Source organism: Cryptomeria japonica, unplaced genomic scaffold, assembly GCF_030272615.1.
Source record: "Cryptomeria japonica unplaced genomic scaffold, Sugi_1.0 HiC_scaffold_48, whole genome shotgun sequence".
In the NCBI taxonomy this organism is placed as follows: Eukaryota; Viridiplantae; Streptophyta; class Pinopsida; order Cupressales; family Cupressaceae; genus Cryptomeria; species Cryptomeria japonica.
In genome coordinates this window covers 167,821-239,909 of record NW_026728870.1, presented here as the reverse complement: position 1 = coordinate 239,909, position 72,089 = coordinate 167,821, and the positions used below count along the sequence as shown (strand labels likewise).

At 32.9% G+C, this 72,089-nt stretch overlaps 3 protein-coding genes across 3 annotated transcripts; all 3 read right to left on the bottom strand.

Moving 5' to 3' along the window:
- Positions 1-9,696: 9,696 nt before the first annotated feature.
- On the bottom strand, positions 9,697-11,649 carry LOC131862571 (nuclear transport factor 2-like). Its single transcript, XM_059215050.1, has 9 exons — positions 11,608-11,649; positions 11,367-11,504; positions 10,873-11,161; positions 10,631-10,791; positions 10,383-10,524; positions 10,172-10,227; positions 10,033-10,098; positions 9,877-9,943; positions 9,697-9,767 (listed from the first exon to the last, which is right to left on the bottom strand). The coding sequence occupies exons 1-9, from the start codon at positions 11,647-11,649 to the stop codon at positions 9,697-9,699; spliced, it is 1,032 nt and encodes a 343-aa protein (XP_059071033.1).
- Positions 11,650-21,950: 10,301 nt separating this feature from the next.
- Positions 21,951-23,904, bottom strand: LOC131862570 (nuclear transport factor 2-like). Its single transcript, XM_059215049.1, has 9 exons — positions 23,863-23,904; positions 23,622-23,759; positions 23,127-23,415; positions 22,885-23,045; positions 22,637-22,778; positions 22,426-22,547; positions 22,287-22,352; positions 22,131-22,197; positions 21,951-22,021 (listed from the first exon to the last, which is right to left on the bottom strand). The coding sequence occupies exons 1-9, from the start codon at positions 23,902-23,904 to the stop codon at positions 21,951-21,953; spliced, it is 1,098 nt and encodes a 365-aa protein (XP_059071032.1).
- A 15,018-nt stretch (positions 23,905-38,922) lies between these two features.
- Positions 38,923-40,808, bottom strand: LOC131031327 (nuclear transport factor 2-like). The gene is made up of 8 exons (XM_059215048.1): positions 40,767-40,808; positions 40,526-40,663; positions 40,099-40,387; positions 39,857-40,017; positions 39,658-39,750; positions 39,259-39,324; positions 39,103-39,169; positions 38,923-38,993 (listed from the first exon to the last, which is right to left on the bottom strand). The coding sequence occupies exons 1-8, from the start codon at positions 40,806-40,808 to the stop codon at positions 38,923-38,925; spliced, it is 927 nt and encodes a 308-aa protein (XP_059071031.1).
- Between the last annotated feature and the right edge of the window lie 31,281 nt (positions 40,809-72,089).

Sequence of the window (72,089 nt, the reverse complement as noted above, 5' to 3'; positions counted from 1 at the left end):
GGTCCTTTTGTTTGGATGAACTCTTTTGTTATTAACCATTCCATATCATTACTATTGATATTGGGTCATCTATAGATGAAATAGTGGGAGAGGAAAAAAGGAAATTGCAATGCATGATATGTTGACCACAAACCTATATATTCTTCTACTACTTTGGATAGATAAATTGCCTCCTTATGAACTAAAAATGTGGTTGACGTTAGAGAGTAGAAACTCTTATCTTTCTTCTACATGGGTGTTCCTCACAACTTTGATGAACTTGGTATGACGGGTAGGAGTAATTTTGAAAACAACTATAGTTCGTGTTATTTTAGCATCTTCAAATGAAAAAAACTCTTCAAATGAATATACAAGGCATTAGAAAGTCATACTTAATTCTTATTTACTTCTCAATCACCACCGTTACTGTTTCTTTCTCAAATTGGTGTTGCATTGCTTGTTCTAATTTGAGTTACAATAGTGAACATTAAAGAACCCATAACCCGTACAACCTGAGTTGGCCTATTGGTGGAGAATTTGTGCTTTTTAAAGAGAGGTCACAAGTTCAAATCTCACAAGGGGGTAGGGTATGTACACCTTATCGGCTTCAGCCCATTACCTATCAAAAAAAAAAAAAACCCACAATCCATGCTACCTTTTACATTTCATTAAAATAAAAATTATTTTGAGTTTGGTCATTGTGGATAATATTTAAAGAGAGCATGTTATTTTGTTGAATACATTATAATTTCCAACATGTATTTGGTTAAATTTAAGCTGTTAACTCAAATTGGAAAGTCTTTGTATTCTTTGCATAAACACACTCCTTAATTGACATATTAAGCACAAAAAATGTCAGTCAACTCTGAATGTTTAACATTTTTAAGACTAAAACCGTAAGCTTAGTGTGTGTGATTTAAGCCATTCCACCCTATAGTAGATTTCCATACAGCATTCCATAGCTCCCATTTTGTTATACGCAAGAAAAATGCAGGCAAATATTTTAAAGTCTGGCTTTAAGGTTTAATGTTTGCTTAGCATATTTACTTTATTGATATTGATATAGTAGTTTATCGGTGTCGATAACATATTTAATAATAATTATAAGAATAACCAATTTATTTCAATTTAGGCATAAAAAATAAGACATAATTATAAACTCTTTATTTTATTATGGAAATCGATGCTTTTCTTTTCTACTCTACTTTTGTGTTTAGCTGGTATTGGTAACACTAAATTTTAGATATACCCTTATAAGAAAAATGAAAATTAATTAGTACGTGGAATTCAACTTTTAAATTGAGTACATTTGTATAGATACTGCAAATTATCAACCTTAAAAGTCTCTGTCTTAGTACTTTGCCTTGTATGAGCAACTTCATTTTTCTACAGCCCTGTACTCAATCTTCAAGACAACCTAACTATCTAACTTCTTGATAGGAAGCACAAAAAGATTTCTCAAATAGGTTTGTTTGGAAAAAAATGTGATTTTCTTATTCATTACAAAGATCATTGACAACATTCTTGAGCTTTTTCTTCTTTTTAATCACATTAGTACATCAATATCTCTCTTTATAGGAAAAAGGTACCCATCTTCAACCCTGATCACTTACCCCAATGCGTAAATTTTGTCAGTCTTAAATCTTTATGAATTTCTATTTAAATCATAGGTCGAAGAAGGCACAATGACTCCCTGAATCGATTTATTACAACCAATCCATAAACCTTAAATATAATTATAATAACTTTAGTGTCATAAAATTGTGACCCTTGCAATTTTCGACCATAATAAGGTCCCCACACATGAAAAATTGAATCCCTTAGCCTGATTGGAGACTAGAGACTTGCTGAGCCCTTGAAAAACTGCATATTTCTTGCTCCCCACTCTGCCTAAACAAGCATCCCGTCATAGAAAAAAAGGCAGGTTAGGGGCATGGTGCCCCTGTCCCTACTCTATTTTGGGGTATTAATCCTCAAATTATGCTTTGGTGGTTGTGCATTGAGCAGGTAAACTCCCCTAGTGTCCGCCTATCATGGAAAATTAGTTCAATAACAGTATTTGATGAGTATATAAGTTGCAGTCATTTTGGGGAAGGATGTTTCATAAGCGAGAAGTTCAAAAGATCACGCATTCAAGCATTCAAGAATCACTTTCAAGTATTGAGCACCTCAAGTCTTCTTTCAAGGATAGGTGTTGCATTCAAGTCAAAGATTCAACCATTGAAGAGGAGATTCATTCCAACATTCAACTTCATACGAAAAATTCTATCAACATATCTATAACAACCTCCCTTGAGGTGATTTACTTTTCAATCTTTCATTTACGTTTACTTGCAAGTACTTTCTTTCATCATTTGGTTAATTCCAAAACTGGTGTTTGGAATGAAGGCAAACCCCCAATCCCAACCCCTTTTCCTCTCTTTTCTATGTGTAGGTTGTAGGTGTGCAACTGTACTTTCATATTTGGAATCCATTTGCAGAGGCGAAAGAATCATTTTCCTTTCACGGATTTTTTTGGAGGACCATGTACACATTTCACCACGGTCTGGACAATCTTTTGGTCAAATTCCAAGGCGACTTCGTCTCGACATATTATTGCCAGATCCTGGTGCACAACTTCATCCTACACTTCTATCTCGACTTACAACAAGATCTTTGTCACTTTATTCACTTAGTCATTAGTACACAATTCAATAAATTCAATCTCATTCAAGAAGAGAGGAGTAACCTACCATTCCCACATCAATCAGAATATTACCTCCTTCTCTGGAGGTTGAATCTAGTGCATTTTCCCGCATCTTCTAATGCAATGAGTGAAAAGTATTTGAAGGGAAATCCGAAGTGAAACTTCCATCTCTCTCCGGAGGGAAGAAAGGCTTTCCTCTAGATCTCTCATTCGCTCATTTTTCCCAACATTACATTTTGGTGAACGCGACGTCTTGCATTCTTTCCTTGGAACAAACTTGGAAGTTTAATTTTTATGCACACTTAGTGGTTAATTCATTCAAAACACTTGTTTTAAAATTGACATTGAACATGTGTTTATCTTGCTATTGTCTTACATCTAAAAATTGTTTTGTTTGACAAATTCAATTTCCTCCTTGTCTTGTTTAATTTACAAAATCAACTTTACAAAATTAAGTGGTTAATTGTTCAAACCCTAATTTTCAAACATTATCATGAACTTGTGCAAAAGTTAAACTTCCATTCAATTTTCTGATTTGTGACTATATTTAGATTTGTCTTCATTCCTACAATTCAAATTTTTTATTTCCCTCTTCTTTTCCAAATTCAAATTTCAAAAATTAAGTGGTTAGGTCATAAAACCCTAATTTTAAAAATTAATTGGATTTTGTATAAATTTCAAACAATTTCATTCAAATTCAGATTTATAAACATTTTCCAAGGTTTCCCTATGCTTTAGGTTTTACCCTTTTCAAATTTGCAGTCCAATTCCCTTATCTCTTCAAAACCCTAATAGAGTCCTATTTTCACATTTGAACCTTAATTTTGCCTATCTAGAAATCGTAAAATCTGCCAATTTTATGGGGTTAGCTTTAAAATCATCGTAATATTCATCCCTGAAGATTTTGAAAAAAGTTGGTCGGCCTGTGTGCATTTTCTACACAACTTGCTGTATAGAAGTCCTATCTCTATAAAATTTCATCCCCTCAATCGATAGGCTGGTGACTTGGGGAATGAGGCTCCGATCAACCAATACCTTCCACCCATGGAGGATAATAGTCCCATCTTTCTAGTGCTTGCCAAAATAGTTGGTAACATCCCTCTTAGGACCCTTCAACCTTTCAATTTAAGGGGTAAAACCCCCTTTCTTCAGAAGCCCCAAGAGCTTTTCGTTTTTGTTCAGCTGCACACAATTTCGTGGTTCGGTTCTCTTCCTAGTGCCCCCCTTCTCAGCTTCTCTTTGTGAATAGAAGCACACAACAAATGGTTAAGAGTTTATCTCACTTGAGTTTTCTCCTTTCCTCTTTGTAATCAGGGTCCTGATCAGGCTTTGTTGCTAGGACCCATAGCTCTCGTTAATTAGACTTAATGGGAGGTGTCAATACAACAAGTTAACTTTCTGTTCCGCTGCATAATGTTCTATTCGATTTGTGAAATAAGGAGAATTGTGCAGGGAAAAGGTGTTGCATGCTTGTTTGCATGTAAGCTAACGAAAATAAGTGCACTTTAAACCCTACCTCTTCCACCATAATTTCTACTCCCATGTGTTATTTATTCATTTCAAATCATACTTTCTTAATAATATAAATAGAAAAATTTAATTATTGTTTGTAGCTGTATTCTTTGTTTTTGCAAATTTTTCTTCTTTTTCTACCTAGAATTATATTTTGTTTTGCAGGATTAGCCATAAGGATCATGAACACAAAGGTCTAAATCTAGCTCTTGTTTATCATTAGTCACTTACTTTCCATTTCAAACTTGTTTTGATATCATAGTCTCCATTTGCATTATCACATTTAAGTATCCAAAGTCTTCAACAATGTGCAAGCACTCCAAATTGCAACCTGCACCTTTACAAGTAACACACCTTTTAAACAAAAAAGTTCAGGTGTGAGGATTCTTAAATTTGGTGGGCAAATCTCACCATAAAATCCTATCGACTAATAACATATTCATTTTCAAATAACATATTCTTATAGAGAAGAAAGATTCTAAGAGGTTATAAGAGAATTATAGTATATAATTTAGTTTTTGATTATTTGTTCCTCCAAGGAAGGATACCATTCCATCCATTTAATTCAATATTTTAATTAATTTATCCAATTAATGCATACAATTAAATATTTTTAAACTACTAAGTTTTTAGATTTTGTATTTAGATTCTAAACATGTATAGTTTTCAAAAATTTTAAAAATGATTTATTAGAAAATTAATTCAACATGTCATCCTCTCTCTTCCTTTCACTTGGTTCTCATTTTCATTGGAAAACTTTGGGGTTTCTTTTGTCTATGATTTGATCATGGATTTGACATCTATGTACAAGAAATTAACCTTTGGCTCCATGATGGGTGAATGCAGATGGAGTTTCTTCAACACTATCTAGTTGGTATTTTCATGTTGGTTCCACCTTTTGATTTCAATTGCTACTGAAGGGGTCAAGGGAAGTACTCTAGGTAATGGTTTCTCACCTAAAAAGTATTTACATGTTTGGAATAAATAAAAGATAATAATTTGTTATTCAAGAATTGCTCCAATGGAGGTGAAGGGGTAGGAGATGATTGATAGTGATAATATCTTTATGAGAAATATTTTGATTTGTATATTTTTCCTATTATACTCTCTTTCTAATCTACATAAATTGATTTTTTAGCATTCAAATCCTCTATTTTGGGGGAAGGATGATGCTTTATCATTCTTCTAGAAATTTTTGGTGGTATTTTTTGATTCTTGTAAACATCAACAAATTGTGTGTGATCCATTAGCTTGATTAGATTTCCAATCCTTGCTCTCCCTCTTTCAACCCTAAAAAATTATACTTATAATTTACTTATTATTCTTGATATAAAAATTTGATTTCAAAGGGTTATTTTATGTTTCAATTTTTTTTTTTGTTATTTAAGAATTGATTTGAAATGATACGTTGGTATATTACAGAATCATGTTCATGTAGAATAAAGATTTATCCAATCATTTATCTTCCTATTTAAAATAATTCTGTGAAAATATGCAACCAACTTTTTGCAAGATAAATAAGATTGTTTTTAAAACTATTAGTAATAAAAAAATTATTTAAAAAAAATAATAATCAAATTTACACAATTTTCACCTATTAGAATATTGTATAAAACGATGGAGGACAACATGGGCCTCCATCACCATAGTGGCGTGTTTTATTTATTTTTTACTTCTACAAAATAAATTATTTAACAGAGATCTTAGTAGTGAGCATGTATCTTTTAGTGAGGAATCGACTAGGATAAAGATAACATGAATATTGTTTAAAAAAAATGTCAAATTATAAATGTGGTAGATTTTTTAAATTATTGACCATGTAGATTTTTGACATCTACATGGTCATAGTCAGATATGAAAGTGATTAACTAACCAGAGAATGTTAAGTTTCTCATATATTTTCTACTCAATATATCTATAGTTTTGAGATAGTAGTCTTATATAAAGATACATTACTCACTAAAAGTCAACAAATTAAATTTATTGTGGTTGATATTTTTTAAAGTTATTTTGAAAATATTGTAAACTAGTGTTGATATTGATACCCTACGACATTTGAAAAATATTCTTTTTAATAATTAATTTAAAAAATTAAACATTTTTAATCCGTGAAATTGTTATTAATTAGTAAAGACAATTACTCATGTTAATAAATGGTTGATAACTTGATAATCATGTAGATAATATTATCCACCAAACACAAAATAAAATAATTTTGATTTAAAAAGCATTTTTGAGATTGCAACTGCTCATATCCAGGGTCTCAAGAAAGAGACTAACCTCTACTGGTCTATTTGTTCTGTTGAATTACTTTGGCTTATTTGGAAATAGAGGAATGATGATATGATTAATGACAGTGACAAGAATATGACTGAGTGTCCCAGGAGACTCATCCTTCATGATCTAAATGTGCAGGTAACAAGGGTGATCAGAATCAAGAAGAATTTTGAAGGATGGCTTCGAGATGGAGCAGCTATGATGTTCACATCGAAAATATCACATGGATTCACTTGGTCCAGGTTCTCACCAAAGAATACTCTCTTTGAGATCGTCTTGGAGGAATTAATGAGAGAGATAAATATGAACAAAGCTCAGGCAATGCAAAGCCAAGGTAAGGTTATATTTGATCAGATAGACATTTTGGAGTGTTTTGCTAGATTTTATGAAAAACTATCCACTAGTGGACGCTGTAAAGTGCAGAAAGACAATGCTAGGAGACAACTTAAATCCATTATCCCAAGGAAGATATTTGAAGAAGATGCTACCATGTTAAATCAGAGAATCACTTTAGATGAGATCAAAGAGGCTCTCATCTCTTAATAATGGAAAGGCCCCAAGAATTGATGGTCTTTCAATTGAATTTTACAAAAGTCGTCAGCATTGGATTGCGGAGGACTTGATGCAAGTCTATAAAGAAGCTAAAATTAATGGCTCATTGAGGGAGGATGTAAATACAGGGGTCATAAAACTTATTCCTAAATAAGGTGACATGACATTGATAAAAAATTGGAGGCCTATCACCTTGTTAACTGTCTGTTATAAAATTCTTGCCAAGGTTGTTGCACAAAGGATAGAGAGAATTATGCCTAAGATTATATATCCTACTCAGACAGGATATGTAAAGGGAAGATACAGTCTAGAGAATCTCCTCACATGTTGGGAGGCTATGATATGGGTTAAAGAGTCTAGACAATATGCAATCATTCTACTATTGGACTTTGAAAAAGCATATGATAGAATAGATTGGGGTTTTTATCAATATGGTGATGGAATGCCTTGGGTTTCTAGAAGACTACTGTAGGCAGGTCAACATACTAATAACAAATGCTAAGGCCTATCTAGAAATCAATGGTGTGAAATATGATAGGTTTTTCCTTTCTAGATCAATAAGGAAGGGATGCTCCCTTGCCCTTGCACTTTATATCATTGTTGCTGATGCTCTCTATTATATCCTAAGAGATTACTCAACCTCCTCGGGTGTGGATGAAATTAAGTTACCCAATGGAAGAAATCTCTCTAACATCCAGTTTGCAGATGATACCACAATTTTAACTAAATTGAAAGAAGAAAATCTAAATGCACTTTTGTACAAACGAGAGCTATTCTGTGAAGCCTTTGGTGGAAATATCTCAATGGCTAAATCTACTCTCCTAGGATGGGACGAGCAACCCCCAATTTGGTTAGATAAATACTCCTTTAGGTAGGAAGGACCTAATCAATTGATTAGATACCTTGGTATACCTTTTGCAGTAGAGCCCAAGCTGAAAGCTATGTGAGAGTGGGTTAGAAGTTAAATTGATAAAATTTAAGGAAATAGAATATATAAGCACCACCTTACCATTGGAGGGAGAGTTACCTCAACATTGGAGGGAGGGTTCAAGTTTGTCAAAAGATACTATCTTCCTACAACATTTATTATACATCTTTAGAAAATTCAAGCAATTATAAGTTTAATTATATCCAAAAGATCATTTGGTCTAATGGAAAATGAGGGAGAAAGAACCGTGCTATTAAATGGAGTTGGTGCACTATGAGCAAGAACATGAGAGGAATCGGCTTAAAGGATTTAAGATGGAAAGGCAATGCATTAGCTTCTCAATGGATAGTCAAAGCTCTTAGCAGAGAAGAACAATGGAAGGTTTTGAATAGACATACCATTAGTAGGGCCATGTCTATAAATAATCTAAATAACGAACCCTTATTGTAGTGTACTATTTCAGTTGCTCATATGTGGTGTTGCAAGCCTTTATTGTAGTGTACTATTTCAAATGATATTCTACTAAATGATTCACTCCCTTGTGTAATTTAGCACATAAAAATTTATGATGTAAGATAATCATAACATTTCTTAACATTAAATATTATTTAAAAAAATCATAACATGGTAGGTAAGTATTTCATCAATAAAATGGTATATAATCATTTCAACATATTAAATCATTTCTTTTAAAAAAAAAAATTGTGCGAAACAAAGTTTAAATAAAAACAATTTAAAAAAAATATAAATTTATATAATTAAAAAAATTAATTTATTTTGTGTTATAATTTATATAAAACAAATTTATACATATATTATCTAACTACAATTTTCTAATAATTATACATTTGACATATTTCTAACATTCACTGTATACAGATACTTCTTCTATACATTTTACAAAAACACCTAATCTAGAATCTATAATACAACATAATTCACATAATTCCCTTCCTTATGATTATAATCCTATTATTCAACTTAGCAAACATGATCTTGCGTGTTTAGTGTTTTTTTTTCTAATCCTAGGAATCTATCATTTCTTTTGTATGCAAAGGTCTATTTCCATTCTTATAGTATCATACCAAGTTTCAATTTTTCGTTATTTACATACACCACAATAAACTTCCTTTTGGATCCTTTTCTAATTTTTAATCTCAACAAATGACCAATTTTATTCCTTGTATTATAAGAAACTCTTAAAGTTTTATTTATTCAAGTAAACATTCATTAACAGATTTTAGTATATGATTCGAATATCCAATGATGTAGATTATAGCTTTTATAATATTCATGACATATGATGTAGATTATACATTTGACATATTTCAAACATTCATTGTATAAGATATAACAAAATTTTATATATAGATACCAAAAATAGAACTCTTTAACAAACCATACAGAGTTCTAATTACATTTACATTGATGATTCTTCCAAATTTCAAATCACCATCAGAAGCGATTGGCTTTCGAGACCCAGTAAAACCAGCTTCGGAGCCAGCACCTTGCTCAGGATCCCTTCCAGTTGCAGCGTGGTTCCAAATTCATGACCAGCTGCAGAGTTTCCATCCGCCCTTGCTGGGTCTCTATCTCAATCTGGGCAAGGTGACTCTATTATTGTCTATGCTCTCCCATGCCTATGCCTTTGCCTTTGTTCATACTGGTTATGCCTCTACGGGGTAAACTGCTTTAGATTAGACCAAGTATGAATAAAAAACATGTACTTCTTCTGTACATTTGAAGCTCTCGGAAATACAAGTTAGAAATTTCTTGCATAGCCATTGCGTCCTTGACGATCGCCTCCTCTCTTTACGCCATTTGGAATATTGTCTTTCCATGGTAGAAATCAATCAGTAGGAGCAGAGAAAAACAATTATATTTGAAGACTATATTACATTATATGAATAGATAATAACTTAATTAAGGCTTTGCGAAATACCTCTGAAACCAGCCAACCTTTTCTTTTCAACATATACGCGACGCCCAGAGATGACAATAGGAGATGCCTGCTTACAAAATATAAATACAAGTTTTATGAAAATAAAGATAAATACAATATCTAATAACACTAAATAATTCGATACAAATTAAGTACCTTTACAGCACTCTCCACAGAAGTTGATGATTGGAACTCAATGAAACCATAGCAAAAGTTTTTTTCCTGCATTACAGTATTTAAACATTACAGAAGGAAAAGAGCAGAAAACAAGCGAGATTTGTTTTCAAAAACATACCTTGTTGGCTCTGATTTGAATTCCACCAGGCTTTATAGAACCATATTTTTTAAACTCTTCTTAAAGCAAAGTAATTGTAGAATTCCATGGCAAATTTCTTAAATGGATTGAGTTCTCATTGACTGTAAGTTATATGGGATTTCAAGGTTAGTGAGAAATTAAGAACCTGAAAGATACAATTAAAAAATGGTGAAGGGAAGATTATGGTAACCTGGGGCTTTTCCAGAATTAGAGTTCAAGGATTGTGATGTTGTATGTACTTGTGATGGTACATTTGCTTTCAGTCCGGTATTTATTGGAAATTTCACCACAACGGTTGGCCTTTGAATAGGATGTGGGTTCTCTTTCAAAAGCTGAACATTCAAAGAAAAAAATATCAGTAACATCATATTCTACAAACGCTCAATGTATGAAAGGGCTTTGAAGTGCTCGACGTGCATTCAAAATGTTTATACTTACAACTGCTAGAAAACTCATTTTTGTTGTTTCTTCTGGTGGTGAAATAGTTTTCTCAATATCGTTAAGCTGTTGTTCATTCTCAACAGTTTCAGTAGCATGTTTATTTTCCAATTTCGAAGGTTGTGATTCAAATCTTTGAATTTCTTTTGCAGGAACTATCTCTGCTAAGACACAGAAAGGCTGCGATTAAAGAAGATTCTACATCGAAAAATACTGAAAGATAGAAGAAGAGACCATTTTACCTTCCTGCAAAGGCTCATCACAAACAGCATTAGCCGACATATAAGTTTTGTCTTCTGAATACTGGGATTCTTCCAAATACCGAAATGCATCGTTTAGAACAAAATAGCCTCTCTCCTGTGGTGCTAAAAAGAAAGACTGGGCAAATTTTCTTTCGACATTCTCGTGCCCTAATATGATCCCAGTTACCAATATGATATAAGATTCATTATCAGCTTCTTGTGAATCCACAGTTCCTATTTTAACCGCATTTCCCTCATTGAGCGAAGACACTATATTGTTTTTAATAGCCTGTTGGTAACAACCATTCAAAACAAGAACAACATTATGTCTGCAAATTTGATTGAATAAAGAAATGTAAACTTAAACCATGGATAAAAATTAAACTTCGAAGGTATCTTGTAGTTGCATGCCATATGGTTATATTGTATTTCAAAAATGAATTTGTATGATTTGAAACTGTTATACACTGAATCTACTGCAATATTTGACTTACTTCTAGGGTTGTTACATGCAACAATTGACCTTTGGGTTCAGGGCGGGTGATAGTGCTGCAATCTTTGTAGAACTCGTATAGCTTATCTGGACAGTTGTTTAGAACACAGTAATACTGGTTCACAAATTCGTTTGCAACCTACCAAACCAAAAGTGTTAATGAAATAAACTCCAAGCCCAACGCAAATGATCCAAACCCAGAACCACTTTATAAGAATAACAAGATGGTATAGTATTCATACCTCAGAGGCAGGAAATTCTCTTTGTAACTGCTGGGATTCCATCCTTCTGCATTGGAAATGATAATCAGTTGCATGTTAAAGTGTGTTAAATCTGCTAACTATCCCAATCACAAGTCTAGGAAAAATTGCAAAAGAGAAAATAAAGAGAATATGTAGAACATAATTCCTGTTGCAGACCTTGTATGGATTTTAACTGTAAAGAGTTGCTTTTCAGTGAATGTGAATACTTTCCACACCTTTTAAAACCTCTCAACTGATTTAGTGGACTGAATTGAAATTTCGAAACAGCCTAAATATTTTTCTCACAAGCGCAGATACAAGGAGGCATAACAGCAGAGTACGAGTTAGTTCGCTTTTCTTTTCTTTTTCCAAATATATTTATAAGGCATAACAGGCGTGTCTTTTGACTAAGAGAATAGAAACTATTGAATTTTGGGATGATAACGTTTGTATGGCCATAATTACCTATTCCTATTCAAGTCTAGTCTAATACAACAAGACGCACACATAAGTAAAAATGACGTTAGATTAATTAATTTAGAGTGAGGATTGAAATATTAAATGTTAAGAGAGTAATTGCAAAGAAAAGTATATGTAGTTCTATGGAAGATGTGTGGAAATGTGTTTGATGTGACATTGATTCTAAAGATCTGATGAAGGAAAATATGTAACTTAAATTTGTTCATTATATCAGATTTGTTCTAGGGTATTTTCATAGGGAAGAGCACCAGTAGTCATTATAGCTAACTTCGCGCACCCATAGATCCTAAAGGGTATGTCGTATTTTTTTTTTTTTTAGTCATATTCGTATGCGATTTAACTGCTTATAGCTATTGATCTGGCTTCTGGGTAGTAACGATGCATGTTCTGGAATCAGTTATGCGCACAAAGGTAAAAAAGTACACATTTCAAAGTGTCGCCTGATACCTAACTAAAGATGTTCCAGTAACCGTCAACTCAAAATTGCTAGTACTTGTTGACAAATGTCCAAATAGCGATGCACAAATGTTCCAATAGTGGTGCACAAATGGGACAAATGTTCCAATAGTTGTTCACAAATGGGCCAATTAATTACAAAAAAAGATCGGCTATTGGTACAAAACAAATTTATTAATGGTGTTTTCACTATGAAGGCTATTGGGGGGTCAACATAACAATAAGGTGACGGTTCTTGGAACTATGTTATCTATTGGTGCTCTTCCCCTAGTATTACATATGTTCTCTAAGGCATAGATCTAATTTTGTTGGTTGTACTTTACTAATTTTTTTTTTTCGTTATGTGATTTTTTATGCTCAAAGGCTGGTGGTGTTTGTATATATTAAGGGGAGATCATCGATCCTAAATTGACAAACTTTACATTGAGCATCTTCATAGAACCAACTTTAGTTGGAAGCAAGCAAACAGTTTGATGTCAAATTAATTTTTGGTAAGTCCTCTATTCAAAATGTTCCTATATAAATGTTCCTTCTTGTTCTACAATAGTGATAAGATGTTCTAGTATGTCAATTATATACATAACAAATACTCACATAAATGTACACATAGTCCACTCACAACAACTAGTGGATTTTTTTTAATGCCAATAACTTATTTGAAAATCAAAATCTTTGTTCAAGTACTGTGTTGATGAAACATTTTAAGAAAATCAAGTTCAAATAACAGTCAAATCTTACCCTCGCCCAACTTATTACAACATTAAATTTGTCTCTAAGAATACGTAATCATTAAGCTTATTCCCAGGAGGTCTCCCTTCAGGTGATTTCCTGAGAAGGGCCAATGCTTCACCTCTATGAGCATCAACTAGATGCAATGAGTGCTAAGTAGACCATTCATTATCATGAGAGATGGGTTCTTGTGTACTACTACTCATGAAACATGGGTCAATGAGTTTGTCTCGAAAACTACATAATTGAATCTTGATAATAATATGATAATTTGGTTTGTTGTGGAAAATATATCCTACATATAAATTGATAAGCTTAAGGGGCTCTATTATAAGTGGGTTCAACCTTGGAGGAAACTCCATTGTTAAGAGTGTCCGAGTTGGAGTAATACTAGGATGGGTGACCTTCTGGGAAGGCCCAATGTTTCACCTCTGTGAGAATCACCTAGATATAATGAGGGATAAGTGGACCATTCATTCTCATGGGAGATGAGTTCATGTGAACCACTACTCATGAAACGTGGGTCAATGAGTTTGACTTGAAAACTATATAGTTGAATCTTGATAGCAATATCATAATTTGACTTGTTATAGAAAGTATCTCCTACTTATCAATTGATGAGCTTGAGGGGCAATATAATGAATGGTCTATAATCAAGGACAAAATGGGCCCAAAGGAATACAAAAGGGAGAGATGTTTAAAATTTGAATTACTTGAAATACTGGCAAGGGAAGAATGTTATTGGAGGCAAAAGTCAAGGGAAGTATGGCTTCAAGAGGGGGAAAGAAATACAATTTTTTTTCACAAGGCCTCAATAGAAAAAAAAGGGAGAAGTAAATTTATGGAAATCAACAAGATTGATGCAACAAGAACCCAAAATTTGGAAGAAGTTAACAAAGAGGCCACAAAATTATTTGAAACAATGTTAAAGGAAAAGTCACAAGGGAGTAAGGAAATGAGGGGAAAATTTATGGATACAATTCCCAAAGTAATATCAGAACAACAGAACCAGGAGTTTTTTAAGGCAGCAACAATGGAGGAAGTTAAAACAACAATATTTCAGATGAATCTCGACAAGGCTCCTGACCTAGATAGTTTCTCTGCTAGATTATTCCAATGTTTCTGGGAGATAGTGGGCCAAGATATACACACTTGACAGTGGAGGAAACAAGGAAAAAGAAGAGGGTATTAAAGGAAATGAACCACAAACCACACATTCTTTGCACTAGTTCGAAAGAAGAAGATGGTAAATTCTATGCAAGATTTTAGACCGATTTCCTTATGCAACACTACATAAAAAATAATATCCAAAATTATTGCCAACTGTTTTAAAAAAGTCTTAAATTTTTTTAATATTAGAAGAACAAAGTGCCTTTGCCCCTAGGAGTTCAATAGTGGAAAGAATAATAATAGCCCATAAAGGAATTCAATCATCTAGAAAATCAAAATAGGCAAGGATGATCATAAAATTGGATATTATGAAAGTGTATGGCTCGATGGATAGAGAATTCCTCAAGGAAATTCTAGACAAATTTGGGCTTATGAAGGATTGGATTTGATGGGTGGATGGATGCATATCAACTCTAACCTTTTCAGTGTGGATGAATAGTGGGGCTCATGGTTTCTTTAATTCAAGTAGAGGTATAAGACAAGGCGACCTGTTATCTCCCTTTCTATTCATAATTATGGGAGAGGCAATGGGTAGGGGGATAACTAAACTAAGGGAGGAATCAAATGGTATGGAATTAAGGTAGTTGTTGGTGAGGCCTCGGTGACACAGTAGCAATTTGCAGATGATACTATGTTGTTTGGACAATCAGACAACTAGGAAGCTAGGACTATTAAGTCACTACTCAATAAATATTTTTATGTCTTGGGACAAAAAATTAATTTTTGTAAATCGAAGGTCTTCTTCATCAATACTCAACCAAGTCTTGCAAGGGATTCGACCAACATCCTAGAGCTTAAAGTAGCTAATTTTCTATGCAAGTTCTTGGGCACACCACTCTTTCAAGGGATGAATAAAAAGGAATACTGGATGAACATAGTCTCAAGCTATGTAGACAAGAAGATTCTGTGGAAAGGTAAATGGATTTCATCAGTAGGAAGATTGCTTATGATAAAATCAGTGCTTTTGACACTCCCGGTATACTCCTTGTCCTCTCTAAAATCCCTGATGGAATAGATGCAGAAATGAAAAAAATCATGAAAAGATTCTTTTGGAATGGCATGAATGACCAAAACAGAATACCCCTATTAACATGGGACAATAAATGCAAGCCAAAAAAAGTAGGATGTGCAGGACTAAGAAACTTGTTGATAATGAATCTGGAAATGGGAGAAAAACTTGTATGGAGACTATATACAAATAGTAACGAGAAATGGATTAAAATCATAAGAAAGAAGTATGTAAATTCCAATTACCCGATTAGCATTCTCAAAGTAAGAGATTCTCCAAGAGGCTCGATAGTGTGGAATTACATTTTAGAAAGCTGGGATATAATAACAAGATATATCACGTGGGAAATAGTAAATGGAGAGCAAGGATTATTTTGTAAAGACTCATGAAATAATTATAAAAAATTTGGAGGAATATTTGAATTTGGAAGACATAAGAAAAGAGACCCTATTGAAATGGGGACAATAGGTGAGAGATTATGGGATAATTATAGTAGAAAATGGGACGATAAGTTGGTCAACAATGTTGAATGAAATACCGAGTCTTTCTTTATTTGCTCAACAATGTTGAATGAAATACCAAATTCTCTAAAGATACATAGTTTTATAAAAAAGTATTCTTGTTGGCATTTTACTACAAAACTCCTTAAGATTTAAATCTATGTCAAATTTACTCAATTCTTATAATTGGCGTGTAAACACATCCTTCCCTTGTGATGATAATTTAAACATCCACAACCCCACTAGAAGATTTATATGTAGCAATCCAATACTGGCTACTAGTTTATTCTCCCACCTTGTAGTCCTTAGCTACATTACAAAATATTTTACAAAATCTAGACATGAGCCAAAGATCTATTGGCATATCCTTAGTTTTATATTTGATTCTATTGACTTTTATAATCCTAGTAAAATTTAAATTTTCATGTTCAAGGTATAGAGTGTGCTTTATTCTAATATCTATGGCTAATTTTTTTTCCACCTATTGTTAAAACTCCTCCTTTTAGTGTGTGTAGTAGGTCCTTCATATATTTGAATGGGCCAAGAAATATTGTGTCATTTTATTGTGTATGATGCTCAATTTGCTGCAATTTTAGAATTTATTAATTCGTGTATGGATAGAACTTTCTCATTTGGTTTGTTGACACTAGTTATTTAGTTACAAAAAATTGAAGTTCGTAGCATCTTGCATAAATAATTAGTTAAGGAGGGGTGTATCCTTAGCAATTGTTTGTGTCAAAATTTGGTTCAGAAGAATTCATGATGAATAATTAGATATTTTTGGGTCCTTTTGTTTGGATGAACTCTTTTGTTATTAACCATTCCATATCATTACTATTGATATTGGGTCATCTATAGATGAAATAGTGGGAGAGGAAAAAAGGAAATTGCAATGCATGATATGTTGACCACAAACCTATAAATTCTTCTACTACTTTGGATAGATATAATGCCTCCTTATGAACTAAAAATGTGGTTGACGTTAGAGAGTAGAAACTCTTATCTTTCTTCTACATGGGTGTTCCTCACAACTTTGATGAACTTGGTATGATGGGTAGGAGTAATTTTGAAAACAACTATAGTTCGTGTTATTTTAGCATCTTATCTCCTTGTGGGTTTTAGTAGTTGATTTTATAGATAAAAATAATCGACATAAAAAATTTCATGTAACAAGGAAAATATGGTACTTGACTCAAGCAATTTATTAACTAGGTAGCATGTTGCGTTTGATACTATTCTATCCCACTTTATAAGGATGAAATAAAAAAACTCCTTCAAATGAATATAAAAGGCATTAGAAAGTCGTACTTAATTCTTATTTACTTCTCAATCACCACCGTTATTGTTTCTTTCTCAAATTGGTGTTGTATTGCTTGTTCTAATTTGAGTTACAATAGTGAACATTAAAGAACCCATAACCCGTACAACCTGAGTTGGCCTAATGGTGGAGAATTTGTGCTTTTTAAAGAGAGGTCACAAGTTCAAATCCCACAAGGGGGTAGGGTATGTACACCTTATCAGCTTCAGCCCATTACCTATCAAAAAAAAAAAAAAACCCACAATCCATGCTACCTTTTACATTTCATTAAAATAAAAATTATTTTGAGTTTGGCCATTGTGGATAATATTTAAAGAGAGCATGGTATTTTGTTGAATACATTATAATTTCCAACATGTATTTGGTTAAATTTAAGTTGTTAACTCAAATTGGAAAGTCTTTGTGTTCTTTGCATAAACACACTCCTTAATTGACATATTAAGCACAAAAAATGTCAGTCAACTCTGAATGTTTAACATTTTTAAGACTAAAACCGTAAGCTTAGTGTGTGTGATTTAAGCCATTCCACCCTATAGTAGATTTCCATACAGCATTCCATAGCTCCCATTTTAAAGTCTGGCTTTAAGGTTTAAAGTTTGCTTAGCATATTTACTTTATTGATATTGATATACTAGTTTATCGGTGTCGATAACATATTTAATAATAATTATAAGAATAACCAATTTATTTCAATTTAGGCATAAAAAATAAGACATAATTATAAACTCTTTATTTTATTATGGAAATCAATGCTTTTCTTTTCTACTCTACTTTTGTGTTTAGCTAGTATTGGTAACACTAAATTTTAGATATACCCTTATAAGCAAAATGAAAATTAATTAGTACGTGGAATTCAACTTTTAAATTGAGTACATTTGTATAGATACTGCAAATTATCAACCTTAAAAGTCTCTGTCTTAGTACTTTGCCTTGTATGAGCAACTTCATTTTTCTACAGCCCTGTACTCAATCTTCAAGACAACCTAATTATCTAACTTCTTGATAGGAAGCACAAAAAGATTTCTCAAATAGGTTTGTTTGGAAAAAAATGTGATTTTCCTATTCATTACAAAGATCATTGACAACATTCTTGAGCTTTTTCTTCTTTTTAATCACATTAGTACATCAATATCTCTCTTTATAGGAAAAGGTACCCATCTTCAACCCTGATCACTTACCCGAATGCATAAATTTTGTCAGTCTTAAATCTTTATGAATTTCTATTTAAATCATAGGTCGAAGAAGGCACAATGACTCCCTGAATCGATTTATTACAACCAATCCATAAACCTTAAATATAATTATAATAACTTTAGTGTCATAAAATTGTGACCCTTGCAATTTTCGACCATAATAAGGTCGCCACACATGAAAAATTGAATCCCTTAGCCTGATTGGAGACTAGAGACTTGCTGAGCCCTTGAAAAACTACATATTTCTTGCTCCCCACTCTGCCTAAACAAGCATCCCATCCTAGAAAAAAAGGCAGGACAGGGGCATGGTGCCCCTGTCCCTACTCTATTTTGGGGTATTAATCCTCAAATTATGCTTTGGTGGTTGTGCATTGAGCAGGTAAACTCCCCTAGTGTCCACCTATCATTGAAAATTAGTTCAATAACACTATTTGATGAGTATATAAGTTGCAGTCATTTTGGGGAAGGAAGCTTCATAAGCGAGAAGTTCACGAGATCATGCATTCAAGCATTCAAGAATCACTTTCAAGTATTGAGCATCTCAAGTCTTCTTTCAAGGATAGGTGTTGCATTCAAGTCAAAGATTCAACCATTGAAGAGGAGATTCATTCCAACATTCAACTTCATACGAAAAATTCTATCAACATATCTATAACAACCTCCCTTGAGGTGATTTACTTTTCAATCTTTCATTTACGTTTACTTGCAAGTACTTTCTTTCATCATTTGGTTAATTCCAAAACTGGTGTTTGAAATGAAGGCAAACCCCCAATCCCAACCCCTTTTCCTCTCTTTTCTATGTGTAGGTTGTAGGTGTGCAACTGTAATTTCGTATTTGGAATCCATTTGCAGAGGCGAAAGAATCATTTTCCTTTCATGGATTTTTTTGGAGGACCGTGTACACATTTCACCACGGTCCGGGCAATCTTTTGGTCAAATTCCAAGGCGACTTCGTCTCGACATATTATTGCCAGATCCTGGTGCACAACTTCATCCTACACTTCTATCTCGACTTACAACAAGATCTTTGTCACTTTATTCACTTAGTCATTAGTACACAATTCAATAAATTCAATCTCATTCAAGAAGAGAGGAGTAACCTACCATTCCCACATCAATCAGAATATTACCTCCTTCTCTGGAGGTTGAATCTAGTGCATTTTCCCCCATCTTCTAATGCAATGAGTGAAAAGTATTTGAAGGGAAATCCGAAGTGAAACTTCCATCTCTCTTCGGAGGGAAGAAAGGCTTTTCTCTAGATCTCTCATTTGCTCATTTTTCCCAACATTACATTTTGGTGAACGCGACGTCTTGCATTCTTTCCTTGGAACAAACTTGGAAGTTTAATTTTTATGCACACTTAGTGGTTAATTCATTCAAAACACTTGTTTTAAAATATTAATTGAACATGTGTTTATCTTGCTATTGTCTTACATCTAAAAATTGCTTTGTTTGACAAATTCAATTTCCTCCTTGTCTTGTTTAATTTACAAAATCAACTTTACAAAATTAAGTGGTTAATTGTTCAAACACTAATTTTCAAACATTATCATGAACTTGTGCAAAAGTTAAACTTCCATTCAATTTTCAGATTTGTGACTATATTTAGATTTTTCTTCATTCCTACAATTCAAATTTTTTATTTCCCTCTTCTTTTCCAAATTCAAATTTCAAAAATTAAGTGGTTAGGTCATAAAACCCTAATTTTAAAAATTAATTGGATTTTGTATAAATTTCAAACAATTTCATTCAAATTCAGATTTATAAACATTTTCCAAGGTTTCCCTATGCTTTAGGTTTTACCCTTTTCAAATTTGCAGTCCAATTCCCTTATCTCTTCAAAACCCTAATAGAGTCCTATTTTCACATTTGAACCTTAATTTTGCCTATCTAAAAATCGTAAAATCTGCCAATTTTATGGGGTTAGCTTTAAAATCATCGTAATATTCATCCCTGAAGATTTTGAAAAAAGTTGGTCGGCCTGTGTGCATTTTCTACACAACTTGCTGTATAGAAGTCCTATCTCTATAAAATTTCATCCCTCAGTCGATAGGCTGGTGACTTGGGGAATGAGGCTCCGATCAACCAATAGCTTCCACCCATGGAGGATAATAGTCCCATCTTTCTAGTGCTTGCCAAAATAGTTGGTAACATCCCTCTTAGGACCCTTCAACCTTTCAATTTAAGGGGTAAAACCACCTTTCTTCAGAAGCCCCAAGAGCTTTTCCTTTTTCTTCAGCTGCACACAATTTCGTGGTTCGGTTCTCTTCCTAGTGCCCCCCTTCTCAGCTTCTCTTTGTGAATAGAAGCACACAACAAATGGTTAAGAGTTTATCTCACTTGAGTTTTCTCCTTTCCTCTTTGTAATCAGGGTCCTGATCAGGCTTTGTTGCTAGGACCCATAGCTCTCGTTAATTAGACTTAATGGGGGGTGTCAATACAACAAGTTAACTTTCTGTTCCGCTGCATAATGTTCTATTCGATTTGTGAAATAAGGAGAATTGTGCAGGGAAAAGGTGTTGCATGCTTGTTTGCATGTAAGCTAACGAAAATAAGTGCACTTTAAACCATACCTCTTCCACCATAATTTCTACTCCCATGTGTTATTTATTCATTTCAAATCATACTTTTTTAATAATATAAATAGAAAAATTTAATTATTGTTTGTAGCTGTATTCTTTGTTTTTGCAAATTTTTCTTCTTTTTCTAGCTAGAATTATATTTTGTTTTGCAGGATTAGCCATAAGGATCAAGATCACAAAGGTCTAAATCTAGCTCTTGTTTATCATTAGTCACTTACTTTCCATTTCAAACTTGTTTTGATATCATAGTCTCCATTTGCAGCATCACATTTAAGTATCCAAAGTCTTCAACAATGTGCAAGCACTCCAAATTGCAACCTGCACCTTTACAAGTAACACACCTTTTAAACAAAAAAGTTCAGGTGTGAGGATTCTTAAATTTGGTGGGAAAATCTCACCATAAAATCCTATTGACTAATAACATTTAGATTATACATTTGACATATGATTTAGATTATACATTTGACATATTTCAAACATTCATTGTATAAGATATAACAAAATTTTATATATAGATAACAAAAATAGAACTCTTTAACAAACCATACAGAGTTCTAATTACATTTACATTGATGATTCTTCGAAATTTCAAATCACCATCAGAAGCGATTGGCTTTCGAGACCCAGTAAAACCAGCTTCGGAGCCAGCACCTTGCTCAGGATCCCTTCCAGTTGCAGCGTGGTTCCAAATTCATGACCAGCTGCAGAGTTTCCATCCGCCCTTGCTGGGTCTCTATCTCAATCTGGGCAAGGTGACTCTATTATTGTCTATGCTCTCCCATGCCTATGCCTTTGCCTTTGTTCATACTGGTTATGCCTCTACGGGGTAAACTGCTTTAGATTAGACCAAGTATGAATAAAAAACATGTACTTCTTCTGTACATTTGAAGCTCTCGGAAATACAAGTTAGAAATTTCTTGCATAGCCATTGCGTCCTTGACGATCGCCTCCTCTCTTTACGCCATTTGGAATATTGTCTTTCCATGGTAGAAATCAATCAGTAGGAGCAGAGAAAAACAATTATATTTGAAGACTATATTACATTATATGAATAGATAATAACTTAATTAAGGCTTTGCGAAATACCTCTGAAACCAGCCAACCTTTTCTTTTCAACATATACGCGACGCCCAGAGATGACAATAGGAGATGCCTGCTTACAAAATATAAATACAAGTTTTATGAAAATAAAGATAAATACAATATCTAATAACACTAAATAATTCGACACAAATTAAGTACCTTTACAGCACTCTCCACAGAAGTTGATGACTGGAACTCAATGAAACCATAGCAAAAGTTTTTTTCCTGCATTACAGTATTTAAACATTACAGAAGGAAAAAAGCAGAAAACAAGCGAGATTTGTTTTCAAAAACATACCTTGTTGGCTCTGATTTGAATTCCACCAGGCTTTATAGAACCATATTTTTTAAACTCTTCTTCAAGCAAGGTAATTGTAGAATTCCATGGCAAATTTCTTAAATGGATTGAGTTCTCATTGACTGTAAGTTATATGGAATTTCAAGGTTAGTGAGAAATTAAGAACCTGAAATATACAATTAAAAAATGGTGAAGGGAAGATTATGGTAACCTGGGGCTTTTCCAGAATTAGAGTTCAAGGATTGTGATGTTGTATGTACTTGTGATGGTACATTTGCTTTCAGTCCGGTATTTATTGGAAATTTCACCACAACAGTTGGCCTTTGAAGAGGATGTGGGTTCTCTTTCAAAAGCTGAACATTCAAAGAAAAAAATATCAGTAACATCATATTCTACAAACGCTCAATGTATGAAAGGGCTTTGAAGTGCTCGACGTGCATTCAAAATGTTTATACTTACAACTGCTAGAAAACTCATTTTTGTTGTTTCTTCTGGTGGTGAAATAGCTTTCTCAATATCGTTAAGCTGTTGTTCATTCTCAACAGTTTCAGTAGCATGTTTATTTTTAAGTTTCGAAGGTTGTGATTCAAATCTTTGAATTTCTTTTGCAGGAACTATCTCTGCTAAGACACAGAAAGGCTGCGATTAAAGAAGATTCTACATCGAAAAATACTGAAAGATAGAAGAAGAGACCATTTTACCTTCCTGCAAAGGCTCATCACAAACAGCATTAGCCGACATATAAATTTTGTCTTCTGAATACTGGGATTCTTCCAAATACCGAAATGCATCGTTTAGAACAAAATAGCCTCTCTCCTGTGGTGCTAAAAAGAAAGACTGGGCAAATTTTCTTTCGACATTCTCGTGCCCTAATATGATCCCAGTTACCAATATGATATAAGATTCATTATAAGCTTCTTGTGAATCCACAGTTCCTATTTTAACCTCATTTCCCTCATTGAGCGAAGACACTATATTGTTTTTAATAGCCTGTTGGTAACAACCATTCAAAACAAGAACAACATTATGTCTGCAAATTTGATTGAATAAAGAAATGTAAACTTAAACCATGGATAAAAATTAAACTTCGAAGGTATCTTGTAGTTGCATGCCATATGGTAATATTGTATTTCAAAAATGAATTTGTATGATTTGAAACTGTTATACACCTGAATCTACTGCAATATTTGACTTACTTCTAGGGTTGTTACATGCAACAATTGACCATTGGGTTCAGGGCGGGTGATAGTGCTGCAATCTTTGTAGAACTCGTATAGCTTATCTGGACAGTTGTTTAGAACACAGTAATACTGGTTCACAAATTCGTTTGCAACCTACCAAACCAAAAGTGTTAATGAAATAAACTCCAAGCCCAACGCAAATGATCCAAACCCAGAACCACTTTATAAGAATAACAAGATGGTATAGTATTCATACCTCAGAGGCAGGAAATTCTCTTTGTAACTGCTGGGATTCCATCCTTCTGCATTGGAAATGATAATCAGTTGCATGTTAAAGTGTGTTGAATCTGCTAACTATCCCAATCACAAGTCTAGGAAAAATTGCAAAAGAGAAAATAAAGAGAATATGTAGAACATAATTCCTGTTGCAGACCTTGTATGGATTTTAACTGTAAAGAGTTGCTTTTCAGTGAATGTGAATACTTTCCACACCTTTTAAAACCTCTCAACCGATTTAGTGGACTGAATTGAAATTTCGAAACAGCCTAAATATTTTTCTCACAAGCGCAGATACAAGGAGGCATAACAGCAGAGTACGAGTTAGTTCGCTTTTCTTTTCTTTTTCCAAATATATTTATAAGGCATAACAGGCGTGTCTTTTGACTAAGAGAATCGAAACTATTGAATTTTGGGATGATAACGTTTGTATTGCCATAATTACCTATTCCTATACAAGTCTAGTCTAATACAACAAGACGCACACATAAGTAAAAATGACGTTAGATTAATTAATTTTAGAGTGAGGATTGAAATATTAAATGTTAAGAGAGTAATTGCAAAGAAAAGTATATGTAGTTCTATGGAAGATGTGTGGAAATGTGTTTGATGTGACATTGACTCTAAAGATCTGATGAAGGAAAATATGTAACTTAAATTTGTTCATTATATCAGATTTGTTCTAGGGTATTTTCATAGGGGAAGAGCACCAGTAGTCGTCATAGCTAAATTCACGCACCCACAGATCCTAAAGGGTACGTCGTATTTTGGTTTTTTTTAGTCATCTTCGTATGTGACTTAACTGCTTATAGCTATTGATCTGGCTTGTGGGTAGTAACGATGCATGCTCTGGAATCAGTTATGCGCACAAAGGTAAAAAAGTACACATTTCAAAGTGTCGCCTGATACCTAACTAAAGATGTTCCAGTAACCGTCAACTCAAAATTGCTAGTACTTGTTGACAAATGTCCAAATAGCGATGCACAAATGTTCCAATAGTGGTGCACAAATGGGACAAATGTTCCAATAGTTGTTCACAAATGGGCCAATTAATTACAAAAAAAGATCGGCTATTGGTACAAAACAAATTTATTAATGGTGTTTTCACTATGAAGGCTATTGGGGGGTCAACATAACAATAAGGTGACGGTTCTTGGAACTATGTTATCTATTGGTGCTCTTCCCCTAGTATTACATATGTTCTCTAAGGCATAGATCTAATTTTGTTGGTTGTAGTTAACTACTTTCTTTTTTTTTTCTGTTATGTGATTTTTTATGCTCAAAGGCTGGTGGTGTTTGTATATATTAAGGGGAGATCATCGAGTCTAAAATGACAAACTTTACATTGAGCATCTTCATAGAACCAACTTTAGTTGGAAGCAAGCAAACATTTTGATGTCAAATTAATTTTTGGTAAGTCCTCTATTCAAAATGATCCTATATAAATGTTCCTTCTTGTTCTACAATAGTGATAAGATGTTCTAGTATGTCAATTATATACATAAAAAATACTCACATAAATGTACACATAATCCACTCACAACAACTAGTAGATTTTTTTTAATGCCAATAACTTATTTGAAAATCAAAATCATTGTTCAAGTACCCTGTTGATGAAACATTTTAAGAAAATCAAGTTCCAATAACAGTCAAATCTTACCCTCGCCCAACTTATTACAACATTAAATTTGTCTCTAAGAATACGTAATCATTAAGCTTATTCCCAGAAGGTCTCCCTTGAGGTGATTTCCTGAGAAGGCCCAATGCTTCACCTCTATGAGCATCAACCAGATGCAATGAGTGCTAAGTAGACCATTCATTATCATGAGAGATGGGTTCTTGTGAACTACTACTCATGAAACATGGGTCAATGAGTTTGTCTCGAAAACTACATAATTGAATCTTGATAATAATATGATAATTTGGTTTGTTGTGGAAAATATATCCTACTTATAAATTGATAAGCTTAAGGGGCTCTATTATAAGTGGGTTCAACCTTGGAGGAAACTCCATTGTTAAGAGTGTCCGAGCTAGAGTAATACTAGGATGGGTGACCTTCTGGGAAGGCCCAATGTTTCACCTCTGTGAGAATCACCTAGATATAATGAGGGATAAGTGGACCACTCATTCTCATGGGAGATGAGTTCATGTGAACCAGTACTCATGAAACGTGGGTCAATGAGTTTGACTTGAAAACTATATAGTTGAATCTTGATAGCAATATCATAATTTGACTTGTTATAGAAAGTATCTCCTACTTATAAATTGATGAGCTTAAGGGGCAATATAATGAATGGTCTATAATCAAGGACAAAATGGGCCCAAAGGAATATGAAAGGGAGAGATGTTTAAAATTTGAATTACTTGAAATACTGGCAAGGGAAGAATGTTATTGGAGGCAAAAATCAAGGGAAGTATGGCTTCAAGAGGGGGAAAGAAATACAATTTTTTTTCACAAGGCCTCAATAGAAAAAAAAGGGAGAAGTAAATTTATGGAAATCAACAAGATTGATGGAACAAGAACCCAAAATTTGGAAGAAGTTAACAAAGAGGCCACAAAATTATTTGAAACAATGTTAAAGGAAAAGTCACAAGTGAGTAAGGAAATGAGGAGAAAATTTATGGATACAATTCCCAAAGTAATATCAGAACAACAGAACCAGGAGTTTTTTAAGGCAGCAACAATGGAGGAAGTTAAAACAACAATATTTTAGATGAATCTCGACAAGGCTCCTGACCTAGAGAGTTTCTCTGCTAGATTATTCCAATGTTTCTGGCAGATAGTGGGCCAAGATATACACTTGACAGTGGAGGAAACAAGGAAAAAGAAGAGGGTATTAAAGGAAATGAACCACAAACCACACATTCATTGCACTAGTCTGAAAGAAGAAGATGGTAAATTCTATGCAAGATTTTAGACCGATTTCTTTACGCAACACTACATACAAAATAATATCCAAAATTATTGCCAACTGTTTTAAAAAAGTCTTAAATTTTGTAATATTAGAAGAACAAAGTGCCTTTGCCCCTAGGAGTTCAATAGTGGAAAGGATAATAATAGCCCATAAAGGAATTCAATCATCTAGAAAATCAAAATAGGCAGGGATGATCATAAAATTGGATATTATGAAAGTGTATGGCTCGATGGATAGAGAATTCCTCAAGGAAATTCTAGAAAAATTTGGGCTTATGAAGGATTGGATTTGATGGGTGGATGGATGCATATCAACTCTAACCTTTTCAGTGTGGATGAATAGTGGGGCTCATGGTTTCTTTAATTCAAGTAGAGGTATAAGACAAGGCGACCTGTTATCTCCCTTTCTATTCATAATTATGGGAGAGGCAATGGGTAGGGGGATAACTAAACTAAGGGAGGAATCAAATGGTATGGAATTAAGGTAGTTGTTGGTGAGGCCTCGGTGACACACTAGCAATTTGCAGATGATACTATGTTGTTTGGACAACCAGACAACTAGGAAGCTAGGACTATTAAGTCACTACTCAATAAATATTTTTATGTCTTGGGACAAAAAATTAATTTTTGTAAATCGAAGGTCTTCTTCATCAATACTCAACGAAGTCTTGCAAGGGATTCGACCAACATCCTAAAGCTTAAAGTAGCTAATTTTCTAGGCAAGTTCTTGGGCACACCACTCTTTCAAGGGATGAATAAAAAGGAATACTGGATGAACATAGTTTCAAGCTACGTAGACAAGAAGATTCTATGGAAAGGCAAATGGATTTCGTCAGTAGGAAGGTTGCTTATGATAAAATCAGTGCTTTTGACACTCCCGGTATACTCCATGTCCTCTCTAAAATCCCTAATGGAATAGATGCAGAAATGAAAAAAATCGTGAAAAGATTCTTTTGGAATGGCATGAATGACCAAAACAGAATACCCCTATTAACATGGGACAATAAATGCAAGCCAAAAAAAGTAGGGCGTGCAGGACTAAGAAACTTGTTGATAATGAATCTGGAAATGGGAGAAAAACTTGTATGGAGACTATATACAAATAGTAACGAGAAATGGATTAAAATCATAAGAAAGAAGCATGTAAATTCCAATTACCCGATTAGCATTCTGAAAGTAAGAGATTCTCCTAGAGGCTCGATAGTGTGGAATTACATTTTAGAAAGCTGGGATATAATAACAACATATATCACATGGGAAATAGTAAATGGAGAGCAAGGATTATTTTGTAAAGACTCATGAAATAATTATAAAAAATTTGGAGGAATATCTGAATTTGGAAGACATAAGAAAAGAGACCCTATTGAAATGGGGAGAACAGGTGAAAGATTATGGGATAATTATAGTAGAAAATGGGACGATAAGTTGGTCAACAATGTTGAATGAAATACTGAGTCTTTCTTTATTTGCTTAACAATGTTGAATGAAATACCAAATTCTCTAAAGATACATAGTTTTATAATAAAGTATTCTTGTTGGCATTTTACTACAAAACTCCTTAAGATTTAAATCTATGTCAAATTTACTCAATTCTTATAATTGGCGTGTAAACACATCCTTCCCTTGTGATGATAATTTAAACATCCACAACCCCACTAGAAGATTTATATGTAGCAATCCAATACTGGCTACTAGTTTATTCTGTCACCTTGTAGTCCTCAGCTACATTACAAAATATTTTACAAAATCTAGACATTAGCCAAAGATCTATTGGCATATCCTTAGTTTTATATTTGGTTCTGTTGACTTTTATAATCCTAGTAAAATTTAAATTTTCATGTTCAAGGTATAGAGTGTGCTTTATTCTAATATCTATGGCTAATTTTTTTTCCACCTATTGTTAAAACTCCTCCTTTTAGTGTGTGTAGTAGGTCCTTCGTATATTTGAATGGGCCAAGAAATATTGTGTCATTTTATTGTGTATGATGCTCTATGTGTTACAATTTTAGAATTTATTAATTCGTGTATGGATAGAACTTTCTCATTTGTTTTGTTGACACTAGTTATTTAGTTACAAAAAGTTGAAGTTCGTAGCATCTTGCATAAATAATTAGTTAAGGAGGGGTGTATCCTTAGCAATTGTTTGTGTCAAAATTTGGTTCAGAAGAATTCATGATGAATAATTAGATATTTTTGGGTCCTTTTGTTTGGATGAACTCTTTTGTTATTAACCATTCAATATCATTACTATTGATATTGGGTCATCTATAGATGAAATAGTGGGAGAGGAAAAAAGGAAATTGCAATGCATGATATGTTGACCACAAACCTATAAATTCTTCTACTACTTTGGATAGATAAATTGCCTCCTTATGAACTAAAAATGTGGTTGACGTTAGAGAGTAGAAACTCTTATCTTTCTTCTACATGGGTGTTCCTCACAACTTTGATGAACTTGGTATGATGGGTAGGAGTAATTTTGAAAACAACTATAGTTCGTGTTATTGTAGCATCTTATCTCCTTGTGGGTTTTAGTAGTTGATTTTATAGATAAAAATAATCGACATAAAAAATTTCATGTAACAAGGAAAATATGGTACTTGACTCGAGCAATTTATTAACTAGGTAGCATGTAGCATTTGATACTATTCTATCCCACTTTGTAAGGATGAAATGAAAAAACTCCTTCAAATGAATATACAAGGCATTAGAAAGTCATACTTAATTCTTATTTACTTCTCAATCACCACCGTTACTGTTTCTTTCTCAAATTGGTGTTGCATTGCTTGTTCTAATTTGAGTTACAATAGTCAACATTAAAGAACGCATAACCCGTACAACCTGAGTTGGCCTAATGGTGGAGAATTTGTGCTTTTTAAAGAGAGGTCACAAGTTCAAATCCCACAAGGGGGTAGGGTATGTACACCTTATCGGCTTCATCCCATTACCTATCAAAAAAAAAAAAAAAACCCACAATCCATGCTACCTTTTACATTTCATTAAAATAAAAATTATTTTGAGTTTGGCTTTAAGGTTTAAAGTTTTCTTAGCATATTTACTTTATTGATATTGATATACTAGTTTATCGGTGTCGATAACATATTTAATAATAGTTATAAGAATAACCAATTTATTTCAATTTAGGCATAAAAAATAAGACATAATTATAAACTCTTTATTTTATTATTGAAATCGATGCTTTTCTTTTCTACTCTACTTTTGTGTTTAGCTGGTATTGGTAACACTAAATTTTAGATATACCCATATAAGGAAAATGAAAATTAATTAGTACGTGGATTTCAACTTTTAAATTGAGTACATTTGTATAGATACTGCAAATTATCAACCTTAAAAGTCTCTGTCTTAGTACTTTGCCTTGTATGAGCAACTTCATTTTTCTACAGCCCTGTACTCAATCTTCAAGACAACCTAATTATCTAACTTCTTGATAGGAAGCACAAAAAGATTTCTCAAATAGGTTTGTTTGGAAAAAAATTTGATTCTCTTATTCATTACAAAGATCATTGACAACATTCTTGAGCTTTTTCTTCTTTTTAATCACATTAGTACATCAATATCTCTCTTTATAGGAAAAAGGTACCCATCTTCAACCCTGATCACTTACCCCAATGCATAAATTTTGTCAGTCTTAAATCTTTATGAATTTCTATTTAAATCATAGGTCGAAGAAGGCACAATGACTCCCTGAATCGATTTATTACAACCAATCCATAAACCTTAAATATAATTATAATAACTTTAGTGTCATAGAATTGTGACCCTTGCAATTTTCGACCATAATAAGGTCCCCACACATGAAAAATTGAATCCCTTAGCCTGATTGGAGACTAGAGACTTGCTGAGCCCTTGAAAAATTGCATATTTCTTGCTCCCCACTCTGCCTAAACAAGCATCCCATCTTAGAAAAAAGGCAGGACAGGGGCATGGTACCCCTGTCCCTACTCTATTTTGGGGTATTAATCCTCAAATTATGCTTTGGTGGTTGTGCATTGAGCAGGTAAACTCCCCTAGTGTCTGCCTATCATGGAAAATTAGTTCAATAACACTATTTGATGATTATATAATTTGCAGTCATTTTGGGGAAGGAAGTTTCATAAGCGAGAAGTTCACGAGATCACGCATTCAAGCATTCAAGAATCACTTTCAAGTATTGAGCATCTCAAGTCTTCTTTCAAGGATATGTGTTGCATTCAAGTCAAAGATTCAACCATTGAAGAGTAGATTCATTCCAACATTCAATTTCATATGAAAAATTCTATCAACATATCCATAACAACCTCCCTTGAGGTGATTTACATTTCAATCTTTCATTTACGTTTACTTGCAAGTACTTTCTTTTCTATGTGTAGGTTGTAGGTGTGCAACTGTACTTTCGTATTTGGAATCCATTTGCAGAGGCAAAAGAATCATTTTCCTTTCATGGATTTTTTTGGAGGACCATGTACACATTTCACCATGATCCGGGCAACTTTTGGTCAAATTCCAAGGCGACTTCGTCTTGACATATAATTGCCAGATCCTGGTGCACAACTTCATCCTACACTTCTATCTTGACTTACAACAAGATCTTTGTCACTTTATTCACTTAGTCATTAGTACACAATTCAATAAATTCAATATCATTCAAGAAGAGAGGAGTAACCTACCATTCCCACATCAATCAGAATATTACCTCCTTCTCTGGAGGTTGAATCTGGTGCATTTTCCCCCATCTTCTAATGCAATGAGTGAAAAGTATTTGAAGGGAAATCCGAAATGAAACTTTCATCTCTCTTCGGAGGGAAGAAAGGCTTTCCTCTAGATCTCTTATTCGCTCATTTTTCCCAACATTACATTTTGGTGAACACGATGTCTTGCATTCTTTACTTGGAACAAACTTGGAAGTTTAATTTTTATGCACACTTAGTGGTTAATTCATTCAAAACACTTGCTTTAAAATTGAAATTGAACATGTGTTTATCTTGCTATTGTCTTACATATAAAAATTGCTTTGTTTGACAAATTCAATTTCCTCCTTGTCTTGTTTAATTTACAAAATCAACTTTACAAAATTAAGTGGTTAATTGTTCAAACCCTAATTTTCAAACATTATCATGAACTTGTGCAAAAGTTAAACTTCCATTCAATTTTAAGATTTGTGACTATATTTAGATTTGTCTTCATTCCTACAATTCAAATTTTTTATTTCCCTCTTCTTTTCCAAATTCAAATTTCAAAAATTAAGTGGTTAGGTCATAAAACCCTAATTTTAAAAATTAATTGGATTTTGTATAAATTTCAATCAATTTAATTCAAATTCAGATTTATAAACATTTTCCAAGGTTTCCCTATACTTTAGGTTTTACCCTTTTCAAATTTGCAGTCCAATTCCCTTTTCTCTTCAAAACCCTAATAGAGTCCTATTTTCACATTTGAACCTTAATTTTGCCTATCTAGAAATCGTAAAATCTGCCAATTTTACTGGGTTAGATTTAAAATCATCATAATATTCATCACTGAAGATTTTGAAAAAGGTTGGTCGGCCTGTGTGCATTTTCTACACAACTTGCTGTATAGAAGTCCTATCTCTATAAAATTTCATCCCCTCAGTCGATAGGCTGGTGACTTGGGGAATGAGGCTCCGATCAACCAATACCTTCCACCTATGGAGGATAATAGTCCCATCTTTCTAGTGCTTGCCAAAATAGTTGGTAACATCCCTCTTAGGACCCTTCAACCTTTCAATTTAAGGGGTAAAACCCCCTTTCTTCAGAAGCCCCAAGAGCTTTTCCTTTTTCTTCAACTGCACACAATTGGGTGGTTCGGTTCTCTTCCTAGTGCCCCCCTTCTCAGCTTCTCTTTGTGAATAGAAGCACACAACAAATGGTTAAGAGTTTATCTCACTTGAGTTTTCTCCTTTCCTCTTTGTAATCAGGGTCCTAATCAGGCTTTGTTGCTAGGACCCATAGCTCTCGTTAATTAGACTTAATGGGGGGTGTCAATACAACAAGTTAACTTTCTGTTCCGTTGCATAATGTTCTATTCGATTTGTGAAATAAGGAGAATTGTGCAGGGAAAAGGTGTTGCATGCTTGTTTGTATGTAAGCTAACGAAAAAAAGTGCACTTTAAACCGTACCTCTTCCACCATAATTTCTACTCCCATGTGTTATTTATTCATTTCAAATCATACTTTTTTAATAATATAAATAGAAAAATTTAATTATTGTTTGTAGCTGTATTCTTTGTTTTTGCAAATTTTTCTTCTTTTTCTAGCTAGAATTATATTTTGTTTTGCAGGATTAGCCATAAGGATCAAGATCACAAAGGTCTAAATATAGCTCTTGTTTATCATTAGTCACTTAATTTCCATTTCAAACTTGTTTTGATATCATAGTCTCCATTTGCAGCATCACATTTAAGTATCCAAAGTCTTCAACAATGTGCAGGCACTCCAAATTGCAACCTGCACCTTTACAAGTAACACACCTTTTAAACAAAAATGTTCAGGTGTGAGGATTCTTAAATTTGGTGGGCAAATCTCACCATAAAATCCTATCGACTAATAACATATTCATTTTCAAATAACATATTCTTATAGAGAAGAAAGATTCTAAGAGGTTATAAGAGAATTATAGTATATAATTTAGTTTTCGATTATTTGTTCCTCCAAGGAAGGATACCATTCCATCCATTGAATTCAACTATTTAATTAATTTATCCAATTAATGCATACAATTAAATATTTTTAAACTACTAAGTTTTTAGATTTTGTATTTAGATTCTAAACATGTATAGTTTTCAAAATTTTTTAAAATGATTTATTAGAAAATTAATTCAACATGTCATCCTCTCTCTTCCTTTCAGTTGGTTCTCATTTTCATTGGCAAACTTTGGGGTTTCTTTTGTCTATGATTTGATCATGGATTTGACATCTATGTACAAGAAATTAACCTTTGGCTCCATGATGGGTGAATGCAGATGGAGTTTCTTCAACACTATCTAGTTGGTATTTTCATGTTGGTTCCACCTTTTGATTTCAATTGCTACTGAAGGGGTCAAGGGAAGTACTCTAGGTAATGGTTTCTCACCTAAAAAGTATTTACATGTTTGGAATAAATAAAAGATAATAATTTGTTATTCAAGAATTGCTCCAATGGAGGTGAAGGGGTTGGAGGTGATTGATAGTGATAATATCTTTATGAGAAATATTTTGATTTGTATATTTTTCCTATTGTACTCAATTTCTAATCTACATAAATTGAATTTTTAGCATTCAAATCCTCTATTTTGGGGGAAAGATGATGCTTTATCATTCTTCTAGAAATTTTTGGTGGTATTTTTTGATTCTTCTAAACATCAACAGATTGTGTGATCCATTAGCTTGATTAGATTTCCAAGCCTTGCTCTCCCTCTTTCAACCCTAAAAAATTATACTTATAATTTACTTATTATTCTTGATATAAAAATTTGATTTCAAAGGGTTATTTTATGTTTCAATTTTATTTTTTTGTTATTTAAGAATTGATTTGAAATGATATGTTGGTATATTACAGAATCATGTTCATGTAGAATAAAGATTTATCCAATCATTTATCTTCCTATTTAAAATAATTCTGTGAAAATATGCAACCAACTTTTTGCAAGATAAATAAGATTGTTTTTAAAACTATTAGTAATAAAAAAGTTATTTAAAAAAAATAATAATCAAATTTACACAATTTTCACCTATTAGAATATTGTATAAAAGGATGGAGGACAACATGGGCCTCCATCACCATAGTGGGGTGTTTTATTTATTTTTTACTTGTACAAAATAAATTATTTTATAGAGATCTTAGTAGTGAGCATGTATCTTTTAGTGAGGAATCCACTAGGATAAAGATAACATGAATATTATTTTAAAAAAAAGTCAAATTATAAATGTGGTAGATTTTTTAAATTATTGACCATGTAGATTTTTGACATCTACATGGTCATAGTCAGATATGAAAGTGATTAACTAACCAAAGAATGTTAAGTTTCTCATATATTTTCTACTCAATATATCTACTGTTTTGAGATAGTAGTCTTATAAAAAGATATATTACTCACTAAAAGTCAACAAATTAAATTTATTGTGGTTGATATTTTTTAAAGTTATTTTGAAAATGTTGTAAACTATAGTTGATATTGATAGCCTACGGTATTTGAAAAATATTCTTTTTAATAATTAATTTAAAAAATTAAACATTTTTAATCCATGAAATTGTTATTAATTAGTAAAGACAATTAAGCGTGTTAATAAATGGTTGATAACTTGATAATCATGTAGATAATATTATCCACCAAACACAAAATAAAATAATTTTGATTTAAAAAGCATTTTTGAGATTGCAACTGCTCATATCCAGGGTCTCAAGAAAGAGGCTAACTTCTACTGGTCTATTTGTTCTGTTGAATTACTTTGGCTTATTTGGAAATATAGGAATGATGATATGATTAATGATAGTGACAAGAATATTACTGAGTGTCCCAGGAGACTCATCCTTCATGATCTAAATGTGCAGGTAACAAGGGTGATCAAAATCAAGAAGAATTTTGAAAGATGGCTTCGAGATGGAGCAGCTATGATGTTCACATCGAAAATCTCACATGGATTCACTTGGTCCAGGTTCTCACCAAAGAAGACTCTCTTTGAGATCGTCTTGGAGGAATTAATGAGAGAGATAAATATGAACAGAGCTCAGCCAATGCAAAGCCAAGGTAAGGTTATATTTGATCAGATAGACATTTTGGAGTCTTTTGCTAGATTTTATGAAAAACTATCCACTAGTGGACACTGTGAAGTGCAGAAAGACAATGCTAGGAGACAAGTAAATTCCATTATCCCAAGGAAGATATTTGAAGAAGATGCTACCATGTTAAATCAGAAAATCACTTTAGATGAGATCAAAGAGGCTCTCATCTCTTAATAATGGAAAGGCCCCAAGAATTGATGGTCTTTCGATTGAATTTTACAAAAGTTGTCACCATTGGATTGCGGAGGACTTGATGCATGTCTATAAAGAAGCTAAAATTAATGGCTCATTGGGGGAGGATATAAATACAGGGGTCATAAAATTTATTCCTAAATAAGGGGACATGACATTGATAAAAAATTGGAGGCCTATCACCTTGTTAACTGTCTGTTATAAAATTCTTGCCAAGGTTGTTGCACAAAGGATAGAGAGAATTATACCTAAGATTATATATCCTACTCAGACAAGATATGTAAAGGGAAAATACAGTCTGGAGAATCTCCTCACATGTTGGGAGGCTATGAGATGGGTTAAAGAGTCTAGACAATATGCAATCATTCTACTATTGGACTTTGAAAAAGCATATGATAGAATAGATTGGGGTTTTTATCAATATGGTGATGGAATGCCTTGGGTTTCTAGAAGACTACTGTAGGCAGGTCAACATACTAATAACAAATGCTAAGGCCTATGTAGAAATCAATAGTGTGAAATATGATAGGTTTTTCCTTTCTAGATCAATAAGGAAGGGATGCTCCCTTACCCTTGCACTTTATATCATTGTTGCTGATGCTCTCTATTATCTCCTAAGAGATTACTCAACCTCCTCGGGTGTGGATGAAATTAAGTTACCCAATGGAAGAAATCTCTCTAACATCCAGTTTGCAGATGATACCACAATTTTAACTAAATTGAAAGAAGAAAATCTAAATGCACTTTTGTACAAACTAGAGCTATTCTGTGAAGCCTATGGTGGAAATATCTCAATGGCTAAATCTACTTTCCTAGGATGGGACGAGCAACCCCCAATTTGGTTAGATAAATACTCCTTTAGGTAGGAAGGACCTAACCAATTGATTAGATACCTTGGTATACCTTTTGCAGTAGAGCCCAAGCTGAAAGCTTTGTGAGAGTGGGTTAGAAGTTAAATTGATAAAATTTAAGGAAATAGAATATATAAGCACCACCTTACCATTGGAGGGAGAGTTACCTCATCATTGGAGGGAGGGTTCAAGTTTGTCAAAAGATACTATCTTCCTACAACATTTATTATACATCTTCACAAAATTCAAGAAATTATAAGTTTAATTATATCCAAAAGATCATTTTGTCTAATGGAAAATGAGGGAGAAAGAACCGTGCTATTAAATGGAGTTGGTTTACTATGAGCAAGAACATGAGAGGAATCGGCTTAAAGGATTTAAGATGGAAAGGCAATGCATTAGCTTCTCAATGGATAGTCAAAGCTCTTAGCAGAGAAGAACAATGGAAGGTTTTGATTAGACATACCATTAGTAGGGCCATGTCTATAAATAATCTAAATAACTAGCCTTTATTGTAGTGTACTATTTCAGTTGCTCATATGTGGTGTTGCAAGCCTTTATTGTAGTGTACTATTTCAAATGATATTCTACTAAACGATTCACTCCCTTGTGTAATTTAGCACATAAAAATTTATGATGTAAGATAATCATAACATTTCTTAACATTAAATATTATTTAAAAAAATCATAACATGGTAGGTAAGTATTTCATCAATAAAATGGTATATAATCATTTCAACATATTAAATCATTTCTTTTACAAAAAAATATTGCGCAAAACAAAGTTTAAATAAAAACAATTTAAAAAAAATATAAATTTATATAATTAAAAAAATTAATTTATTTTGTGTTATAATTTATATAAAACAAATTTATACATATATTATCTAACTACAATTTTCTAATAATTATACATTTGACATATTTCTAACATTCATTGTATACAGATACTTCTTCTATACATTTCAAGCTCTAAAAATATACAAGTTATAAATTTAACTATTATAATAGATTTATTTTATAAAATTTTATTTAAATTTTTTCCCGTATCATTATATTTGGTCCTAAAGTTTACCCCACTTCTATAATATTGATCTACTTTAGCTTAAATAATACAATTATTGATAATATCACACATAATCTATAGTACTTTTGTGGTTCTCTATTTTACCACCTTCTTGTGAGTGATCACCTTAATAAATTTTACAAAAAGACCTAATCTAGAATCTATAATACAACATAATTCACATAATTCCCTTCCTTACGATTATAATCCTATTATTCAACTTAGCAAACATGATCTTGCGTGTTTAGTGTTTTTTTTTCTAATCCTAGGAATCTATCATTTCTTTTGTATACAAAGGTCTATTTCCATGCTTATAGTATTATACCAAGTTTCAATTTTTCGTTATTTACATACACCACAATAAACTTCCTTTCGGATCCTTTTCTAATTTTCAATCTCAACAAATGACCAATTTTATTCCTTGTATTATAAGAAACTCTTAAAGTTTTATTTATTCAAGTAACATTCATTAACAGATTTTAGTATATGATTCGAATATTTTCTCATCTAATATATCTTATGAAAGTTGGTAGTCATGATATGGTCCATTCAATTCTCTATTTTTCACATTTGACCCATCTAATATCACCAATAAAATATCCTTAAAACCTTTAATATCTTTGAATAAGATATAAAACATAGAATATTATGAAAATAGAATAATATAAAAGGTAAAACAAGGTGTGGAGGAGAGAATCTAATGGAACTCTTTAACAAACTATACAGAGTTCTAATTACATATGATGTAGATTATACCTTTTATAATATTCATGACATATGATGTAGATTATACATTTGACATATTTCAAACATTCATTGTCTAAGATATAACAAAATTTTATATATAGATAACAAAAATAGAACTCTTTAACAAACCATACAGAGTTCTAATTACATTTACATTGATGATTCTTCGAAATTTCAAATCACCATCAGAAGCGATTGGCTTTCGAGACCCACTAAAACAAGCTTCGGAGACAGCACCTTGCTCAGGATCCCTTCCAGTTGCAGCGTGGTTCCAAATTCATGACCAGCTGCAGAGTTTCCATCCGCCCTTGCGGGGTCTCTATCTCAATCTGGGCAGGGTGACACTATTATTGTCTATGCTCTCCCATGCCTATGCCTTTGCCTTTGTTCATACTGGTTATGCCTCTACGGGGTAAACTGCTTTAGATTAGACCAAGTATGAATAAAAAACATGTACTTCTTCTGTACATTTGAAGCTCTCGGAAATACAAGTTAGAAATTTCTTGCATAGCCATTGCGTCCTTGACGATCACCTCCTCTCTTTACGCCATTTGGAATATTGTCTTTCCATGGTAGAAATCAATCAGTAGGAGCAGAGAAAAACAATTATATTTGAAGACTATATTACATTATATGAAAATATAATAACCTAATTAAGGCTTTGCGAAATACCTCTGAAACCAGCCAACCTTTTCTTTTCAACATATACGCGACGCCCAGAGATGACAATAGGAGATGCCTGCTTACAAAATATAAATACAAGTTTTATGAAAATAAAGATAAATACAATATCTAATAACACTAAATAATTCGATACAAATTAAGTACCTTTACAGCACTCTCCACAGAAGTTGATGATTGGAACTCAATGAAAGCATAGCAAAAGTTTTTTTCCTGCATTACAGTATTTAAACATTACAGAAGGAAAAAAGCAGCAAACAAGCGAGATTTGTTTTCAAAAACATACCTTGTTGGCTCTGATTTGAATTCCACCAGGCTTTATAGAAGCATATTTTTTAAACTCTTCTTCAAGCAAGGTAATTGTAGAATTCCATGGCAAATTTCTTAAATGGATTGAGTTCTCATTGACTGTAAGTTATATGGAATTTCAAGGTTAGTGAGAAATTAAGAACCTGAAAGATACAATTTAAAAATGGTGAAGGGAAGATTATGGTAACCTGGGGCTTTTCAAGAATTAGAGTTCAAGGATTGTGATGTTGTATGTACTTGTGATGGTACATTTGCTTTCAGTCCGGTATTTATTGGAAATTTCACCACAACAGTTGGCCTTTGAATAGGATGTGGGTTCTCTTTCAAAAGCTGAACATTCAAAGAAAAAAATATCAGTAACATCATATTCTACAAACGCTCAATGTATGAAAGGGCTTTGAAGTGCTCGACGTGCATTCAAAATGTTTATACTTACAACTGCTAGAAAACTCATTTTTGTTGTTTCTTCTGGTGGTGAAATAGTTTTCTCAATATCCTTAAGCTGTTGTTCATTCTCAACAGTTTCAGTAGCATGTTTATTTTCCAATTTCGAAGGTTGTGATTCAAATCTTTGAATTTCTTTTGCAGGAACTATCTCTGCTAAGACACAGAAAGGCTGCGATTAAAGAAGATTCTACATCGAAAAATACTGAAAGATAGAAGAAGAGACCATTTTACCTTCCTGCAAAGGCTCATCACAAACAGCATTAGCCGACATATAAGTTTTGTCTTCTGAATACTGGGATTCTTCCAAATACCGAAATGCATCGTTTAGAACAAAATAGCCTCTCTCCTGTGGTGCTAAAAAGAAAGACTGGGCAAATTTTCTTTCGACATTCTCGTGCCCTAATATGATTCCAGTTACCAATATGATATAAGATTCATTATAAGCTTGTTGTGAATCCACAGTTCCTATTTTAACCTCATTTCCCTCATTGAGCGAAGACACTATATTGTTTTTAATAGCCTGTTGGTAACAACCATTCAAAACAAGAACAACATTATATCTTGTAGTTGCATGCCATATGGTAATATTGTATTTCAAAAATGAATTTGTATGATTTGAAACTGTTATACACTGAATCTACTGCAATATTTGACTTACTTCTAGGGTTGTTACATGCAACAATTGACCATTGGGTTCAGGGCGGGTGACAGTGCTGCAATCTTTGTAGAACTCGTATAGCTTATCTGGACAGTTGTTTAGAACACAGTAATACTGGTTCACAAATTCGTTTGCAACCTACCAAACCAAAAGTGTTAATGAAATAAACTCCAAGCCCAACGCAAATGATCCAAACCCAAAACCACTTTATAAGAATAACAAGATGGTATAGTATTCATACCTCAGAGGCAGGAAATTCTCTTTGTAACTGCTGGGATTCCATCCTTCTGCATTGGAAATGATAATCAGCTGCATGTTAAAGTGTGTTGAATCTGCTAACTATCCCAATCACAAGTCTAGGAAAAATTGCAAAAGAGAAAATAAAGAGAATATGTAGAACATAATTCCTGTTGCAGACCTTGTATGGATTTTAACTGTAAAGAGTTGCTTTTCAGTGAATGTGAATACTTTCCACACCTTTTAAAACCTCTCAACTGATTTAGTGGACTGAATTGAAATTTCGAAACAGCCTAAATATTTTTCTCACAAGCACAGATACAAGAAGGCATAACAGCAGAGTACAAGTTAGTTTGCTTTTCTTTTCTTTTTCCAAATATATTTATAAGGCATAACAGGCGTGTCTTTTGACTAAGAGAATCGAAACTATTGAATTTTGGGATGATAACGTTTGTATGGCCATAATTACCTATTCCTATACAAGTCTAGTCTAATACAACAAGACGCACACATAAGTAAAAATGACGTTAGATTAATTAATTTAGAGTGAGGATTGAAATATTAAATGTTAAGAGAGTAATTGCAAAGAAAAGTATATGTAGTATGTGTGGAAATGTGTTTGATGTGACATTGACTCTAAAGATCCGATGAAGGAAAATATGTAACTTAAATTTGTTCATTATATCAGATTTGTTCTAGGGTATTTTCATAGGGGAAGAGCACCAGTAGTCGTCATAGCTAACTTCGCGCACCCACAGATCCTAAAGGGTACGTCGTATTTTGGTTTTTTTTAGTCATCTTCGTATGCGACTTAACTGCTTGTAGCTATTGATCAGGCTTGTGGGTAGTAACGATGCATGCTCTGGAATCAGTTATGCGCACAAAGGTAAAAAAGTACACATTTCAAAGTGTCGCCTGATACCTAACTAAAGATGTTCCAGTAACCGTCAACTCAAAATTGCTAGTACTTGTTGACAAATGTCCAAATAGCGATGCACAAATGTTCCAATAGTGGTGCACAAATGGGACAAATGTTCCAATAGTTGTTCACAAATGGGCCAATTAATTACAAAAAAAGGTCGGCTATTGGTACAAAACAAATTTATTAATGGTGTTTTCACTAGAAAGGCTATTGGGGGATCAACATAACAATAAGGTGACGGTTCTTGGAACTATGTTATCTATTGGTGCTCTTCCCCTAGTATTACATATGTTCTCTAAGGCATAGATCTAATTTTGTTGGTTGTACTTTACTTCTTTTTTTTTTCTGTTATATGATTTTTTATGCTCAAAGGCTGGTGGTGTTTGTATATATTAAGGGGAGATCATCGAGTCTAAAATGACAAACTTTACATTGAGCATCCTCATAGAACCAACTTTAGTTGGAAGCAAGCAAACATTTTGATGTCAAATTATTTTTGGTAAGTCCTCTATTCAAAATGTTCCTTCTTGTTCTACAATAGTGATAAGATGTTCTAGTATGTCAATTATATACATAACAAATACTCACATAAATGTACACTAGTCCACTCACAACAACTAGTGGATTTTTGTTAATGCCAATAACTTATTTGAAAATCAAAATCCTTGTTCAAGTACCATGTTGATGAAAATTTTTAAGAAAATCAAGTTCAAATAACAGTCAAATCTTAGCCTCGCCCAACTTATTACAACATTAAATTTGTCTCTAAGAATACGTAATCATTAAGCTTATTCCCAGGAGGTCTCCCTTCAGGTGATTTCCTAAGAAGGCCCAATGCTTCACCTTTATGAGCATCAACTAGATGAAATGAGTGCTAAGTAGACCATTCATTCTCATGAGAGATGGGTTCTTGTGAACTACTACTTATGAAACATGGGTCAATGAGTTTGTCTCGAAAACTACATAATTGAATCTTGATAATAATATGATAATTTGGTTTGTTGTGGAAAATATATCCTACTTATAAATTGATAAGCTTAAGGGGCTCTATTATAAGTGGGTTCAACCTTGGAGGAAACTCCATTGTTAAGAGTGTCCGAGTTGGAGTAATACTAGGATGGGTGACCTTCTGGGAAGGCCCAATGTTTCACTTCTATGAGAATCACCTAGATATAATGAGGTATAAGTGGACCATTCATTCTCATGGGAGTTGAGTTCATGTGAACCACTACTCATGAAACGTGGGTCAATGAGTTTGACTTGAAAACTATATAGTTGAATCTTGATAGCAATATCATAATTTGACTTGTTATAGAAAGTATCTCCTACTTATCAATTGATGAGCTTAAGGGGCAATATAATGAATGGTCTATAATCAAGGACAAAATGAGCCCAAAGGAATATGAAAGGGAGAGATGTTTAAAATTTGAATTACTTGAAATACTGGCAAGGGAAGAATGTTATTGGAGGCAAAAATCAAGGGAAGTATGGCTTCAAGAGGGGGAAAGAATTACAATTTTTTTTCACAAGGCCTCAATAGAAAAAAAAGGGAGAAGTAAATTTATGGAAATCAACAAGATTGATGCAACAAGAACCCAAACTTTGGAAGAAGTTAACAAAGAGGCCACAAAATTATTTGAAACAATGTTAAAGGAAAAGTCACAAGGGAGTAAGGAAATGAGGTGAAAATTTATGGATACAATTCCCAAAGTAATATCAGAACAACAGAATCCAGAGTTTTTTAAGGCAGCAAAAATGGAGGAAGTTAAAACAACAATATTTCAGATGAATCTCGACAAGGCTCCTGACCTAGATAGTTTCTCGGCTAGATTATTCCAATGTTTTTGGGAGATAGTGGGCCAAGATATACACACTTGACAGTGGAGGAAACAAGGAAAAAGAAGAGGGTATTAAAGGAAATGAACCACAAACCACACATTCTTTGCACTAGTCCGAAAGAAGAAGATGGTAAATTCTATGCAAGATTTTAGACCGATTTCTTTACGCAACACTACATACAAAATAATATCCAAAATTATTGCCAACTATTTTTAAAAAGTCTTAAATTTTGTAATATTAGAAGAACAAAGTGCCTTTGCCCCTAGGAGTTCAATAGTGGAAAGGATAATAATAGCCCATAAAGGAATTCAATCATCTAGAAAATCAAAATAGGCAGGGATGATCATAAAATTGGATATTATGAAAGTGTATGGCTCGATGGATAGAGAATTCCTCAAGGAAATTCTAGACAAATTTGGGCTTATGAAGGATTGGATTTGATGGGTGGATGGATGCATATCAACTCTAACCTTTTCAGTGTGGATGAATAGTGGGGCTCATGGTTTCTTTAATTCAAGTAGAGGTATAAGACAAGGCGACATCTTATCTCCCTTTCTATTCATAATTATGGGAGAGGCAATGGGTAGGGGGATAACTAAACTAAGGGAGGAACCAAATGGTATGGAATTAAGGTAGTTGTTGGTGAGGCCACGGTGACACACTAGCAATTTGCAGATGATACTATGTTGTTTGGACAATCAGACAACTAGGAAGCTAGGACTATTGAGTCACTACTCAATAAATATTTTTATGTCTTGGGACAAAAAATTAATTTTTGTAAATCGAAGGTCTTCTTCGTCAACACTCAACCAAGTCTTGCAAGGGATTCGACCAACATCCTAAAACTTAAAGTAGCTAATTTTCTAGGCAAGTTCTTGGGCACATGACTCTTTAAAGGGATGAATAAAAAGGAATACTGGATGAACATAGTTTCAAGCTACGTAGACAAGAAGATTCTATGGAAAGGTAAATGGATTTCGTCAGTAGGAAGATTGCTTATGATAAAATCAGTGCTTTTGACAGTCCCGTTATACTCCATGTCCTCTCTAAAATCCCTGATGGAATAGATGCAGAAATGAAAAAAATCATGAAAAGATTCTTTTGGAATGGCATGAATGACCAAAACAGAATACCCCTATTAATGTGGGAAAATAAATGCAAGCCAAAAAAAGTAGGACGTGCAGGACTAAGAAACTTGTTGATAATGAAGTTGGAAATGGGAGAAAAACTTGTATGGAGACTATATACAAATAGTAACGAGAAATGGATTAAAATCATAAGAAGGAAGTATGTAAATTCCAATTACCCGATTAGCATACTCAAAGTAAGAGATTCTCCTAGAGGCTCGATAGTGTGGAATTATATTTTAGAAAGCTGGGATATAATAACAAGATATATCACATGGGAAATAGTAAATGGAGAGCAAGGATTATTTCGTAAAGACTCATGAAATAATTACAAAAAATTTGGAGGAATATCTGAATTTGGAAGACATAACAAAAGAGACCCTATTGAAATGGGGAGAACAGGTGAAAGATTATGGGATAATTATAGTAGAAAATGGGACAATAAGTTGGTCAACAATGTTGAATGAAATACCGAGTCTTTCTTTATTTGCTCAACAATGTTGAATGAAATACCAAATTCTCTAAAGATACATAGTTTTATAATAAAGTATTCTTGTTGGCATTTTACTACAAAACTCCTTAACATTTAAATCTATGTCAAATTTACTCAATTCTTATAATTGCTGTGTAAACACATCCTTCCATTGTGATGATAATTTAAACATCCACAACCCCACTAGAAGATTTATATGTAGCAATCCAATACTGGCTACTAGTTTATTCTCTCACCTTGTAGTCCTCACCTACATTTCATTTGGTTTGTTGACACTACTTATTTAGTTACAAAAAGTTGAAGTTCGTAGCATCTTGCATAAATAATTAGTTAAGGAGGGGTGTATCCTTAGCAATTGTTTGTGTCAAAATTTGGTTCAGAAGAATTCATGATGAATAATTAGATATTTTTGGGTCCTTTTGTTTGGATGAACTCTTTTGTTATTAACCATTCCATATCATTACTATTGATATTGGGTCATCTATAGATGAAATAGTGGGAGAGGAAAAAAGGAAATTGCAATGCATGATATGTTGACCACAAACCTATAAATTCTTCTACTACTTTGGATAGATAAATTACCTCCTTATGAACTAAAAATGTGGTTGACGTTAGAGAGTAGAAACTCTTATCTTTCTTCTACATGGGTGTTCCTCACAACTTTGATGAACTTGGTGTGATGGCTAGGAGTAATTTTGAAAACAACTATAGTTCGTGTTATTGTAGCATCTTATCTCCTTGTGGGTTTTAGTAGTTGATTTTATAGATTAAAAAAATCGACATAAAAAATTTCATGTAACAAGGAAAATATGGTACTTGACTCAAGCAATTTATTAACTAGGTAGCATGTTGCGTTTGATACTATTCTATCCCACTTTATAAGGATGAAATGAAAAAAATCCTTCAAATGAATATAAAAGGCATTAGAAAGTCATACTTAATTCTTATTTACTTCTCAATCACCACTGTTACTGTTTCTTTCTCAAATTGGTGTTGCATTGCTTGTTCTAATTTGAGTTACAATAGTCAACATTAAAGAACCCATAACCCGTACAACCTGAGTTGGCCTAATGGTGGAGAATTTGTGCTTTTTAAAGAGAGGTCACAAGTTCAAATCAAACAAGGGGGTAGGGTATGTACACCTTATCGGCTTCGGCCCATTACCTATCAAAAAAAAAAAAAAAAACCCACAATCCATGCTACCTTTTACATTTCATTAAAATAAATTTTTTTTTGAGTTTGGCCATTGTGGATAATATTTAAAGAGAGCATGGTATTCTATTGAATACATTATAATTTCCAACATGTATTTGGTTAAATTTAAGTTGTTAACTCAAATTGGAAAGTCTTTGTATTCTTTGCATGAACACACTCCTTAATTGACATATTAAGCACAAAAATGTCAGTCAACTCTGAATGTTTAACATTTTTAAGACTAAAACCGTATGCTTAGTGCGTCTTATTTAAGCCATTTCACCCTATAGTAGATTTCCATACAACATTCCATAGCTCCCATTTTGTTATACGCATGAAAAATGCAGGCAAATATTTTAAAGTCTGGCTTTAAGGTTTAAAGTTTGCTTAGCATATTTACCTTATTGATATTGATATACTAGTTTATCGATGTCGATAACATATTTAATAATAATTATAAGAATAACCAATTTATTTCAATTTAGGCATAAAAAATAAGACATAATTATAAACTCTTTATTTTATTATGGAAATCGATGCTTTTCTTTTCTAATCTACTTTTGTGTTTAGCTGGTATTGGTAACACTAAATTTTAGATATACCCTTATAAGGAAAATGAAAATTAATTAGTGCATGGAATTCAACTTTTAAATTGAGTACATTTGTAGAGATACTACAAATTATCAACCTTAAAAGTCTCTGTCTTAGTACTTTGCCTTGTATGAGCAACTTAATTTTTCTATAGCCCTGTACTCAATCTTCAAGACAACCTAATTATCTAACTTCTTGATAGGAAGCACAAAAAGATTTCTCAAATAGGTTTGTTTGGAAAAAAATGTGATTTTCTCTTTCATTACAAAGATCATTGACAACATTCTTGAGCTTTTTCTTCTTTTTAATCACATTAGTACATCAATATCTCTCTTTATAGGAAAAAGGTACCCATCTTCAACCCTGATCACTTACCCCAATGCATAAATTTTTTCAGTCTTAAATCTTTATGAATTTCTATTTAAAACATAGGTCGAAGAAGGCACAATGACTCCCTGAATCGATTTATTACAACCAATCCATAAACCTTAAATATAATTATAATAACTTTAGTGTCATAAAATTGTGACCCTTGCAATTTTAGACCATAATAAGGTCCCCACACATGAAAAATTGAATCCCTAAGCCTGATTGGAGACTAGAGACTTGCTGAGGCCTTGAAAAACTGCATATTTCTTGCTCCCCACTCTGCCTAAACAAGCATCCTCTCCTAGAAAAAAAGGCAGGACAGGGGCATGGTGCCCCTGTCCCTACTCTATTTTGGGGTATTAATCCTCAAATTATGCTTTGGTGGTTGTGCATTGAGCAGGTAAACTCCCCTAGTGTCTGCCTATCATGGAAAATTAGTTCAATAACACTATTTGATAAGTATATAAGTTGCAGTCATTTTGGGGAAGGAAGTTTCATAAGCGAGAATTTCACGAGATCACGCATTCAAGCATTCAAGAATCACTTTCAAGTATTGAGCATCTCAAGTCTTCTTTCAAGGATAGGTGTTGCATTCAAGTCAAAGATTCAACCATTGAAGAGGAGATTCATTCCAACATTCAACTTCATCCGAAAAATTCTATCAACATATCTATAACAACCTCCCTTGAGGTGATTTACATTTCAATCTTTCATTTACATTTACTTGCAAGTACTTTTCATTTGGTTAATTCAAAAACTGGTGTTTGAAATGAAGGCAAACCCCCAATCCCAACCCCTTTTCCTCTGTTTTCTATGTGTAGGTTGTAGGTGTGCAACAGTACTTTCGTATTTGGAATCCATTTGTAGAGGTAAAAGAATCATTTTCCTTTCATGGATTGTTTTGGAGGACTGCGTACACATTTCAGCACGGTCCGGGCAACTTTTGGTCAAATTCCAAGGCGACTTCGTCTCGACATATTATTGCCAGATCCTGGTGCACAACTTCATCCTACACTTCTATCTCGACTTACAACAAGATCTTTGTCACTTTATTCTCTTAGTCATTAGTACACAATTCAATAAATTCAATCTCATTCATTAAGAGAGGAGCAACCTACCATTCCCACATCAATCAGAATATTACTTCCTTCTCTGGAGGTTGAATCTAGTGCATTTTCCCCCATCTTCTAATGCAATGAGTGAAAAGTATTTGAAGGGAAATCCGAAGTGAAACTTCCATCTCTCTTTGGAGGGAAGAAAGGCTTTCCGCTAGATCTCTTATTCGCTCATTTTTCCAAACATTACATTTTCGTGAACGCGACATCTTGAATTCTTTCCTTGGAACAAACTTGGAAGTTTAATTTTTATGCACACTTAGTGGTTAATTCATTCAAAACACTTGTTTTAAAATTGAAATTGAACATGTGTTTATCTTGCTATTGTCTTACATCTAAAAATTGCTTTGTTTGTCAAATTCAATTTCCTCCTTGTTTTGTTTAATTTACAAAATTAAGTGGTTAATTATTCGAACCCTAATTTTCAAACATTATCATGAACTTGTGCAAAAATTAAACTTACATTCAATTTTCAGATTTGTGACTATATTTAGATTTTTCTTCATTCCTACAATTCAAATTTTTTATTTCCCTCTTCTTTTCCAAATTCAAATTTGAAAAATTAAGTGGTTAGGTCATAAAACCGTAATTTTAAAAATTAATTGGATTTTGTATAGATTTCAATCAATTTCATTGAAATTCAGATTTATAAACATTTTCCAAGGTTTCCCTATGCTTTAGGTTTTACCCTTTCCAAATTTGCAGTCCAATTCCCTTTTCTCTTCAAAACCCTAATAGAGTCCTATTTTCACATTTGAACCGTAATTTTGCCTATCTAGAAATCGTAAAATCTGCCAATTTTATGGGGTTAGCGTTAAAATCATTGTAATATTCATCCCTGAAGATTTTGAAAAAAGTTGGTCGGCCTGTGTGCATTTTCTACACAACTTGCTGTATAGAAGTCCTATCTCTATAAAATTTCATCCCCTCAATCGATAGGCTGGTGACTTGGGGAATGAGGCTCCCATCAACCAATACCTTCCACCAATGGAGGATAATAGTCCCATCTTTCTAGTGCTTGCAAAAATAGCTGGTAACATCCCTCTTAGAACCCTTCAACCTTTCAATTTAAGGGGTAAAACCCCCTTTCTTCAGAAGCCCCAAGAGCTTTTCCTTTTTCTTCAACTGCACACAATTGGGTGGTTTGGTTCTCTTCCTAGTGCCCCCCTTCTCAGCTTCTCTTTGTGAGTAGAAGCACACAACAAATGGTTAAGAGTTTATCTCACTTGATTTTTCTCCTTTCCTCTTTGTAATCAGGGTCCTGACCAGGCTTTGTTTCTAGGACGCATAGCTCTCATTAATTAGACTTAATGGGGGGTGTCAATACAACAAGTTAACTTTTTGTTCCGCTGCATGATGTTCTATTCAATTTGTGAAATAAGGAGAATTATGCAAGAAAAAGGTGTTGCATGCTTGTTTGCATTTAAGCTAACGAAAAAAAGTGCACTTTAAACCCTACCTCTTCCACCATAATTTCTACTCCCATGTGTTATTTATTCATTTCAAATCATACTTTTTTAATAATATAAATAGCAAAATTTAATTATTGTTTGTAGCTGTATTCTTTGTTTTTGCAAATTTTTCTTGTTTTTCTAATTAGAGATATATTTTGTTTTGCAGGATTAGCCATAACGATCAAGATCACAAAGGTCTAAATCTAGCTCTTGATTATCATTAGTCACTTACTTTCCATTTCAAACTTGTTTTGATATCATAGTCTCCATTTGCAGCATCACATTTAAGTATCCAAAGTCTTGAACAATGTGCAAGCACTCCAAATTGCAACCTACACCTTTAAAAGTAACACACCTTTTGAACAAAAAAGTTCAGGGGTGAGGATTCTTAAATTTGGTGGGCAAATCTCACCATAAAATCCTATCGACTAATAACATATTCATTTTCAAATAACATATTCTTAGAGAAGAAAGATTCTAAGAGGTTATAAGAGAATTATAGTATATAATTTAGTTTTTGATTATTTGTTCCTCCAAGGAATGATATCATTCCATCCATTTAATTCAATATTTTAATTAATTTATCCAATTAATGCATATAATTAAATATTTTTGAACTACTAAGTTTTCAGATTTTGTATTTAAATTCTAAACATGTATAGTTTTCAAAAATTTTAAAAATGATTTATTAGAAAATTAATTCAACATGTCATCCTCTCTCTTCCTTTCACTTGGTTCTCATTTTCATTGGCAAACTTTGGGGTTTCTTTTGTCTATGATTTGGTCATGGATTTGACATCTATGTACAAGAAATTAACCTTTGGCTCCATGATGGGTGAATGCAGACAGAGTTTCTTCAACACTATCTAGTTGGTATTTTCATGTTGGTTCCACCTTTTGATTTCAATTGCTACTGAAGGGGTCAAGGGAAGTACTCTAGGTAATGGTTTCTCACCTAAAAAGTATTTACATGTTTGGAATAAATAAAAGATAATAATTTGTTATTCAAGAATTGCTCCAAGTAAGGTGAAGGGGTAGGAGGTGATTGATAGTGATAATATCTTTATGAGAAATATTTTGATTTGTATATTCTTCCTATTATACTCTCTTTCTAATCTACATAAATTGATTTTTTAGCATTCAAATCCTTTATTTTGGGGGAAAGATGATGCTTTATCATTCGTCTAGAAATATTTGGTGGTATTTTTTGAGATCAGCTTGGAGGAATTAATGACAGAGAAAAATATGAACAGAGCTCAGCCAATGCAAAGCCAAGGTAAGGTTATATTTGATCAGATAGACATTTTGGAGTCTTTTTGCTAGATTTTATGAAAAACTATCGACTAGTGGACACTGTGAAGTGCAGAAAGACAATGCTAGGAGACATCTTAAATCCATTATCCCAAGGAAGATCTTTGAAGAAGATGCTACCATGTTAAATCAGAGAATCACTTTATATGAGATCAAAGAGGCTCTCATCTCTTAATAATGGAAAGGCCCCAAGAATTGATGGTCTTTCGATTGAATTTTACAAAAGTTGTCAGCATTGGATTGCGGAGGACTTGATGCAAGTCTATAAAGAAGCTTAAATTAATGGCTCATTGGGGGAGGATATAAATATAGCGGTCATAAAACTTATTCCTAAATAAGGGGACATGACATTGATAAAAAATTGGAGGCCTATCACATTGTTAACTGTCTGTTATAAAATTCTTGCCAAGGTTGTTGCACAAAGGATAGAGAGAATTATGCCTAAGATTATATATCCTACTCAGACAAGATATGTAAAGGGAAGATACAGTCTGGAGAATCTCCTCACATGTTGGGAGGCTATGAGATGGGTTAAAGAGTCTAGACAATATGCAATCATTCTACTATTGGGCTTTGAAAAAGCATATGCTAGAATAGATTGGGGTTTTTATCAATATGGTGATGGAATGCCTTGGGTTTCTAGAAGACTACTGTAGGCAGGTCAACATACTAATAACAAATGCTAAGGCCTATGTAGAAATCAATGGTGTGAAATATGATAGGTTTTTCCTTTCTAGATCAATAAGAAAGGGATGCTCCCTTGCCCTTGCACTTTATATCATTGTTGCTGATGCTCTCTATTATCTCCTAAGAGATTACTCAACCTCCTCGGGTGTGGATGAAATTAAGTTACCCAATGGAAGAAATTTCTCTAACATCCAGTTTGCAGTTGATACCAGAATTTTAACTAAATTGAAAGAAGTAAATATAAATGCACTTTTGTACAAACTAGAGCTATTCTGTGAAGCCTATGCTGGAAATATCTCAATGGCTAAATCTACTCTCCTAGGATGGGATGAGCAACCCCCAATTTGGTTAGATAAATACTCCTTTAGGTAGGAAGGACCTAACCAATTGATTAGATACCTCGGTATACCTTTTGCAGTAGAGCCCAAGCTGAAAGCTATGTGAGAGTGGGTTAGAAGTTAAATTGATAAAATTTAAGGAAATAGAATATGTGAGCACCACCTTACCATTGGAGGGAGAGTTACCTCATCATTGGAGGGAGGGTTCAAGTTTGTCAAAAGATACTATCTTCCTACAACATTTATTATACATCTTCATGAAATTCAAGCAATTATAAGTTTAATTATATCCAAAAGATCATTTGATCTAATGGAAAATGAGGGAGAAAGAACCATGCTATTAAATGGAGTTGGTGCACTATGAGCAAGAACATGAGAGGAATCGGCTTAAAGGATTCAAGATGGAAAGGCATTGCATTAGCTTCTCAATGGATAGTCAAAGCTCTTAGCAGAGAAGAACAATGGAAGGTTTTGATTAGACATACCATTAGTAGGGCCATGTCTATAAATAATCTAAATAACTAGCCTTTATTGTAGTGTACTATTTCAGTTGCTCATATGTGGTGTTGCAAGCCTTTATTGTAGTGTACTATTTCAAATGATATTCTACTAAATGATTCACTCCCTTGTGTAATTTAGCACATAAAAATTTATGATGTAAGATAATCATAACATATCTTAACATTAAATATTATTTAAAAAAATCATAACATGGTAGGTAAGTATTTCATCAATAAAATGGTACATAATCATTTCTTTTACAAAAAAATATTGCGTGAAACAAAGTTTAAATAAAAACAATTTAAAAAAAATATAAATTTATATAATTAAAAAAATTAATTTATTTTGTGTTATAATTTATATAAAACAAATTTATACATATATTATCTAACTACAATTTTCTAATAATTATACATTTGACATATTTCTAACATTCATTGTATACAGATACTTCTTCTATACATTTCAAGCTCTAAAAATATACAAGTTATAAATTTAACTATTATAATAGATTTATTTTTTAAAATTTCATTTAAATTTTTTCCCGTATCAATATATTTGGCCCTAAAGTTTACCCCACTTCTATAATATTGATCTACTTTAGCTTAAATAATACAATTATTGATAATATCACACATAATCTATAGTACTTTTGTGGTTCTCTATTTTACCACCTTCTTGTGAGTGATCACCTTAATAAATTTTACAAAAAGACCTAATCTAGAATCTATAATACAACATAATTCACATAATTCCCTTCCTTATGATTATAATCCTATTATTCAACTTAGCAAACATGATCTTGCGTGTTTAGTGTTTTTTTTTCTAATCCTAGGAATCTATCATTTCTTTTGTATACAAAGGTCTATTTCCATGCTTATAGTATTATACCAAGTTTCAATTTTTCGTTATTTACATACACCACAATAAACTTCCTTTCGGGTCCTTTTCTAATTTTTAATCTCAACAAATGACCAATTTTATTCCTTGTATTATAAGAAACTCTTAAAGTTTTATTTATTCAAGTAACATTCATTAACAGATTTTTGTATATGACTCAAATATTTTCTCGTCTAATATATCTTATGAAAGTTGGTAGTCATGATATGGTCCATTCAATTCTCTATTTTTCACATTTGACCATCTAATATCACCAATAAAATATCCTTAAAACCTTTAATATCTTTGAATAAGATATAAAACATAGAATATTATGAAAATAGAATAATATAAAAGGTAAAACAAGGTGTGGAGGAGAGAATCTAATGGAACTCTTTAACAAACTATACAGAGTTCTAATTACATATGATGTAGATTATACCTTTTATAATATTCATGACATATGATGTAGATTATACATTTGACATATTTCATTCATTCATTGTATAAGATATAACAAAATTTTATATATAGATAACAAAAATAGAACTCTTTAACAAACCATACAGAGTTCTAATTACATTTACATTGATGATTCTTCGAAATTTCAAACCCCCATCAGAAGCGATTGGCTTTCGAGACCCAGTAAAACCAGCTTCGGAGCCAGCACCTTGCTCAGGATCCCTTCCAGTTGCAGCGTGGTTCCAAATTCATGACCAGCTGCAGAGTTTCCATCCGCCCTTGCGGGGTCTCTATCTCAATCTGGGCAAGGTGACTCTATTATTGTCTATGCTCTCCCATGCCTATGCCTTTGCCTTTGTTCATACTGGTTATGCCTCTACGGGGTAAACTGCTTTAGATTAGACCAAGTATGAATAAAAAGCATGTACTTCTTCTGTACATTTGAAGTTCTCGGAAATAGAAGTTAGAAATTTCTTGCATAGCCATTGCGTCCTTGGCGATCGCCTCCTCTCTTTACGCCATTCGGAATATTGTCTTTCCATGGTAGAAATCAATCAGTAGGAGCAGAGAAAAACAATTATATTTGAAGACTATATTACATTATATGAATAGATAATAACTTAATTAAGGCTTTGCGAAATACCTCTGAAACCAGCCAACCTTTTCTTTTCAACATATACGCGACGCCCAGAGATGACAATAGGAGATGCCTGCTTACAAAATATAAATACAAGTTTTATGAAAATAAAGTTAAATACAATATCTAATAACACTAAATAATTCGATACAAATTAAGTACCTTTACAGCACTCTCCACAGAAGTTGATGATTGGAACTCAATGAAACCATAGCAAAAGTTTTTTTCCTGCATTACAGTATTTAAACATTACAGAAGGAAAAAAGCAGAAAACAAGCGAGATTTTTTTTCAAAAACATACCTTGTTGGCTCTGATTTGAATTCCACCAGGCTTTATAGAACCATATTTTTTAAACTCTTCTTCAAGCAAGGTAATTGTAGAATTCCATGGCAAATTTCTTAAATGGATTGAGTTCTCATTGACTGTAAGTTATATGGAATTTCAAGGTTAGTGAGAAATTAAGAACCTGAAAGATACAATTAAAAAATGGTGAAGGGAAGATTATGGTAACCTGGGGCTTTTCCAGAATTAGAGTTCAAGGATTGTGATGTTGTATGTACTTGTGATGGTACATTTGCTTTCAGTCCGGTATTTATTGGAAATTTCACCACAACAGTTGGCCTTTGAATAGGATGTGGGTTCTCTTTCAAAAGCTAAACATTCAAAGAAAAAAATATCAGTAACATCATATTCTACAAACGCTCAATGTATGAAAGGGCTTTGAAGTGCTCGACGTGCATTCAAAATGTTTATACTTACGACTGCTAGAAAACTCATTTTTGTTGTTTCTTCTGGTGGTGAAATAGTTTTCTCAATATCCTTAAGCTGTTGTTCATTCTCAACAGTTTCAGTAGCATGTTTATTTTCCAATTTCGAAGGTTGTGATTCAAATCTTTGAATTTCTTTTGCAGGAACTATCTCTGCTAAGACACAGAAAGGTTGCGATTAAAGAAGATTCTACATCGAAAAATACTGAAAGATAGAAGAAGAGACCATTTTACCTTCCTGCAAAGGCTCATCACAAACAGCATTAGCCGACATATAAGTTTTGTCTTCTGAATACTGGGATTCTTCCAAATACCGAAATGCATCGTTTAGAACAAAATAGCCTCTCTCCTGTGGTGCTAAAAAGAAAGACTGGGCAAATTTTCTTTCGACATTCTCGTGCCCTAATATGATCCCAGTTACCAATATGATATAAGATTCATTATAAGCTTCTTGTGAATCCACAGTTCCTATTTTAACCTCATTTCCCTCATTGAGCGAAGACACTATATTGTTTTTAATAGCCTGTTGGTAACAACCATTCAAAACAAGAACAACATTATGTCTGCAAATTTGATTGAATAAAGAAATGTAAACTTAAACCATGGATAAAAATTAAACTTCGAAGGTATCTTGTAGTTGCATGCCATATGGTAATATTGTATTTCAAAAATGAATTTGTATGATTTGAAACTGTTATACACTGAATCTACTGCAATATTTGACTTACTTCTAGGGTTGTTACATGCAACAATTGACCATTAGGTTCAGGGCGGGTGATAGTGCTGCAATCTTTGTAGAACTCGTATAGCTTATCTGGACAGTTGTTTAGAACACAGTAATACTGGTTCACAAATTCGTTTGCAACCTACCAAACCAAAAGTGTTAATGAAATAAACTCCAAGCCCAACGCAAATGATCCAAACCCAAAACCACTTTATAAGAATAACAAGATGGTATAGTATTCATACCTCAGAGGCAGGAAATTCTCTTTGTAACTGCTGGGATTCTATCCTTCTGCATTGGAAATGATAATCAGTTGCATGTTAAAGTGTGTTGAATCTGCTAACTATCCCAATCACAAGTCTAGGAAAAATTGCAAAAGAGAAAATAAAGAGAATATGTAGAACATAATTCCTGTTGCAGACCTTGTATGGATTTTAACTGTAAAGAGTTGCTTTTCAGTGAATGTGAATACTTTCCACACCTTTTAAAACCTCTCAACTGATTTAGTGGACTGAATTGAAATTTCGAAACAGCCTAAATATTTTTCTCACAAGCGCAGATACAAGGAGGCATAACAGCAGAGTACGAGTTAGTTTGCTTTTGTTTTCTTTTTCCAAATATATTTATAAGGCATAACAGGCGTGTCTTTTGACTAAGAGAATCGAAACTATTGAATTTTGGGATGATAACGTTTGTATGGCCATAATTACCTATTCCTATACAAGTCTAGTCTGATACAACAAGACGCATACATAAGTAAAAATGACGTTAGATTAATTAATTTAGAGTGAGGATTGAAATATTAAATGTTAAGAGAGTAATTGCAAAGAAAAGTATATGTAGTTCTAGGGAAGATGTGTGGAAATGTGTTTGATGTGACATTGACTCTAAAGATCTGATGAAGGAAAATATGTAACTTAAATTTGTTCATTATATCAGATTTGTTCTAGGGTATTTTCATAGGGGAAGAGCACCAGTAGTCGTCATAGCTAACTTCGCGCACCCACAGATCCTAAAGGGTACGTCCTATTTTGGTTTTTTTTAGTCATCTTCGTATGCGACTTAATTGCTTATAGCTATTGATCTAGCTTCTGGGTAGTAACGATGCATGCTCTGGAATCAGTTATGCGCACAAAGGTAAAAAAGTACACATTTCAAAGTGTCGCCTGATACCTAACTAAAGATGTTCCAGTAACCGTCAACTCAAAATTGTTAGTATTTGTTGACAAATGTCCAAATAGCGATGCACAAATGTTCCAATAGTGGTGCACAAATGCGACAAATGTTCCAATAGTTGTTCACAAATGGGCCAATTAATTACAAAAAAAGATCGGCTATTGGTACAAAACAAATTTATTAATGGTGTTTTCACTATGAAGGCTATTGGGGGGTCAACATAACAATAAGGTGACGGTTCTTGGAACTATGTTATCTATTGGTGCTCTTCCCCTAGTATTACATATGTTCTCTAAGGCATAGATCTAATTTTGTTGGTTGTACTTAACTACTTTCTTTTTTTTTTTTTGTTATGTGATTTTTTATGCTCAAAGGCTGGTGGTGTTTGTATATATTAAGGGGAGATCATCGAGTCTAAAATGAAAAAGTTTACATTGAGCATCTTCATAGAACCAACTTTAGTTGGAAGCAAGCAAACATTTTGATGTCAAATTAATTTTTGGTAAGTCCTCTATTCAAAATGTTCCTATATAAATGTTGCTTCTTGTTCTACAATAGTGATAAGATGTTCTAGTATGTCAATTATATACATAAAAAATACTCACATAAATGTACACATAGTCCACTCACAACAACTAGTGGATTTTTTTTAATGCCAATAACTTATTTGAAAATCAAAATCATTGTTCAAGTACCGTGTTGATGAAACATTTTAAGAAAGTCAAGTTCAAATAATAGTCAAATCTTACCCTCGCCCAACTTATTACAACATTAAATTTGTCTCTAAGAATACATAATCATTAAGCTTATTCCTAGGAGGTCTCCCTTCAGGTGATTTCCTGAGAAGGCCCAATGCTTTACCTCTATGTGCATCAACTAGATGCAATGAGTGCTAAGTAGACCATTCATTATCATGAGAGATGGGTTCTTGTGTACTACTACTCATGAACAATGGGTCAATGAGTTTGTCTCGAAAACTACATAATTGAATCTTGATAATAATATGATAATTTGGTTTGTTGTGGAAAATATATCCTACTTATAAATTGATAAGCATAAGGGGCTCTATTATAAGTGGGTTCAACCTTGGAGGAATCTCCATTGTTAAGAGTGTCCGAGTTGGAGTAATACTAGGATGGGTGACCTTCTGGGAAGGCCCAATGTTTCACCTCTGTGAGAATCACCTAGATATAATGAGGGATAAGTGGACCATTCATTCTCATGGGAGATGAGTTCATGTGAACCACTACTCATGAAACGTGGGTCAATGAGTTTGACTTGAAAACTATATAGTTGAATCTTGATAGCAATATCATAATTTGACTTGTTATAGAAAGTATCTCCTACTTATCAATTGATGAGCTTAAGGGGCAATATAATGAATGGTCTATAATCAAGGACAAAATGGGCCCAAAGGAATACAAAAGGGAGAGATGTTTAAAATTTGAATTACTTGAAATACTGGCAAGGGAAGAATGTTATTGGAGGCAAAAATCAAGGGAAGTATGGCTTCAAGAGGGGGAAAGAAATACAATTTTTTTTCACAAGGCCTCAATAGAAAAAAAAGGGAGAAGTAAATTTATGGAAATCAACAAGATTGATGCAACAAGAACCCAAAATTTGGAAGAAGTTAACAAAGAGGCCACAAAATTATTTGAAACAATGTTAAAGGAAAAGTCACAAGGGAGTAAGGAAATGAGGGGAAAATTTATGGATACAATTCCCGAAGTAATATCAGAACAACAGAACCAGGAGTTTTTTAAGGCAGCAACAATGGAGGAAGTTAAAACAACAATATTTCAGATGAATCTCGACAAGCCTCCTAACCTAGATAGTTTCTCTGCTAGATTATTCCAATGTTTCTGGGAGATAGTGGGCCAAGATCTACACACTTGACAGTGGACGAAACAAGGAAAAAGAAGAGGGTATTAAAGGAAATGAACCACAAACAACACATTCTTTGCACTAGTCCGAAAGAAGAAGATGGTAAATTCTATGCAAGATTTTAGACTGATTTCCTTATGCAACACTACATACAAAATAATATCCAAAATTATTGCCAACTGTTTTTAAAAAGTCTTCAATTTTGTAATATTAGAAGAACAAAGTGCCTTTGCCCCTAGGAGTTCAATAGTGGAAAGGATAATAATAACCCATAAAGGAATTCAATCATCTAGAAAATCAAAATAGGCAGGGATGATCATAAAATTGGATATTATGAAAGTGTATGGCTCGATGGATAGAGAATTCCTCAATGAAATTCTAGACAAACTTGGGCTTATGAAGGATTGGATTTGATGGGTGGATGGATCCATATCAACTCTAACCTTTTTAGTGTGGATGAATAGTGGGGCTCATGGTTTCTATAATTCAAGTAGAGGTATAAGACAAGGCGACCTGTTATCTCCCTTTCTATTCATAATTATGGGAGAGGCAATGGGTAGGGGGATAACTAAACTAAGGGAGGAATCAAATGGTATGGAATTAAGGTAGTTGTTGGTGAGGCCTCGGTGACACACTAGCAATTTGCAGATGATACTATGTTGTTTGGACAATCAGACAACTAGGAAGCTAGGACTATAAAGTCACTACACAATAAATATTTTTATGTCTTGGGACAAATAATTAATTAGAGTAAATTGAAGGTCTTCTTTGTCAATACTCAACCAAGTCTTGCAAGGGATTCGACCAACATCCTAAAGCTTAAAGTAGCTAATTTTCTAGGCAAGTTCTTGGGCACACCACTCTTTCAAGGGATGAATAAAAAGGAATACTGGATGAACATAGTTTCAAGCTACGTAGACAAGAAGATTCTGTGGAAAGGTAAATGGATTTCGTCAATAGGAAGATTGCTTATGATAAAATCAGTGCTTTTGACACTCCCGGTATACTCCATGTCCTCTCTAAAATCCCTGATGGAATAGATGCAGAAATGAAAAAAATCATGAAAAGATTCTTTTGGAATGGTATGAATGACCAAAACAGAATACCCCTATTAACATGGGACAATAAATGCAAGCCAAAAAAAGTAGGACGTGCAGGACTAAGAAACTTGTTGATAATGAATTTGCAAATGGGAGAAAAACTTGTATGGAGACTATATACAAATAGTAACGAGAAATGGATTAAAATCATAAGAAAGAAGTATGTAAATTCCAATTACCCGATTAGCATTCTCAAAGTAAGAGATTCTCCTAGAGGCTCGATAGTGTGGAATTACATTTTAGAAAGCTGGTATATAATAACAAGATATATCACGTGGGAAATATTAAATGGAGAGCAAGGATAATTTTGTAAAGACTCATGAAATAATTATAAAAAATTTGGAGGAATATCTGAATTTGGAAGACATAAGAAAAGAGACCCTATTGAAATGGGGAGAACGGGTGAAAGATTATGGGATAATTATAGTAGAAAATGGGATGATAAGTTGGCCAACAATGTTGAATGAAATACCGAGTCTTTCTTTATTTGCTCAACAATGTTGAATGAAATACCAAATTCTCTAAAGATACATAGTTTTATAATAAAGTATTCTTGTTGGCATTTTACTACAAAACTCCTTAAGATTTAAATCTATGTCAAATTTACTCAATTCTTATAATTGGCGTGTAAACACATCCTTCCCTTGTGATGATAATTTAAACATCCACAACTGCACTAGAAGATTTATATGTAGCAATCCAATACTGGCTACTAGTTTAGTCTCTCACCTTGTAGTCCTCAGCTACATTACAAAATATTTTACAAAATCTAGACATTAGTCAAAGATCTATTGGCATATCCTTAGTTTTATATTTGATTCTATTGACTTTTATAATCCTAGTAAAATTTAAATTTTCATGCTCAAGTTATAGAGTGTGCTTTATTCTAATATCTATGGCTAATTTTTTTTCCACCTATTATTAAAACTCCTCCTTTTAGTGTGTGTAGTAGGTCCTTCGTATATTTGAATGGGCCAAGAAATATTGTGTCATTTTATTGTGTATGATGCTCAATGTGTTGCAATTTTAGAATTTATTAATTCATGTATGGATAGAACTTTCTCATTTGGTTTGTTGACACTAGTTATTTAGTTACAAAAAGTTGAAGTTCGTAGCATCTTGCATAAATAATTAGTTAAGGAGGGGTGTATCCTTAGCAATTGTTTGTGTCAAAATTTGGTTCAGAAGAATTCATGATGAATAATTAGATATTTTTGGGTCCTTTTGTTTGGATGAACTCTTTTGTTATTAACCATTCCATATCATTACTCTTATCTTTCTTCTACATGGGTATTCCTCACAACTTTGATGAACTTGGTATGATGGGTAGGAGTAATTTTGAAAACAACTATAGTTCGTGTTATTGTAGCATCTTATCTCCTTGTGGGTTTTAGTAGTTGATTTTATAGATAAAAATAATCGACATAAAAAATTTCATGTAACAAGGAAAATATGGTACTTGACTCAAGCAATTTATTAACTAGGTAGCATGTTGCGTTTGATACTATTCTATCCCACTTTATAAGGATGAAATGAAAAAACTCCTTCAAATGAATATACAAGGCATTAGAAGGTCATACTTAATTCTTATTTACTTCTCAATCACCACCGTTACTATTTCTTTCTCAAATTGGTGTTGCATTGCTTGTTCTAATTTGAGTCACAATAGTCAACATTAAAGAACCCATAACCTGTACAACCTGATTTGGCCTAATGGTGGAGAATTTGTGCTTTTTAAAGAGAGGTCACAAGTTCAAATCCCACAAGGGGGTAGGGTATGTACACCTTATCGGCTTCAACCCAATACCTATCAAAAAAAAAAAAAAACCCACAATCCATGCTACCTTTTACATTTCATTAAAATAAAAATTATTTTGAGTTTGGCCATTATGGATAATATTTAAGGAGAGCATGGTATTTTGTTGAATACATTATAATTTCCAACATGTATTTGGTTAAATTTAAGTTGTTAACTCAAATTGGAAAGTCTTTGTATTCTTTGCATAAACACACTCCTTAATTGACATATTAAGCACAAAAAATGTTAGTCAACTCTGAATGTTTAACATTTTTAAGACTAAAACTGTAAGCTTAGTGTGTGTGATTTAAGCCATTCCACCCTATAGTAGATTTCCATACAGCATTCCATAGCTCCCATTTTGTTATACGCAAGAAAAATGCAGGCAAATATTTTAAAGTCCGGCCTTAAGGTTTAAAGTTTGCTTAGCATATTTACTTTATTGATATTGATATACTAGTTTATCGGTGTTGATAACATATTTAATAATAATTATAAGAATAACCAATTTATTTGAATTTAGGTATAAAAAATAAGACATAATTATAAACTCTTTATTTTATTATGGAAATTGATGCTTTTCTTTTCTACTCTACTTTTGTGTTTAGCTGGTATTGGTAACACTAAATTTTAGATATACCCTTATAAGCAAAATGAAAATTAATTAGTACGTGGAATTCAACTTTTAAATTGAGTACATTTGTATAGATACTGCAAATTATCAACCTTAAAAGTCTCTGTCTTAGTACTTTGCCTTGTATGAGCAACTTAATTTTTCTACAGCCCTGTACTCAATCTTCAAGACAACCTAATTATCTAACTTCTTGATAGGAAGCACAAAAAGATTTCTCAAATAGGTTTGTTTGGAAAAAAATGTGATTTTCTTATTCATTACAAAGATCATTGACAACATTCTTGAGCTTTTTCTTCTTTTTAATCACATTAGTACATCAATATCTCTCTTTATAGGAAAAAGGTATCCATCTTCAACCCTGATCACTTACCCCAATGCATAAATTTTGTCAGTCTTAAATCTTTATGAATTTCTATTTAAATCATAGGTCAAAGAAGGCACAATGACTCCCTGAATCGATTTATTACAACCAATCCATAAACCTTAAATATAATTATAATAACTTTAGTGTCATAAATTTGTGACCCTTGCAATTTTCGACCATAATAAGGTCCCCACACATGAAAAATTGAATCCCTTAGCCTGATTGGAGACTAGAGACTTGCTGAGCCCTTGAAAAACTGCATATTTCTTGCTCCCCACTCTGCCTAAACAAGCATCCCGTCCTAGAAAAAAAGGTGGGACAGGGGCATGGTGCCCCTCTCCCTACTCTATTTTGGGGTATTAATCCTCAAATTATGCTTTGGTGGTTGTGCATTGAGCAGGTAAACTCCCCTAGTGTCCGCCTATCATGGAAAATTAGTTCAATAACACTATTTGATGAGTATATAAGTTGCAGTCATTTTGGGGAAGGAAGTTTCATAAGCGAGAAGTTCATGAGATCACGCATTCAAGCATTCAAGAATCACTTTCAAGTATTGAGCATCTCAAGTCTTCTTTCAAGGATAGGTGTTGCATTCAAGTCAAAGATTCAACCATTGAAGAGGAGATTCATTCCAACATTCAACTTCATATGAAAAATTCTATCAACATATCTATAACAACCTCCCTTGAGGTGATTTACTTTTCAGTCTTTCATTTACGTTTACTTGCAAGTACTTTCTTTCATCATTTGGTTAATTCCAAAACTGATGTTTGAAATGAAGGCAAACCCCCAATCCCAACCCCTTTTCCTCTCTTTTCTATGTGTAGGTTGTAGGTGTGCAACTGTACTTTCGTATTTGGAATCCATTTGCAGAGGCAAAAGAATCATTTTCCTTTCAGGGATTTTTTTGGAGGACCGTGTACACATTTCACCACGATCCGAGCAACTTTTGGTCAAATTCCAAGGCGACATCGTCTCGACATATTATTAACAGATGCTGGTGCACAACTTCATCCTACACTTCTATCTCGACTTACAACAAGATCTTTGTCACTTTATTCACTTAGTCATTAGTACACAATTCAATATATTCAATGTCATTCAAGAAGAGAGGAGTAACCTACCATTCCCACATCAATCAGAATATTACCTCCTTCTCTGGAGGTTGAATCTAGTGCATTTTCCCCCATCTTCTAATGCAATGAGTGAAAAGTATTTGAAGGGAAATCCAAAGTGAAACTTCCATCTCTCTTCGGAGGGAAGAAAGACTTTCCTCTAGATCTCTCATTCGCTCATTTTTTCCAACATTACATTTTGGTGAACGCGACGTCTTGCATTCTTTCCTTGGAACAAACTTGGAAGTTTAATTTTTATGCACACTTAGTGGTTAATTCCTTCAAAAATTGAAATTGAACATGTGTTTATCTTGCTATTGTCTTACATCTAAAAATTGCTTTGGTTGACAAATTCAATTTCCCCCTTGTCTTGTTTAATTTACAAAATCAACTTTACAAAATTAAGTGGTTAATTGTTCAAACCCTAATTTTCAAACATTATCATGAACTTGTGCAAAAGTTAAACTTCCATTCAATTTTCAGATTTGTGACTATATTTAGATTTGTCTTCATTCCTACAATTCAAATTTTTTATTTCCCTCTTCTTTTCCAAATTCAAATTTCAAAAATTAAGTGGTTAGGTCATAAAACCCTAATTTTAAAAATTAATTGGATTTTGTATAAATTTCAAACAATTTCATTCAAATTCAGATTTATAAACATTTTCCAAGGTTTCCCTATGCTTTAGGTTTTACCCTTTTCAAATTTGCAGTCCAATTCCCTTTTCTCTTCAAAACCCTAATAGAGTCCTATTTTCACATTTGAACCTTAATTTTTCCTATCTAGAAATTATAAAATCTGCCAATTTTATGGGGTTAGCTTTAAAATCATCGTAATATTCATCCCTGAAGATTTTGAAAAAAGTTGGTCGGCCTGTGTGCATTTTCTACACAACTTGCTGTATAGAAGTCCTATCTCTATAAACTTTCATCCCCTCAGTCGATAGGCTGGTGACTTGGGGAATGAGGCTCCGATCATCCAATACCTTCCACCCATGGAGGATAATAGTCCCATCTTTCTAGTGCTTGCCAAAATAGTTGGTAACATCCCTCTTAGGACCCTTCAACCTTTCAATTTAAGGGGTAAAACCCCCTTTCTTAAGAAGCCCCAAGAGCTTTTCCTTTTTCTCCAACTGCACACAATTGGGTGGTTTGGTACTCTTCCTAGTGCCCCCCTTCTCAGCTTCTCTTTGTGAATAGAAGCACACAACAAATGGTTAAGAGTTTATCTCACTTGAGTTTTCTCCTTTCCTCTTTGTAATCAGGGTCCTGATCAGGCTTTGTTGCTAGGACCCATAGCTCTCGTTAATTAGACTTAATGGGGGATGTCAATACAACAAGTTAACTTTCTGTTCCGCTGCATAATGTTCTATTCGATTTGTGAAATAAGGAGAATTGTGCAGGGGAAAGGTGTTGCATTAACGAAAATAAGTGCACTTTAAACCCTACCTCTTCCACCATAATTTCTACTCCCATGTGTTATTTATTGATTTCAATTCATACTTTTTTAATAATATAAATAGAAAAATCTGATTATTGTTTGTTGCTGTATTCTTTGTTTTTGCAAATTTTTCTTCTTTTTCTAGCTAGAATTATATTTTGTTTTGCAGGATTAGCCATAAGGATCAAGATCACAAAGGTCTAAATCTAGCTCTTGTTTATCATTAGTCACTTACTTTCCATTTCAAACTTGTTTTGATATCATAGTCTCCATTTGCAGCATCACATTTAAGTATCCAAAGTCTTCAACAATGTGCAAGCACTCCAAATTGCAACCTGCACCTTTACAAGTAACACACCTTTTAAACAAAAAAGTTCAGGTGTGAGGATTCTTAAATTTGGTGGGCAAATCTCACCATAAAATCCTATCGACTAATAACATATTCATTTTCAAATAACATATTCTTATAGATAAGAAAGATTCTAAGAGGTTATAAGAGAATTATAGTATATAATTTAGTTTTTGATTATTTGTTCCTCCAAGGAAGGATACCATTCCATCCATTAATTCAATATTTTAATTAATTTATCCAATTAATGCATACAATTAAATATTTTTAAACTACTAAGTTTTTAGATTTTGTATTTAGATTCTAAACATGTATAGTTTTCAAAAAAATTTAAAATGATTTATTAGAAAATTAATTCAACATGTCATCCTCTCTCTTCCTTTCACTTGGTTCTCATTTTCATTGGAAAACTTTGGGGTTTCTTTTGTCTATGATTTGATCATGGATTTGACATCTATGTACAAGAAATTAACTTTTGGCTCCATGATGGGTGAATGCAGATGGAGTTTCTTCAACACTATCTAGTTGGTATTTTCATGTTGGTTCCACCTTTTGATTTCAATTGCTACTGAAGGGGTCAAGGGAAGTACTCTAGGTAAAGGTTTCTCACCTAAAAAGTATTTACATGTTTGGAATAAATAAAAGATAATAATTTGTTATTCAAGAATTGCTCCAATGGAGGTGAAGGGGTAGGAGGTGATTGATAGTGATAATATCTTTATGAGAAATATTTTGATTTGTATATTCTTCCTATTATACTCTCTTTCTAATCTACATAAATTGAATTTTTAGAATTCAAATCCTCTATTTTGGGGGAAAGATGATGCTTTATTATTCTTCTAGAAATTTTTGGTGGTATTTTTTTATTCTTCTAAACATCAACAGATTATGTGATCCATTAGCTTGATTAGATTTCCAATCCTTTCTCTCCCTCTTTCAACCCTAAAAAATTATACTTATAATTTACTTATTATTCTTGATATAAAAATTTGATTTCAAGGGGTTATTTTACATTTCAATTTTTTTTTTTTGTTATTTAAGAATTGATTTGAAATGATACGTTGGTATATTACAGAATCATGTTCATGTAGAATAAAGATTTATCCAATCATTTATCTTCCTATTTAAAATAATTCTGTGAAAATATGCAACCAACTTTTTGCAAGATAAATAAGATTGTTTTTAAAACTATTAGTAATAAAAAAATTATTTAAAAAAATAATAATCAAATTTACACAATTTTCACCTATTAGAATATTGTATAAAAGGATGGAGGACAACATGGGCCTCCATCACCATAGTGGGGTGTTTTATTTATTTTTTACTTGTACAAAATAAATTATTTTACAGAGATCTTAGTAGTGAGCATGTATATTTTAGTGAGGAATCGACTAGGATAAAGATAACATGAATATTATTTAAAAAAAATGTCAAATTATAAATGTGGTAGATTTTTTAAATTATTGACCATGTAAATTTTTGACATCTACATGGTCATAGTCAGATATGAAAGTGATTAACTAACCAGAGAATGTTAAGTTTCTCATATATTTTCTACTCAATATATCTATAGTTTTGAGATAGTAGTCTTATATAAAGATACATTACTCACTAAAAATCAACAAATTAAACTTATTGTGGTTGATATTTTTTTAAGTTATTTTGAAAATGTTGTAAACTATTGTTGATATTGATAGCCTACGGCATTTGAAAAATATTCTTTTTAATAATTAATTTAAAAAACTAAATATTTTTAATCCGTGAAATTGTTATTAATTAGAAAAGACAATTACGCATGTTAATAAATGGTTGATAACTTGATAATCATGTAGATAATATTATCCACCAAACACAAAATAAAATAATTTTGATTTAAAAAGCATTTTTGAGATTGCAACTGCTCATATCCAGGGTCTCAAGAGAGAGGCTAACCTCTATTGGTCTATTTGTTCTGTTGATTTACTTTGGCTTATTTGGAAATATAGGAATGATGATATGATTAATGACAATGACAAGAATATTACTGAGTGTCCCAAGAGACTCATCCTTCATGATCTAAATGTGCAGGTAACAAGGGTGATCAGAATCAAGAAGAATTTTGAAGGATGGCTTCGAGATGGAGCAGCTATGATGTTCACATCGAAAATCTCACATGGATTCACTTGGTCCAGGTTCTCACCAGAGAAGACTCTCTTTGAGATCGTCTTGGAGGAATTAATGAGAGAGATAAATATGAACAGAGCTCAGCCAATGCAAAGCCAAGGTAAGGTTATATTTGATCAGATAGACATTTTGGAGTCTTTTGCTAGATTTTATCAAAAACAATCCACTAGTGGACACTATGAAGTGCAGAAAGACAATGCTAGGAGACAAATTAAATCCATTATCCCAAGGAAGATATTTGAAGAAGATGCTACCATGTTAAATCAGAGAATCACTTTAGATGAGATCAAAGAGGCTCTCATCTCTTAATAATGGAAAGGCCCCAAGAATTGATGGTCTTTCGATTGAATTTTCCAAAAGTTGTCAGCATTGGATTGCGGAGGACTTGATGCAAGTCTATAAAGAAGCTAAAATTAATGGCTCATTGGGGGAGGATATAAATACAGGGGTCATAAAACTTATTCCTAAATAAGGAGACATGACATTGATAAAAAATTGGAGGCCTATCACCTTATTAACTGTCTATTATAAAATTCTTGCCAAGGTTGTTGCACAAAGGATAGAGAGAATTATGCCTAAGATTATATATCTTACTCAGACAGGATATGTAAAGGGAAGATACAGTCTGGAGAATCTCCTCACATGTTGGGAGGCTATGAGATGGGTTAAAGAGTCTAGACAATATGCAATCATTCTACTATTGGACTTTGAAAAGCATATGATAGAATAGATTGGGTTTTTTATCAATATGGTGATGGAATGCCTTGGGTTTCTAGAAGACTACTGTAGGCAGGTCAACATACTAATAACAAATGCTAAGGCCTATGTAGAAATAAATGGTGTGAAATATGATAGGTTTTTCCTTTCTAGATCAATAAGGAAGGGATGCTCCCTTGCCCTTGCAATTTATATCATTGTTACTGATGCTCTCTATTATCTCCTAAGAGATTACTCAACCTCCTTGGGTGTGGATGAAATTAAGTTACCCAATGGAAGAAATCTCTCTAACATCCAGTTTGCAGATGATACCACAATTTTAACTAAATTGAAAGAAGAAAATCTAAATGCACTTTTGTACAAACTAGAGCTATTCTGTGAAGCCTTTGGTGGAAATATCTCAATGACTAAATCTACTCTCCAAGGATGGGACGAGCAACCCCCAATTTGGTTAGATAAATACTCCTTTAGGTAGGAAGGACCTAAACAATTGATTAGATACCTTGGTATACCTTTTGCAGTAGAGCCCAAGATGAAAGCTATATGAGAGTGGGTTAGAAGTTAAATTGATAAAATTTAAGGAAATAGAATATATAAGCACCACCTTACCATTGGAGGGAGAGTTACCTCATCATTGGAGGGAGGGTTCAAGTTTGTGAAAAGATACTATCTTCCTACAACATTTATTATACATCTTCACGAAATTCAAGCAATTATAAGTTTAATTATATCCAAAAGATCATTTGGTCTAATGGAAAATGAGGGAGAAAGAACCATGCTATTAAATGGAGTTAGTGCACTATGAGCAAGAACATGAGAGGAATCGGCTTAAAGGATTTAAGATGGAAAGGCAATGCATTAGCTTCTCAATGGATAGTCAAAGCTCTTAGCAGAGAAGAACAATGGAAGGTTTTGATTAGACATACCATTAGCAGGGCAATGTCTATAAATAATCTAAATAACTAGCCTTTATTGTAGTGTACTATTTGAGTTGCTCATATGTGGTGTTGCAAGCCTTTATTGTAGTGTACTATTTCAAATGATATTCTACTAAATGATTCACTCCCTTGTGTAATTTAGCACATAAAAATTTATGATGTAAGATAATCATAACATTTCTTAACATTAAATATTATTTAAAAAAATCATAACATGGTAGGTAAGTATTTCATCAATAAAATGGTATATAATCATTTCAACATATTAAATCATTTCTTTTACAAAAAAATATTGCACGAAACAAAGTTTAAATAAAAACAATTTAAAAAATATAAATTTATATAATTAAAAAAATTAATTTATTTTGTGTTATAATTTATATAAAACAAATTTATACATATATTATCTAACTACAATTTTCTAATAATTATACATTTGACATATTTCTAACATTCATTGTATACAGACACTTCTTCTATACATTTCAAGCTCTAAAAATATACAAGTTATAAATTTAACTATTATAATAGATTTATTTTATAAAATTTTATTTAAATTTTTTCCCGTATCATTATATTTGGCCCTAAAGTTTACCCCACTTCTATAATATTGATCTACTTTAGCTTAAATAATACAATTATTGATAATATCACACATAATCTATAGTACTTTTGTGGTTCTCTATTTTACCACCTTCTTGTGAGTGATCACCTTAATAAATTTTACAAAAAGACCTAATCTAGAATCTATAATAAAACATAATTCACATAATTCCCTTCCTTACGATTATAATCCTATTATTCAACTTAGCAAACATGATCTTGCGTGTTTAGTGTTTTTTTTTCTAATCCTAGGAATCTATCATTTCTTTTGTATACAAAGGTCTATTTCCATGCTTATAGTATTATACCAAGTTTCAATTTTTCGTTATTTACATAAACCACAATAAACTTCCTTTCGGATCCTTTTCTAATTTTTAATCTCAACAAATGACCAAATCTTATTCCTTGTATTATAAGAAACTCTTAAAGTTTTATTTATTCAAGTAACATTCATTAACAGATTTTAGTATATGATTCGAATATTTTCTCATCTAATATATCTTATGAAAGTTGGTAGTCATGATATGGTCCATTCAATTCTCTATTTTTCACATTTGACCCATCTAATATCACCAATAAAATATCCTTAAAACCTTTAATATCTTTGAATAAGATATAAAACATAGAATATTATGAAAATAGAATAATATAAAAGGTAAAACAAGGTGTGGAGGAGAGAATCTAATGGAACTCTTTAACAAACTATACAGAGTTCTAATTACATATGATGTAGATTATACCTTTTATAATATTCATGACATATGATGTAGATTATACATTTGACATATTTCAAACATTCATTGTATAAGATATAACAAAATTTTATATATAGATAACAAAAATAGAACTCTTTAACAAACCATACAGAGTTCTAATTACATTTACATTGATGATTCTTCGAAATTTCAAATCACCATCAGAAGCGATTGGCTTTCGAGACCCAGTAAAACCAGCTTCGGAGCCAGCACCTTGCTCAGGATCCCTTCCAGTTGCAGCGTGGTTCCAAATTCATGACCAGCTGCAGAGTTTCCATCCGCCCTTGCGGGGTCTCTATCTCAATCTGGGCAAGGTGACTCTATTATTGTCTATGCTCTCCCATGCCTATGCCTTTGCCTTTGTTCATACTGGTTAAGCCTCTACGGGGTAAACTGCTTTAGATTAGACCAAGTATGAATAAAAAACATGTACTTCTTCTGTACATTTGAAGCTCTCGGAAATACTAGTTAGAAATTTCTTGCATAGCCATTGCGTCCTTGACGTTCGCCTCCTCTCTTTACGCCATTTGGAATATTGTCTTTCCGTGGTAGAAATCAATCAGTAGGAGCAGAGAAAAACAATTATATTTGAAGACTATATTACATTATATGAATAGATAATAACTTAATTAAGGCTTTGCGAAATACCTCTGAAAGCAGCCAACCTTTTCTTTTCAACATATACGCGACGCCCAGAGATGACAATAGGAGATGCCTGCTTACAAAATATAAATACAAGTTTTATGAAAATAAAGATAAATACAATATCTAATAACACTAAATAATTCGATACAAATTAAGTACCTTTACAGCACTCTCCACAGAAGTTGATGATTGGAACTCAATGAAGCCATAGCAAAAGTTTTTTTCCTGCATTACA

Excerpts from the sequence above, each read along its gene's own strand:
- LOC131862571 (XM_059215050.1), bottom strand. The coding sequence starts at position 11,649 with ATGGAATCCCAGCAGTTACAAAGAGAATTTCCTGCCTCTGAG. Across the intron at positions 11,162-11,366 it reads TGCATGTAACAACCCTAGAA|GCTATTAAAAACAATATAGT; the intron begins GTAAGTCAAATA and ends TGTTACCAACAG. Across the intron at positions 10,525-10,630 it reads AAATGAGTTTTCTAGCAGTT|CTTTTGAAAGAGAACCCACA; the intron begins GTAAGTATAAAC and ends TTGAATGTTCAG.
- LOC131862570 (XM_059215049.1), bottom strand. The coding sequence starts at position 23,904 with ATGGAATCCCAGCAGTTACAAAGAGAATTTCCTGCCTCTGAG. Across the intron at positions 23,760-23,862 it reads GAGAATTTCCTGCCTCTGAG|GTTGCAAACGAATTTGTGAA; the intron begins GTATGAATACTA and ends TTGGTTTGGTAG. Across the intron at positions 23,416-23,621 it reads TGCATGTAACAACCCTAGAA|GCTATTAAAAACAATATAGT; the intron begins GTAAGTCAAATA and ends TGTTACCAACAG.
- LOC131031327 (XM_059215048.1), bottom strand. The coding sequence starts at position 40,808 with ATGGAATCCCAGCAGTTACAAAGAGAATTTCCTGCCTCTGAG. Across the intron at positions 40,018-40,098 it reads TGATGAGCCTTTGCAGGAAG|AGATAGTTCCTGCAAAAGAA; the intron begins GTAAAATGGTCT and ends GTGTCTTAGCAG. Across the intron at positions 39,751-39,856 it reads AAATGAGTTTTCTAGCAGTT|CTTTTGAAAGAGAACCCACA; the intron begins GTAAGTATAAAC and ends TTGAATGTTCAG.